The 61973-nt window shown below is 38.5% G+C and overlaps 1 protein-coding gene across 2 annotated transcripts; it reads right to left on the reverse strand.

The window, feature by feature from the left end:
- Positions 1–10768: 10768 nt before the first annotated feature.
- LOC111146895 (A-kinase anchoring protein 11) lies at positions 10769–60345 on the reverse strand. Of its 2 annotated transcripts, XM_022502625.1 has the most exons (12): positions 60224–60345; positions 46412–46521; positions 41619–41735; positions 38362–38409; positions 36803–36937; positions 35164–35425; positions 30079–34588; positions 26316–26471; positions 21463–21546; positions 20639–20685; positions 17317–17477; positions 10769–14705 (listed from the first exon to the last, which is right to left on the reverse strand). In XM_022502625.1, exons 2-12 carry the CDS (start codon positions 46469–46471, stop codon positions 14565–14567), a joined length of 5721 nt encoding a protein of 1906 aa, XP_022358333.1. In that variant the 5' UTR covers positions 46472–46521; positions 60224–60345; the 3' UTR covers positions 10769–14564. The 2 variants fall into 2 exon arrangements, with proteins under 2 accessions (XP_022358333.1, XP_022358332.1); XM_022502624.1 differs by lacking the exons at positions 21463–21546; positions 60224–60345 and adding an exon at positions 51966–52087 and having other exon boundaries at positions 14424–14705.
- Between the last annotated feature and the right edge of the window lie 1628 nt (positions 60346–61973).

The raw sequence follows: 61973 nt of genomic DNA on the forward strand, positions 1-61973 counted from the left end.
ACAGGCCTTCTCTCCTCAAGGTGTTTGTTCTACGGAAGAAGCTCTCCGCCTACCCCAGCCACCCGACTCCTCCCTTTGCCTGGTTGGTTCCCACCGAGCCTAAACCTAGCTGATGGCTTTGGTGGCACATCCTTAGGGAAGCCCAATTAGGCTCCTGTTTTAGGCTCCCACCACCCTTAAAACAGTGCTAAAGAGTTATCTTTATAATTACTCATTTATGACTCTTCTTTTAAATAATAAACCCCATAAAGGCAGGGACTAATATTATAGGGTTTTTCCCCATTCAAACACATTCCACCCTCACAAGGGTGCTGGCAATGGCTTACTTTCCCTGCAGCCTCTTAGCATTCTGATGGAAGCCTTGAGGGTCTCCCATCTCCCACTACCCTGTACTTACACAGACCTAGTATTCGCCTCTTGCCTTACCAGAGCACTTAGCCATTTGGGCCTACTGAGGCCTTGGGGGATCGGACTCATTCAACATACTGTCTGTTATCTCCCTAGTTCTGTGACAACTGCAGACTCTGCCATTTAATCAGGGACCCCTCCTGGAAGCCATGGCTTCTGAGATGACTCAAACACATAGACTTAGAAGTTGGAAAAATGGGGTGCCTGGGTGGCTCAGTAGGTTAAAGCCTCTGCCTTCAGCTCGGGTCATGATCTCAGTGCCCTGGAATTGAGCCCTGCATCGGGCTCTCTGCTCAGCGGGGAGCCTACTTCCCTTTACTCTCTCTCTGCCTGACTCTCAGCCTACTCGTGATCTCTGTCAAATGAATAAATAAAAAAAATCTTTAAAAAAAAAAAAAAAGAAGTTGGAAAAGCAATTATCAGAACATTTCAATCTCCCCAAAATCCATGCCACCTTGTCCCACAACGACCCATATTATTATAAACAGGAAAGGAGATGAGGTTAATTTCAGATGTAATTCTAGCAGCTTCTCTCTCTTTTTTTTTTTTCCTGGCAGCCTTGTTCTGACTCTGCACAAGTCCACCATCCTTATAAGCCCTTATGGGTTCTCTAAGCCTCAGTTCCTGGTTCATAGAATTTATGTAACGGGGAGAGAACTAAGTTTATATCTAGCAAGTCATTAAAATACAGTATTTGGAGGAAAATATTTGAGCTCAAAATATTCAATTTATGAAAGTGTGTAAACATAGAACCTTCCCATCTTTGGAGGAAAATGTCAAGTCATGGTTCAGTCACAAGGACAGAAGGGCCAAAAAAAAAAAAAAAAAACAAACACCAAACAAACAAACAAACCAGATTCAGAAGTTCCTTGTCCTAGTTTGTTTGCAATTGTTAGAATATTATCCTTCAAAATGGTTACCAGGTAATGCTCCCAGTACTCTTCAACAAGCTTCCCTGGTCAGTATACTCCAACACAATCTTCACCCAAGGCAAAATATAAAAATAAACCAGCTACATATCAGATGACCTAGGCCAATCCTGTAGGTAGACACTGACCTATTAACTACAAATCTTTGGGAACCCATTCTCAGAAAGCCAAGAAGCTGCAATTGTTCATTCCTTTCTCCAGAGAAAATTCCTCGTTAAAATACAGATACTAGGTCTCTGGTATTCTAATATACCAGCCCTACTGGCAACAATTCTAACAATTCTATTGAAAAAAGAAATGCAGAAACTGGAGCAAGATGGTGGAGGAGTAGGAGGCTTAAATATCATCAGGCCCTAGGAATTCAGCTAGATAGTTATCAAACCATTCTGAACACCTACAAACTCAACAGGGATTAAAGAGAAAAAGAGCAGCAATTCTAGGAACAGAAAATCAACAACTTTCCAGAAGGTAGGACATGTGGAGAAGTGAATCCAAGGCAACAAATGGGAAGATAGACCATGGGGGGAGGGGCCAGCTCCAGGCAAGCAGTGGAGCAGCGGAGCACAAAATCAGAACTTTCAGAAGTCTGCTCCATGGAGGGACATCACTCCAGAGGCTAAGCGGGGGGTGAAGCCCTCACAGGGACAGTGTGGTCTCAGGACCCTTGGGGTCACAGAAAGATCAGGGGTGTCTGAGTATGGTAGAGATCCCAGGTATTAGAGCGGGGAAGCCGGCTACAGAGACAGAGCTGAGGAGTGTGCTCTCAGCTCAGGGTTACCTTAAACTGTGATCTGCGGCACAGTCAGCCACTGCTCTTTGAGCAGAGACCCCAAAAGCAGCAGATCTGGAAAGACTCACCTTCCTTCTCTGGGAGGAGTGTAGTGGGAGTGGGCTGCAGGAACCTGCTGGGTTTAAAGACTCCAAACGGGGCCGTGCATCAGAGATAGAAACACTCGGTCACAGGCCGGGTGATCACGGAGCGCGACCAGAGACCAGGGACCGGGAGGGATTCACTGCTTTTCTCTGAGGGTGCACTGAGGAGTGGAGCCCCTGAGCTCTTGGGTCCTCCAGCCGGAGATTGGGAGGCCACCATTTTCATTCCCATCCTCCAAAGCTCTACGGAAACCGTTCAGGAAACAAAAGCTCCTGAGAGCCAACCCGAGCGGATTACTTAGCCTGGTCCCTGGCAAGGGTGGTGCAATTCTGCCTTGGGCAAAGACATTAAAGAATCACAGCAATAGGCCCCTCCCTCAGAAGATCAACAAGAGCATCCAGACAAGACCAAGTTCACCAATCAATGAGAACTGCAAAACTTCAGAGCTACGGGAATTCATGGCTTTTTCCCCATGATTCTTTAGTCTTTCAATGTTAAATGTTTGAAATTTTATTTTTTATTCTATTTTTTAAATTTTTCCTCTTTCCTATTTTAACATTTTTTAACTATTATATCTTATCAATACCTTTTTAAAAGATTTTTAATTTTCATTGTTATAGTCATATTCTATCCCTTCATTGTATTTGACCTTATTTGTTGTATACATATAGGTTTTTCTTTCCTTAAAATATTGGGATACAGTTTCTTCTAATAGATCAAAATATACCATAAATCTAGCGAATAGCTTTGTTCTAGCCTCCAGCCTGATCACATTCTTTTCTTTTTTCAACCAACTTCTTATATTATCAATTCCTTTTTTAGAATCTTTTTAAATTTACATCTTTACAGTCATATTCCATCCCTTCATTGTGTTTGCCCTTATTTTTGCACACATATAAGTTTTTCTTTCTTAAAAATTTTGGGAGGCAGTTTCCTCTAACAGACCAAAATACACCCCAAATCAAATGTGTGGCTCTGTCTCTTCACCAGTCTAATATATATATATATATTTTTTTCCTTTCTTTCTTTCTTTTTTTTCCTCCTTTCTTCTCCGCCCCCCCCCCCGCCCCCAGTTTTGGGTCTCTTATGATTTGTTAGTGTTTCCCTTTTTGTATGTTTCTGGGGTCGTTGTTACCCTTTTAGTATTTTGTTCTCTCATTCATCTATTCTTATCTGGATAAAATGACAAGGCAGAAAAACTCACCTCAAAAAAAAAAGAACAAGAAGCAGTACCAATGGCTAGGAACCTAATCAATACGGACATTAGTAATATGTCAGAACTAGAGTGCAGAATGATGATGATCAAGGTGCTAGCTGGGCTCGAAAAAAGCATGCAATAGATAATCCCTTTCTGGAGAAATAAAAGCCCTTTCTGGAGAAATAAAAACTAAAATCTAACCAAGTTGAAATCAAAAAAGCTATTAGTGAGGTGCAATAAAAAATGAAGGTTCTTACTGCTAGGATAAATGAGGCAGAAGACAGAATTAGTGATATAGAAGACCAAACAATGGAGAATAAAGAGGCTGAGAAAAAGAGAGACAAAGAGCTACTGGATCACAAGGGGAGAATTCAAGAGATAAGTGATACCATAAGACGAAACAATATTAGAATAATTGGGATCCCAGAAGAAGAAGAGAGAGGGGGGCAGAAGGCAAATGGCAACAAATTATAGCAGAGAATTTCCCTAATTTGGCAAAGGGAACAAGCATAAAAATCCAGGAGGCACAGAGAACCCCCCTCAAAATCAACAAGAATAGGTCCACACCCCGTCACCTAATAGTAAAATTTACAAGTCTTAGCGACAAAGAGAAAATCCTGAAAGCAGCCCAGGAAAAGAAGTCTGTAACATACAATGGTAAGAATATTAGATTGGCAGCAAACTTATCCACAGAGACCTGGCAGGCCAGAAAGAACTGGCATGATATATTCAGAGCACTAAATGAGGAAACTATGCAGCCAAGAATACTATATCCAGCTAGGCTGTCATTGAAAATAGAAGGAGAGATAAAAAGCTTCCAGGACAAACAAAAACTAAAAGAATTTGCAAACTCCAAACCAGCCCTACAGGAAATATTGAAAGGTGTCCTCTAAGCAAAGAGAGAGCCTAAAAGTAAAAGACCGAAAGGAACAGAGACAATATACAGTAACAGTCACCTCATAAGCAATACAATGGCACTAAATTCATATCTTTCAATAGTTACCAAGAATGTAAATGGGCTAAATGCGCCAATCAAAAGACACGGGGGATCAGATAAAATCAGGTGTGTTCAGGCTGGTATGGCTGTAGATGACACAGGGTTCAGAATGGATTAAAAAACAAGACCCAGTGATATGCTGTCTGCAAAAAACTCATTTTAGACCCAAAGACACCTCCAGATTTAAAGTGAGGGGGTGGACAAAAATTTACCATGCTAATGGACATCAAAAGAAAGCGGGGGTGGTAATCCTTATACCAGATTAGATTTTAAGCCCAAGACTATAATAAGAGATGAGGAAGGACACTATATCATACTTAAAGGGTCTGTCCCACAAAAAGATCTAACAATTTTAAATATTTTTGCCCCTAACATGGGAGTAGCCAATTATATAAAACAATTAACAAAATCCAAGAAACACACTGACAATAATACAGTAATAATAGGGGATTTTAACACCTCCCTCACTGAAATGGACAGATCATCTAAACAAAAGCTCAAAAAGGAAATAAAGGCTTTAAATGACACACTAAACCAGATGGACATCACAGATATATTCAGAACATTCCATCGCAAGGCAATAGAATGCACATTCTTCTCCAGTGCATATGGAACATTCTCCAGAATAGATGACATCCTGGGTCACAAATCATGTTTCAACCAGCACCCAAAGACTGGGATCATTCCCTGCTTATTTTCAGTCCACAATGCTTTGAAACTAGAACTCAACCACAAGAGGAAAGTTGGAAAGAACTCAAATACATGGAGGCTAAAGAGCATCCTACTAAAGAATGAATGGGCCAACCAGAAAATTAAAGAAGAATTTAAAAAATTCATGGAAACAAATGACAATGAAAACACAACTGTTCAAAATCTTTGGGACACAGCAAAGGCAGTCCTAAGAGAAAAGCATATAGCAATACAAGCCTTTCTCAAGAAACAAGAAAATCTCAAGTACACAACCTAACCCTACACCTAAAGGACCTGGAGAAAGAACAGCAAAGAAAGCCTAAACCCAGCAGGAGAAGAGAAATAAAGATCAGAGCAGAAATCAATGAAATAGAAACCAAAAGAACAGTAGAACAGATCAACAAAAGTAGGAGCTGGTTCTTTGAAAGAATTAATATGATTGATAAATCTCGGGCCAGACTTATCAAAAAGAGAGAGAGAGAGAGAGGGAAAGGACCCAAATTAATAAAATCATCAATGAAAGAGGAGATCACAACCAACACCAAAGAAATATAAACAATTATAAGAGCATATTATGAGAAACTATACACCAGCAAATTTAACAATATGGAAGAAATGGATGCATTCTTAGAGACATATAAACTACCAAAACTGAACCAGAAAGAAATAGAAAACGTGAACAGACCCATAACCAGTAAGGAGATTAAAGCAGTCATCAAAAATCTCCCAAAAAACAAGAGCCCAGGGCCAGATGGCTTCTCAGGGAAATTCTACCATTTAAAGAAGAATTAATATCTATTCTCCAAAACTGTTCCAAAAAATAGAAATGGAAGGAAAACTTCCAAACTCATTTTATGTGGCCAGTGTTACCTTGACCCAAAACCAGACAAAGATCCCATCAAAAAGGAGAATTACAGAGCAATATCCTTGATGAACATGGATGCAAAAAAATCTCACAAAAATACTAGCCAGGAGGATCCCACAGTACATTAAAAGGATTATTTGCCACGACCAAGTGGGATTTATTCCTGGGCTGCAAGGTTGGTTCAACATCTGCAAATCAATGTGATATAATACATTAATAAAAGAAAGAACAAGAACCATATGATACTGTCAATAGATGCTGAAAAAGCATTTGACAAAGTACAGCATCCTTTCATGATCAAAACTCTCCACAGTTTAGGGATAGAGGGTACATACCTCAATATCATAAAAGCCATCTATGAAAAACCCATGGTAAATATCATTCTCAATGATATTTTTACCTTAAGGTCAGGAACACAGCAGGGATGTCCACTATCACCACTGCTATTCAACATAGTTCTGCAAGTCCTAGCCTCAGCAACCAGACAACAAAAAGTAATTAAAGGCATCCAAATCAGCAAAGAATAAGTCAGACTCTCATTCTTTGCATATATGATACTTTATGTGGAAAACCCAAAAGACTCCACTCCAAAACTTCTAGAACTCACACAGGAATTCAGTAAAGTGTCAGGATATAAAATCAATGCACAGAAATCAGTTGCATTTCTATATACCAACAGCAAGACAGAAGAAAGAGAAACTAAGGAGTCAATCCCATTTACAATTGCCCCCAAAACCATAAGATATGTAGGAATAAACCTAACCAAAGAGGCAAAAAAATCTGTACTCAGAAAACTATAAAGTACTCATGAAGGAAGACCCAAAGAAATGGAAAAACGTTCCATGCTCATGAATTGGAATAACAAATACTGTGAAAATGTCTATGCTACTTAAAGCAAGCTACACATTTAATGTAAACCCTATCAAAATACCATCAATTTTTTTTCAAAGAAATGAAGTAAATATTATCCTAAAATTTATATGGAACCAGAAAAGACCCCAAATAACCAGAGGAATGTGAAAAAAGAAAACCAAAGTTGGCGGCATCATAATTCCTGACTTCAAGCTCTATTACAAAGCTGTAATCATCAAGACAGTATGGTACTGGCACAAAAACAGACACATTGATCAATGGAACAGAATAGAGAGCCCAGAAATGGACCCTTAACTCTATGGTCAACTAATCTTCAACAAAGCAGGAAAGAATGTCCAGTGGAAAAAAGAGTGTCTCTTCAACAAATGGTGTTGGGAAAATTGGATAGCTACATGCAGAAGAATGAAACTGGACCATTTCTTTACACCACACACAAAAATAAGACTCAAAATGGATGAAAGACCTCAATGTGAGAAAGGAATCCATCAAAATCCACAGGCAAGCAACCTCTTCGACCTCAGCCACAGCAACTTCTTCCTAGAAACATCCCCAAAGGCAAGGGAAGCAAGGGCAAAAATAGAACTACTGGGACTTCATCAAGCTCAAAAGCTTTTGCACAGCAAAAGGAACAATCAACAAAACCAAAAGACAGCCAACAAATGGGAGAAGATATTTGCAAATGACATATCAGATAAAGGGCTAGTATCCAAAATCTATAAAGAACTTATCAAACTCAACACCCAAAGAACAAATAATCCAATCAAGAAATGGGCAGAAGGGCGCCTGGGTGGCTCAGTGGGTTAAAGCCTCTGCCTTCAGCTCGGGTCGTGATCCCAGCGTCCTGGGATCGAGCCCCACATCGGGCCTCTCTGCTCAGCAGGGAGCCTGCTTCCTCCTCTATCTCTGCCTGCCTCTCTGCCTACTTGTGATCTTTGTCAAATAAATAAAAAATAAATAAAAATTTAAAAAATGGGCAAAAGACAGGGGTGCGTGGGTGGCTCAGTGGGTTAAGCCTCTGCCTTCAGCTTGGGTCATGGTCTCAGGGTCCTGGGATCGAGCCCTGCATTGAGCTCTCTGCTCAGCAGGGATCCTGCTTCCCCTTCTCTCTCTGCCTGCCTCTCTGCCTACTTGTGATCTGTCAAATAATAAATAAAATCTTTAAAAAAAAGTGGGCAGAAGACACGAACAGACATTTCTGCAAAGACGACATCCAAATGGCCAACAGACACATGAAAAAGTCCTCAACATCACTCACCATCAGGGAAATACAAATCAAAACCACAGTGAGATACCACCTCACACCAGTCAAAATGGCTAAAATTAATAAGTCAGGAAACAATAGGTGTTGGTAAGGATGCAGAGAAAGGGGAACCCTCCACCCTCCTACACTGTTGGTGGGAATGAAAGCTGGTGCAGCCACTCTGGAAAATAGCATGGAGGTTCCTCAAAAAGTTGAAAATAGAGCTACCCTATGACCAAGCAATCACACAACTGGGTATTTACCCTAAAGATACAAATGTAGTGATCCAAAGGGGCACGTGCACCTGAATATTTATAGCAGCAATGTCCACAATAGCCAAACTATGGAAGGAACCTAGATGTCCATCAACAGATGAATGGATAAAGATGTGGTATATATATACAATGGAATACTATGCCACCATCAAAAAACCCCCAAAATTCTGCCATTTGCAATGACATGAATGGAACTAGAGGGTATTATGCTAAGTGAAATAAGTCAATGAGAGAAAGACAATTATCATACGATCTCTCTGATATGAGGAATTTGAGAGGCAGGGCAGGGGGTCATGGGAGGTAGGGAGGGAAAAAAATGAAACAAGATGGGACCAGGGAGAGAGACAAACCATAAGACACTCTTAACCTCAGGAAACTGAGGGTTGCTGGGGGAATGGGGAGCAGGGATAGGGTGGCTGGGTGATGAATACTGGGGAGGTATGTGCTATGGTGAGTGCTGTGAATTAAGACTGATGATTCACAGACCTGTACCCCGGGGGCTAATAATACACTATGTGTTAATTAATTAATTAAATAAATAAATAGGAAAAAGGGAAAGAAAAAGGAAATGCAGTTTTGAGAATCTGCTCTCGGTCAACCTACGCTGTCTCTCCTTTATTGTTTACATACATAAAAAACTGTGCCTTTAACAACTATGATGTGTCTTGTGCAAGCAATAAACTCAAGTTTATAATTTCTAGAACCTTCCTCCCCTCTTTGAGTAATCCTGGAGGATGGAAGTGTTGCTAAAATACTGTTCAGATTTTTTCTAAGCACATTAATGATCTCATCAGCTTTCAGTCAGAGACCGCATGACAGAGACTGCTAGGGCCCCAGCAGGCAACAGAAATGGATGAAGTGGATGTAACCGGTCACGCCAGAGGCAAAAAAAAAAAAACCCTACTAAGCCCAGACTGAAGGGGCCATCATTATTCAGCTCCTGCCAAAATGTTGCCACACAGGAAGACAGTGTTCTAGAGCTTCTGATTTTTCAAGAGAAGCTGAAATTCAAAATGTATTCAAATGTGAAATCTCCTTCAAGTGTTGATAATGACCTCATGTTGGGCCAAAGCATTTCAATGGGCAGGATTTAGTACCCAGAGATCATCTTCATGGCTCGCTTGAAGCTCAGAAGTCTATGCAGGTGTCCTTTTAAAATAGGGTGCCCTAAAAAGTCAAATGTGGGGCTTCGGGTGGAAGTGAAATATTGGTGAAAATATTTGTTTTTTTAAATCTCTTTCCAATCTACAATAGTATCCTCCTTACCCTGGAGCACAAAACCAGGTGATTCCAAAACCTACAAGGAAGGAGAAAAGAATGCTACTGCCATTCCCGAGCTTCACACATTCATTGTTCTCACTATAAACGCAATGCTACAAAAGCTTAGATTTTTTTTTTTTTTTTTTTTTTTTACTCTTCCCCTTTTTGCACAATAGCACCAACAGCATATTCCTCCTTGGGTATGTGACTTTTCTCCATCTTTCACACTTTGAAAAATCTAAGCTGACTCTTCAAGCCCCATCCCTCATCCTCCTTGCTATCCCAGCTGAGACACAGATGGCAAAAGATCCCAATGTGCAAAATTGTTCAAAGGCCATTTGTCACAACTTCATGTTCCTTTTGAGCCCTTTTTCCTTGTGGAATTCCAGGCTAAGGCATCTTGCTTACCTTTTCTCAGCATTTTTGAATTGTTTTCTTGGTGGACTGGGATCCACCACACCCAAGGCACTTTTCCTTTCATTATTTCCTAGTATTTTAGAACATTTACACAAAGCTAGAATATCATTGCCTCATTTCTGGGGTTTATCTACTTAAGACAAGTCATATTCCATCAGCAACAAACAATCAGCACCTAACTGTTAAGTGCCCGATGCTACGTGGCATGACGGAGGTACAGATGCTCTCTACAGCCTCTAAAGGAAGTGCTGCATCCAGGCCAGAACAATTTCCCAACATGCAACCATAATATTCTACCTGGCACTCAAACGCAAAACAGACTGGCCAGATGGCCCTTCAGGTCACTCCCACCAGCATTCAGCATTCAGAGGCACCTGAATATATAGCTAGAGTCCAGCGTTCGGTTAAAAATACCTAGCTTCCCTGGGGCTCCTGGGTGGCTCAGTGGGTTAAGCCTCTGCCTTCGGCCCAGGTCATGATCTCAGGGTCCTGGGATCAAGCCCCGCATCGGGCTCTCTGCTCAGCGGGGAGCCTGCTTCCCCCTCTCTCTCTGCCTGCCTCTCTGCCTACTTGTGGTCTCTCTCTCTCTGTCCAATAAAAGTAAATTAAAAAAAAAAAAAAAACCTAGCTTCCCTAGTTCTCGGAAACCACTTGAGAAGCACAGAGATCATCAGTTCCATTTCTATGCCTTTGTTTAGTTCAGGACAAAGTAGTTAACAAGATACTACAGAAGGAAACCGAGGCCAGGCATCTCTTATGTTTATTGGAGAATTCTTAGTTTGGGAGAGGAAAGATCACAGACAAACAACTCATAAAAGATAAAAGAACAATTAATTGCAAATGATTACAAAGGTAATTTCCGAAATGTTTATTTTGAGCCACTGCAAAAACAAAAGTATAGTGCATCCTGGAGGTTGTATTTCGGTAAATGAACATATCAAAGGACAGAAAAGCCAAAAAAAGTTACTGTTATACAATATCTTAATGTAGTAATTCTGCACAAATAGCTGCAATTACTCAAAGCTGCTCTGGCTATATATATATTAAACAAGAATGTGAAATTACTTTAAACACTGCACAAGTAACCAAAGTTAGCAAATCCAGCAATATTAAAACCTGATATTAAATAGTATTCAAACATTACAACAAAAACAAAACAATGAACTTCTAGAGCTATAATTCTACCCATGTGAAAGGAATGTACATGGATGGTAAAAAAAAAAATAATAATAATAATAATAAATAAATAAAGTGACAAGAGTGACCAACACTGCACCTGCATCTTCAGAGCAGAGATACAGTAAGTGAGTAAATGCATGTGGGGTCTTTTGCTAAAAATGGGAAAAAAATGCATTCCACTTTAGTATAATCACAGAATTCCCACTGAAGCTCTAACTGTCTTATGCTGGTGACAGGTGGGCAGGGTTTTAAAATGGAAAAGTATTTTCCCTATACCCTGAGTGTGGATGCATATTATATATTTTTTAAACTGTGGAAAGTTTTTTTTTGAGAAATACAGAATTTAAAGCAACATACTGATGGGAAATTGATAGTTAACCATGAAAGAATACTATTAGCTAAATAATTAACTAAGAAGACATCTTGAGTCTGGATTCTGGTGATGAGTCAGGGTTAAGATTTGCATTTAGGAAATGTGCACGTCAAAGCCATGTGGATAAATGATCTTTCACTTTATACACGGTACATTTAATAGGTAATTAAAGTCTCCTACCAGCAACACAAAACCCTTATTTAAGCAAAATGGAAGTATTATGAATTGAATTAACTCACATCAAATATCTGAAAGGCTAAGTGGAACATTTTTCAAAGTATAAAGATGTTATCACACATATTCACTGAGTGAATATTCTTAAAGGTTTTATTACTCCATTAAATTCTATCAAACATCCCAATAGAGGTTTTAATTTTCATCTGTGATTTATAAATGAATCATTCATTTTGTATAAATCAGGAAATACTTTCAAAATCAACATTAATAATCTCCAAAATATAAATGTATTTAAACTTGGCTTGGGAAAAGAAGAATATGAAAGAACAGCTACATTTCAGTCGAAAATAATGTTCTAAAAAAAAAACCCTTATCAGAGGCCTCATTCACTTTCTTTCCCAAGATCCTTCAAGGGTTCTAAAATTGGTAAACAGAGAATTCAACTCAATGCATATCACATCACAACATGGTAATTTCATAAGGGCCAAAATGCACAGAACGGCAAGATTACAATGTTATAATATAAATATGTCAAGGAGATTTGTAATAAAATGAGACGGGGGTTGGGGAGGGTGGTCCTCTCAACAAACCGAGCAACCAAACAGACATAAGATGTCTTTGGAATAATCACAAAGTGCCTCTGAAGAAAGTAAGTTTAGACTGTCCTTGATTAAGATACTTCTCTCCATGAAAGGAGCTTTACTCACGCTTCTTTTCACATGTGCCAATATTTAATATTTTCCTCTACGCCCCTAAACTGATACAAGGGTAGAGTTCCATTAGAATTCTCACACACATGCTAACACCTAAATACTGGTCTGTCATTACATCGTGGCTACATAAAGGAACTCACAGCTCCAGGTAAATGCAGAGAAAACAAGGATAGGAGGAAAATCTTACTTCAAAATGATTATTACCATAAGAGATAGAAACATAAAACATTTTCAAGCGCAGAAAGTTTTACAAAATGAATATATTTTCACTTTAGTTTAAAAGAAATTCAGAACTCAATTTGTTGTTAATCAAATCCATACAATGTATCGAAGTTACTAAACACAACTTGATAGTTATATACTTGTGAAAATTCAATCTAAATAATCATGTTCTCATCAAAAACCCAGTTCCTAGCGTGTACAAACCCAGTCCAGTGCTGCTGCATCTCAAGTTCTGAGAAGCTAAAGACAGAAACCATTCTGGCTAAATAGATCTCCTGCATTTCTCCACCTTAAAAAATACTTGAAGAAACTTTAGGAAAATTTATGTTTAAGGCTTGCTCTATTTCTTTATTTTAAATTGAGAAAAACCAAAGTTTACGCTAAAACCTTAAACTATTTATGTACTTTTGGCATTTTTCTTAAAAGGCAAATTTTACTCTCTCATTATAAAATACACTTCTCTACCATAATGATTAATTCAAATTAACGTAAGTGCCTTATTCCTTGCCCCTAGCTGGGTGCTAGGTCTTCTACACTTTGTGCAGCTTCCAGAACAGTCAGTGCTCAGGAAAAAAGAAAATGCAATGGAGCAAAACCAAAGTCCCCAACAAAAAGTGACTTTACTCTAGATTTATGCTAATGGAAGAACCAAAAATTCACACGGGCATACCCTCACATGTAAAACCAAGACACAGTCTTGGTCCTCTATTCAAGTCAACTTGTGGTTTCTAAAGACAAAGCAGTAGAAAACATGGAGCCCAAAAAACTCATGTCAGGCGACTTTACAAAATAGAGCAGATACCATTTTATTGGGGGGAAAAGGAGGGCTGGGGAATCCCTGTTTTCTAGAAAAAGTTTATCCTTGTTAAGCAGAGAGTTTTGTGTGTGTTTTTTTTTCTTCAAATATCTGACAATGAAAATCATTACTGGGCTTCTTTAAATGCATTTCCGTATTAATATTAATTTTTAAAATTTAAAGTTTTGCACCTTTATTTTCATTTATAGGATAAATTAGGGACCCAAAATAGTCAAAAAAGAAATAAAAATTCTTACTGCACAATCTTTATAGACATTTTATTTTAAAGCACCTTTTAAACGTCAACAGTGGGTTTCTAACCAAGAAAATAGTAAAATAAAAAAGGGCACAAAAACCCACTAGGCAAGGTTAAAGTACTCCCTTACACACACACACACACACACACACACACACACACACACAAATTTCATGTCAGATGGATTGGCAACATTAGCAAATAATGTCATTTGCTGAAAGGCTGGGGAAACTATCACTGATGGCATTTATAGAAACCTAAAATACTAATATGTTCCTAGGAAATTAAATATTTTGGGGGATTCAAAAAGCTACTGATAGCTGAGCTATGAAAATAAAATTGACTTCTAAAAATAAGAGAGAAATTCTATGGCGGGGGGGAACCCATTGACCTCAAAGCTCTTTTTTCAGGTTAGTTTTCAACAGAATAGCATGTTTTGCAAAGGAGCAGAATGAGAAGTCTGTCCCTAGAGCCTCCCCTCAACCACCTCAGTGTGGTCTGTAGCAGCACTATTTGGATGCAAAGAATGCTGTCAGTCAATGTTCCTGAAAACCTCAGGGTCATACCTTCCTTCATTCAAATCAATGTTCTTAGGGTCTTAACACACTACACAGGTGTAGAGAATAGTGATGAAGATAATATCTGACAGAGATTACAAAAGTATGAACTATATACAACGTGGGATGGCTGAATACGTGGAAAAAGCTTGATTTCCTTCCCTCCCAGTTCACTATCAGTGTTCATATTCAAAGTTTACCCTCTGCACCTGTAACTGTTTCTTCCTCTCCCCAGATGGTAGACTGTACCAGCTGCAGGGTTGTACTATGCGTTTTCCAAGAGCCAGTCAAACAGGGACTGGCAGCTCTCCTGGGTGCCAGGCTTCTCCCGCACTTCGTAGTACCGCAACACGGCCTGCAGGACGTCCCCCACCTTCCAGCCCTTCTCTTGTAATCGTCGGGAGAGCTGGGGAGAAGGAAAGGCATGTCCCACGTTAACCAAAAACGATCTCCTGACAACAAAGTTCCATGCTTATTTTTAATATCAGAGAACTGTAATTCTCTCATTGTCTGCAGTAAAATATTCTTTCCCAGTTGTATAACAAGGTCTTCTTCCCTAAATTACCATCCCTCTGCACAAATTAAGTTTTTCCTTCCTGCCCCTAACAAATACAGCTCCTCCAGAGAATGACACTTGGGATTGTTGAAAACGGAACTGCACAAACCTCCCCCACCTGAGAGTCTGTGTGGGAGTACAGCCTCCATTTCTGCACGAAATTCTTGACCTAAATCCATCTGTCACACCCTCAATTAGGAACATCAAATAATAAAGACAATGTCCATCTTGACAGAAGGATGTGGATTTTTCCTGCCACTACATGCAATGTGGCTTTTTTCTGGAATACACACTCTGGCCTCATTTGGAAACACAGCTAAGTTAAGAAATGTTAATGTTTCAACAAAAAGCCACCAAAAGAGTAAATAAATATTGTGGTGATCATTTCACAATATATCCAATTATCAAATCATGTTGTATACCTGAAACTAATATAATGTTATATTTCAGTAACACCTCAATTTAAAAAAAAGTAAATAAACAAAGGTTTAAATAAGCTCCATTGTCACCAGAATCAGAACATGTCTTCATTCATTTTTTTCTATTTAGTTCTATAAAACCTACTTTAATTTTATAATATAAATATGCTTAGCCTTGTTAAATACAGCCTTAAAGAGATACAACTCACAGACCATACAATTCATCCATTTGAAGTGTATTTAGTCAATGGTTTTTAGTAATAGTCACTGAGCTGAATGCAACCATCACTATAATCACTGTTAGAGCATGTTTGCCACACCAAAAGGAAAGCTCTACCTGTTAGTAAACACTCTCCATTTTCCCAAACCCCTCAACTCTAGGCAATTACTAATCTACTACAGTCTCTAGAGGTTTGCCCATTTGGGCCATTTCATATAAATGTCAACATAAAATGTATGGTCTCTGGTGACATTTCTTTCTCCTAATGTGACTTCAAGATTCCTCCACGGTGTAGCATGTATGCACTTCCTTCCTTTTCAGTGACTAATAGTACTCCACTGCAAAGATAAACCACATTCTATTTATCCAATCTAGGATATTTCTACTTCTGGCCTACTATGAGTAATGTTGCTGCGGACATAATGTTTTCATTGCTCCATTACTAGGAGGGGAATTGCTAGCTTACATGATAATGCTAGGTTTAACTGGTTGAGGAATTTCCAAAATGTTTTCCTACTTTACTTCGGGATGTGGATCCCCAGTGGTGGCACCAAGCACCATTACGCTCATGTTCACCTCTGAGCTCTTCCTTAGCCCTCAGTTTATTCAAGACTAAATGACTTGAAAACGTCTGCCTCCCTCCAGTGAGTGCTAACACCTTTCCTACCACCTCCTTCTCTTTGACAGCTCATTTCTTGAGGATCACTTTGTCTTATTTTCTCCTTTTGCCCCCAAACAGAAACATAAACCCAAAAAATCCAAGAAGTCCAAGAAAATACAAATTCCAAAAAAAACACGTTATTTTTACTGAATATCTTTTTCACATACTTCTTTCAACAATATCTTTGTAAACTCTGAACCAGGAATCAAGAAACTGGACTATTCCTTTTCTGTTATAGATCAATTTACACTGGTTATTCATTGAACTATTTTATATCTTATAATCAAATTAATCAAAATTCTGATAAGGAAGATCCTGGGACAAAAACCTTAAGACTATAAAATGCAAATCTTTTTTTTTTAAGACTTTATTTATTTATTTGAGAGAAAGAGAGAGTATGAGAGTGGTGAGGGTCAGAGACAGAAGCACACTCCCCATTGAGCAGTGAGCCCGATGTGGGACTCGATCCCGGAACTCCAGGATCATGACCTAAGCTGAAGGCAGTTGCTTAACCAACTGAGCCACCCAGGCGCCCCTATAAAATACAAACCTTGACCAACATAAGGTGCTTGGCACACAGTTAAGTTCTCAATAAAATCACCCTATTAGTGCATCGAATCTGATTGTTCTATTATTAGAATCCTACAAAATATTCAAACTGGTCCATGGTCCCTTATAAGATGTTCAAAGCCTCACTGGCTTTTGAGTATGCTAGTTTCTCCCAGTGATAAGACTGGATAAACAAAGTAGGAGGCATACTAATTACCAGGCATAATTATGAATCAATTTTAAAAAAGAATAACGTAATCCTTTCATATGCACACATGCTTAGTCATGGCATCTAACTCTGAGTACTTGGGATGTGCCAGGCACTAGATCAAGCTTTTTTTTTTTTTTTACAGTATTATGTTTACTCCTCACAAACCTCTGAACTGTTCTACTCATTTTCACAGTGCAGATGAGGAAACTGACTAGCAAGCCCACCCAAGCTTAGACTACTAGAGTGGCAGAGCTGACGTCCGGACCCACTATGAGACTTTATCACATAAGCACTTACCCACTCTGCTATCAAGGGGCATCTTACTAGATCAACCACGTGACACAGAACATCATATATGGTTAAACGTGTCCTTACAACCACCCCGTAAGGCAGATACTTACTTGTATGAATTCCTTCTTTGCAGAGTCATGAAGGTAAAGTTCTGCCACTTCGGCTTCAGAAGCAACGAGCCACTGAAGAATAACCCTCAGCTGGGGGTCTACTGCACATGGCTCCATGTCGATATTCGTAATGAGCAGGATCTTTCTGTCTTGCCCCAAACCTAATATTAACATTTAAACAATATAGAGTGAAACTCATCAACTGAACTCTCAATACTCTGGTTTCCAAGGATAGAGAAATATTTTCCATTTCTTAAGATTCCAATCAAAGCTGGGGAAAAAAAAATCTGTCTTCTCTTATCCCCACCTTAACATCAACTGAAACATTTATATGAAAGGGCACAATAACTCTACAACACGGGAATAACATCGATCATCTACCAAGAGCACAAATACAAAACTTTATTTTGAGGCACTGAATATCAAGTATTATAAATGCATAATTTGTGTCAAATACAGTCCACAGGTAAAGAAAGAAAAAACAAAACTGTAAGGCTATGATTACAATCCAAGTATAAATCTCTTATAAAAATCTCAAATAAGGGGTGCCTGGGTGGCTCAGTGGGTTAAGCCGCTGCCTTCAGCTCAGGTCATGATCTCAGGGTCCTGGGATCGAGCCCCGCATCGGGCTCTCTGCTCAGCAGGGAGCCTGCTTTCTCCTCTCTCTCTACCTGCCTCTCTGCCTGCTTGTGATCTCTCTCTGTCAAATAAATAAATAAAATCTTAAAAAAAAAAAATCTCAAATAAATAAATACATTAAATGGACTTGAAGAAAGCTTCTTGAACTAAGAGAAGTAACAGACTCCACAAACACCGTAAAGGGCATATTACATCATAAGTATTGTTCTAAGCTCTTCCTATATACAAACTCCTAGAACCCTCACACCCATCCTGTGAAGCCAGAACTACCATCACCTCCATCTCACAGGTGAGGGACGTGAGGCAGAGAGAGATCCAGAGTCTTACAGTGGGGAAATGGCTGAGCCAGGTTATGAACACACGGTCTGCTCCACGCTCTTAATCACTTCATTCTTGAGGCAAGAAAGGGGTAAAAATGTCACATGCAGCTACCCACAACCCAAAAGCGAGACCAGGGAATTTTCTGGTATACCCCTTTATAAATAAGATATTGCTCTCGAGTTTCATTTTCTTTTTTTATGAACATTATGTTCTCAACATAAAGAAGGATGGATCCCTGTTGACTGTAAAACTAATGACGTGGACCGATATCATGTGTTTAACACTCCTGCTTAATAATGGCTGAGCAAAAGGCAGAGCTGAGACAAGGAAGAGCTCTGCCACACAAGAGGTGAGCAGCCGGCCTGCTGGCAGACATCACGCCAATTTGTACCAGTCATGGAAATTTGTTGGCCAATGTCCCTGGTTCTTTTTTACAATTTGCAGGGCATTCTAGACCACTACTTATCATTTTTAGGATCTGTGTTGGTCCCTAACTTTTTCGCTTAAAAAACGGATCCTCGTCATTCTCTTCAGATAAATGTACTGCCTTCTCCCCCCTCGCCCCCCAACTGACTCTCAATCAAAAATGGGTCTGGTGCACTATGAAACCAAACATGGTCTCTGGGCCATTTTGTAAATCCTGCAGCAGTCACAGGGTTGGAAGCCAAGTCACCCGAGACTTCTCTGTATTACTGGGTTTCTCAGTTCGGGGGGCTCCTAGCTGCCTGGACTAGGAGAGGTCACTCAACACCAGGGAAAAGGCAAGTGGCTGACCTCCTGCAACTGAAAATACAATGAAATGAGGTTTGTTGCCTTAGGATTTCCATATCTCTGAATCTTTCCATAAACCTCTTATCAATCTCTCCTACTTTACCAATTCCTAATTTAACAAATTTCAAAGCTGGCCAATTTTCTATATAACAAGAGATGACTATGATCTCGAAAGTGGGGGAAGTGACATGTATCCCCATACAGTTCATCTGATTTCTATCTACTCACAAAAGAAATCCTAAATAGTCTGCTAGTGCCAAAAATAAAATTTTAAAATCAATTTCATATTTATATAAACTTTTATTTTATTTTCTCTTAATTGTCCCTCAGTAAAGTCAGTTAAGTAATGACTAGTTCATTGGAGAAAATACTCACCACATGCATTTACACCATGTACAGTCTTTGGAACAACTTTGCTCACAGGTATTATTTGGAAAAGGGACACAACTTTCCTAGACAAAGTCAACACTCTTTTAGTCAACAAAAAGAAAAGAAATATTACCTAGCTTATCTGTCACTCTAAGAATATTGCCCTACCCCTACTTCATATCTGATGACAAAAATCTACTTCTAAAAGTCCTATATGAAGAATGTTTACTTAAAAAAAAAAAAAAGAATGTCTACTTAGCAGAAATATTGGAACTAAAAAATTATCACCTTAAGTCTGAGGATTTTAACTCAGAAACCAGTACATGACTTCCCTAAATAAGAAAGGCATAATTGGTGATAAAACTCATCGGTCACTCAGGTGTTATAAAGTACATTTTGAGAAATTCATTTGGGCAATTTTCTGTTTGTCCACTTCAAAGAAATGATGGGGAAAAAAAAGCACTAGCTCAAAAACAAATATCTCAAACAGTATGAATATTTTTAGATGCCACTCTATAGAAGACATTATTGGTATTTACATAATAAAAATAAGCTGTCTAAATACAATGAAAATTCAGCTTCAATAGGGAAAATTTCTACATTCATGCAGACCTTCTAGTATTTGAATTAAGGATTACAAAGCATGGTCCAGAACACTCTGACCAAAGGCATCTAGTATTTATATATTTGGAATTATGTTCATCAAAAGAAGAATGAAATATTTTCTTCAAATATGTATATTTATGAGTTTAGGAACAGAAATGAGAGAGGGAAGAACCAATTTTTAAATATCTTTTAATTTTTACTTACTAATTTATATAAGATCAACATTAAACACTAATTTGAGAAGTTATAAGTTTAGAAGAAAAAAACTAGGGCACACGCCATAATTATAATAAATTATATCTTATAATGTAAGGGTTTTATGTTTAGAAAAAGATAATTATAGAGAGATTATCATAAATTTCCCTCTCAAATCACTGAATGATTCAGTCTTTACACCAATGGGCACTTCATTAGTTTAGCAATCAAATGGTACAAATAGTTCAACAAAGGACCTGCCGCTGGATTTACTAGTTCAACAATTTCCTGATTTGTAATGTGAATACCCTGATTTGTAATAACCTGGAGCCTCAGTGATGAAAACGCACAAGGAGAAGACCCTTCTAGGAAACTGAACAAAAAAACATGCAAACACTTTGAAAAACAAACTGTCAATTACCTTTTCCATCATCCTCGTGATCTTCGTCTTTATCATCTGGCCCATCACTTTTCGAATAAAAGAGCAGAAGCAGTTAAAAAAAGAAAAGCTTTAATTAATAATGGTATTAAAACCAATTCTTAAAATGTGGAAAAGAATGAATGTTACAATATGATATATGGCATTCAAAAAGGGAAGAGATGACAATAAAAAAAAGGAAGCTTTGCTTCTCACACCATTTCACGTTAAAATCTGAATTGTAAATGATGCCTAGACAGGTCATCAATAACCAAGAAGTTCTACCTTACCGTGATAGAGAATGCCAAGTAATTTCATGATAAAATTTATTTTCAAATAATTTAAAGCTAAAATATTCTACTAGTTTGGTTTTGGATAACACAGCATGTGAATTATCATAGAATGCCATGAATAATTATTTATTAATTCCTCTACTGATGCCATGCACGTATTTTTAATGCAGTAAAAATACATTTTTCCTACTCTCCTTATATGTGAAATAAAATTACATACAAAAACAACAACAAAAACCAGAAATCCTGTAGGAAGCAAGCTCTTTTTAATGAGATAATAATTGGTAGGATGAAAAATAGCAAGCAGAGCAATACATGCATAGATGGAACATATTTTGCAATTAGAGGTCAGTCTTATCTCAGCATAATTGAAGTTTTTGATTAGATGTAAATTATCGAGCAGAATCATGTCCAAACATAGGAGAAAAGCAGATTGATACATATTGGCACTGTAACCCACGTTCTTTTAAGAATATGACATCATGCATTAGTGTGAAAGACTCATCAGTTTGTAAGTTTCTGGACTGGACCAACCTGTCTGATGTTGGAAAGGATAAATTGTCCTCATACAAATCTCCTTCTAAACCAAGACTGCTCCAGCTACTGCTGTTACCATTACTGCCAGAAGAAGAAAAGAACAGAGCTGAACCAGAAAACGAATAGTAAAGAAGTCCTCGGTTTATCCTTGGAACAGCTTCTGTTGGTGATAAGTGGGAGGCTGGAAAGCTGCCCGGCGGAGTGGGGCATCCGCAGAGGGAGAGAGACCGTCACTGCTACTGGCGGCTTCGGACATTTGGGAGTTTTCTTACTTGTCCTCCATAAATCAGGAAAACTATTCTCAATTTATATTTATTTTACATACGAACACAACAGAATGACTTTTAGGACAGCAAATGAATGCGTGAAGTAAGGTTTCAATGATTAACATCTATGGCAAATCTTGGGATATCATTTGTAAAAAGGCAATATTCTTCAGTTTGGGTAAAATTTTTAAAAAGACCACAGGTTAACATTCTCTCAGCTCTTTAGACAACGCAAACACTGATGGCTTTGGGGGTGGGAATGAAATGACAGGCAGCAAAACATAGTCCCAAATAGACCTTTTCTAACTACTTGGAGAAAAGATGTTTTATGATTTCAAAATACTTTTACTATGTCAATTACTTTCATTTCATACATTATGTATAATTCAGTAGGTGGCAAATAACATACATTTTCTTCAGAATATTGAGTAACCAAGGCTTAACATACCTGTCTGGTGGGCCAGTCACTAATGCCACACAGATACCTTCTTAAAGTACTGAATCAAAAGAAGAAAGCAACTAGATTCTAAAACTGCGGCAAAGCAGGAACAAACAAAAAGCGACTGTGTTCGGAAACAAAACTAAACTTAAATTTTCAGACTAAAACCTAAACATGCAATTTAAAATTCTAGTCATTTAAATAATTAGTAAGCACATTAGTTTGCAGTGTTAAGCAGCTTATATTTCCCCCACATTAGGCAATTATAGAATTATTATAAAATTAGGCAATTATAAAAATTAATATGTACATAAACCAAAATTCTGGTTCTAAAAACTGAATTAACGCAAAATCATCTTCTGTGCATCAGTAAATATTGACAGGGTTACAAAAAAAGGATGATTATTTAAAAGTTCTAAAGAGTTTCCAAGCAATTTCAAAAATTTACATATCCATGTTTCCTCTGGCACTAGCAAGCTGTCACAAACTACACTGTGTTAGAAAAGTTAAAACTGAGCAGTGACTTTTCAACCTACGTTCCAACAAATATAGCTCTATTACAAAACCATGAAAACAGCCAGAGTTTTACCTATGTAGCCTGCTGTCAGACAGATCAAAGATGGGAAAACATGGAAACACAGAATGGACAGACTGCTATGAGCCAAACAGAAAGGAAAAACTGAGGATCTCAAACATTGCATTTATCTCTATTAACAGAACCTCTATTAATAAAATAGATTTTCTAAACAGACAAAAATACTACAAAATTAAAATTCTTACCCATACGCTGACAACAATAATGATTCCTTTTAATTAATTATCAAAATCTATCAAGTTTAGGTGAACATGCAAAGAAATAACACCTAAAAATCATGAAGACAAAAGATTCAAACTTCCTCCATTTAACCTCATTCCCCCCTCTTCCTTTTGTCCCTCAAAATGGGTCAGATTTCAAGTCAGTTATTTATAAAACAGCACCACTAACTAGGGTGCCCATATAATTCCTCATTTAGCCAGGACACTTTCGGAAATGAAAGAAGTCACCATTAATTATACCAGAGCAGCGGAAGTAAATCCAGACTGTTCCAGGCAAACTGGGAAGTACAATCATCCTCCATTAACCAGACATAAAATAACTTAATTTCTTCACTTACCAGTGTTCCTATTTCATTTTTTTTTCCTATTTCATTCTTGAACACTGCCTTGCTTCCATCATTTTCTTTTAAATCTTTTCCTATTTCCTATCTATCTATTCCTATCTGTGTATTTTCCATCTTTTTGTATTTCCTAGGTCTTAGAGCAGGTATACCTCAAGCCAGTAGGGGTCAAGGGCTAGGACTCTTTTTTTTTTTTTTTTTTTTTTAAGATTTTATTTATTTATTTGACAGAGAGAGAGAGAGAGATCACAAGTAGGCAGAGAGGCAGGAAGAGAGAGAGGGGGAAGCAAGCTCCCTGCTGAGCAGAGAGCCTGATGTGGGGCTCTCACAGGACCTGAGCCAAAGGCAGAGGCTTAACCCACTGAGCCACCCAGGGGCCCCAAGGGCTAAGACTCTTTATCATGGTTTTCAGTCACATGAATACTATTGATTTTGACATATCTCGTAAATATTATCTCAAAAATTCTGTAAGCCCAATCTCATCTCTTACCTAATCTACTACATAACTTCTAAAAACTTCACAGACTGCTTGAAATGCTTAAGACACTCATTCACAGAACAAGTCTCTTTCAGATCAAATAACTATAAACTCCTCATAAACACCTGTGAAACTCTGAAATTATTATTTTTTTTTTAACTGTTGCCCTCTACTAAACTTCCCACTTGGGAGTAAAAGCACATGAAGTGTCCAAACCACTGAAGTCTTTTATCTGATCTCTGTACCAGGAAATTGCAGTTCCTACACCAGATGTCATCAAAAGACAAAACATGTGCAGCCATATATCTTACATGTGGTCACTGAACCACCTGCATTAAAATCATCTGAGATTCTTGGGACCTCCAATGACCTACTGAATCTTAATCTCTCTTAATCTCTCGAGAAACTGTATGTTCAACAAGCTACCACCAACCCTGGATAAGCCCTACACTTTTTCTTTGTGCTTGAACATCAATAACCACATAGCATAATCATTCTTATTAATTACTATGTTCAATTAAAACTACAGGTGTTTTTCTGACAAAATGCTGTGAAGACAAGTTATTCCCCAACCTGAATTCAGTTATTTTTCTGAACCAAATCCATTTAGCCATGTTAAACATAATTCTTTTAGTCTCTGCCTGATTTGGTCTTTTTGAAACTTAGTTCTGTTAATGAGATGATCTTTTCATCTTTGTTTTAAGTCATTCACAATAAAGAGCACAGCAGCCCCTTCTTATCTGCAGAGGATGCATTCCAAGGCCCACAGTGGATGCCTGGAAACCATGGACAGTACCGAAACCTACATATACTACGTTTTTCTCTTTACATACATACCTATGATGAAGTTTAATTTATAAATTAGGCACTAGTAAGAGGTTAACAATAAAAACTAATAATAAAAGAGCAATTATAACATTATACTATAATACAAGTTATGTGAATGTGGTCGGTCTCTCTCAAAGTATCTTCTTGTACGTACTTACCATCCTTGTGATGATGTGAGATGATAAAATGCCTACATGATGAGATGAAGTGAGGGGAATGACACAGGCCCAGTGACATAGTGCTGGGCAACAAGTGCCCTTCTGACAACACGTCAGAAGGAGGGTCATCTGCTTCTGGACCTCGACTGACCATGGGTAACTGAAACCACAGAAAGCAAAACCGCAGATGGGGCGGGCAGGGCAGGGTGATTACTTCTTCTCTGTTACTAATAAAATGCTAAAGAGGACAGAACCAAGGACAGAGCCAACCAATCAAACATTTTCCACAGAGCTGTTCAACTGGCTACAGACCCCTTAATGCCACCCACCATGAACCCTAGTTCACCCATTTTAACACCAGGATTTCCTAAACAGCAATGTTAACCCTTACTGAAATTCTAGAAGCCTGTGTTTCTCCAAGACAAGAGGAGAATTTAAGTGTTAACATTCTATTCCAGGTAGATTTATGGAAAGGGCCAAAAGATGTTTGTGATATCACCCCTACTTCCCACTACCAGTTTTAAAGACGGTCTTTGGACCCAGATTTTAAGATGTATTGATGGTTTACATATAGCATTTTAAGAAACTATGACAAAATAGATGTTTTATAAAACATTAATACTATTAGTTAATCTAAACATCAGACAAAATGCTCTGAGATGATGTGCTCTAACAGGTGAAAACCCATTTTCTTCCCTTCATTCCTTCCTCCCACAGTTTTCTCACATACTCCTCTTGGTAAGTCAATTCCAAGGGTTCTGTTCTACTGAAGCCTCACAGGGTCCTTTCCAGAGCCTGAAACTACGAAACCTTTCCTCTCCCTAGACTCAGCCCTGGATGGCATTTAGTATTTCCAGTATCAATTAATGTGGATTAAAATTTATGGTGTTTTATAGTTTAGTCAGGAATGCCTTTAGAGAGTTAAGAATATGAGACAAATGTATCAGAATAAAATATGCGGAGGCTGGTATTATAAACAAAATAAACTAAGACAAGTTATATATGAGGTAAGTGCCTTCTGCTGTACCAAACCATATTTTTATAAGGAATTTATATATTTTCAGTCCTTCAAATATAAATGCTCCAAGTCATTTCGTTCCTGAATAGCAGGGTAAGTGAGGAATCCTTCCCAAAAAAGATATTACTTTCACTAATAACAAAAAAATTACGGAATCATTTAGATACCTTTTATAGATCACAGTCTTTTTTTTCAGCCTCTAAAGAAAAAAGGTACCCTCTTTAAAAAGTGAGAAATACAAAAGTCCAGGAAAATCCTAAGGGTATAAAATCAAATGTATGCAATATTTTTCATATCAACTACTGGCACACCTGGAAGAAGCTTAGCTTGGCTAATTATTGTACCTAATAAATGTGAAAAACCATTAGAACCACATTATGGAGAATAAAATACATTCCACAAATAATGAAAGATTTTCAAATTCATGATTTTTAAACACCCAGTCTAAATTTACTTCTGAGGTCTGAGGACCTGAACTATGCAATCACATGCACAATTTTAGTTACCTTTCACTTAGGTGATGAAAACTGCTACTTTCATCCTGATGCTCATCTTCGAAACTTAAATTGGACCAGCTGCCAGTGCTGTCTTCACCAATACTGAGATTCATCTGCTGGCTGCCAAAAGACTCCGTTGACTGAAACTCTTCTATTTCTTTTGGACTGAAAAAAAGGAAAAAAAAGAAGAGAGGGAGGGAGGGCAAAAAGGAAAAAAAAAAAATCAATCCAAAGTCATCAGATTCTGAATTCTAAGACTATCACTTTGATGATAAAGATTACAAAAACAAGAATTGACATTCACAGCCACACCAGTGGCCCATCCAACCCTTCGTGTCTGCTAATAATGAGACTTTGAAGGAAAGCATACTACTTTCCAAGTCAACTGAGCTGTATCTATTATAGATCCATCCCAAGTGCTCTATTATCTAAATTCTCTTTAAAGCAATTCATAGTTTCAACTGGGACCACTACAGAAGAGCACAAATTCCTGTTTATCACCTACTTTGTAAGACAGTACTTTAATCTGTACTGAGAGGAAGCTCCTTCTGGCTTTAAGAACAAAATCAGTAGTTCAAAGAATTCTAGTACTGTCAATCAGGCCTAGAGTCAAACTAGCCAAAATCTCTTTAAGATTTTGAGCATAGGATCATAACCCTTCTTATTTTTTTCTTAATGAAAAAGAGACATTTATATTTTTATTCCATCTTCACAAGAAAGGCCAGTCACTATTCAATTACTGTAACTGTCCCTCTATATTTAATTCTCAACACTGCAGTTTAAAATGATACTTTCAAAGACGAAGAGTAAAAATGTTAGCCTTGTGATCAAAATCTTCTAGCGGCTCACACCAATCAGAGTGAGGGTCCAAATCCCTATAACATAATTTACTGATATGATACCTTCTCCTCGTCTCCATTGTGTCGCACCTATTACTCTCCCCAGCCTACTCACTGTGGCCACGCCTGCCACTGTGCACCTTCCCCAACACACATGATCCTATCCCTTTGCCTGGAACTCTCCACCCCAATTCCCATGTGACTTATTCTCTCTTCATCTTTGGCTCTTTGCTCAAACGTTATTTTGTCAGTGTTGCTTCCCCCTCTGCCTATTCAAAACTGCAAACCATCCCCACCTGCTCCCCCCTGCCTCCACCATCCCCCCCCACACCTCCCTACTTGCTTCAGTTTTCCTCCAAAGCACTTAGCGCTGTGTGGCGGCACACGCGGCTATTTTACTTATCTTATTCTACCATAACATAAGCTCCAGAGAACACATATTTTTGACTATTTTACTTATTTCTGTATCCCCAGTGCCCAGAATAAGTCCTGAACTGCCCCACCCCTCTCTGGGGCTATCCTCATTTTATATTTAAGATACAGCAACCAGAATTATCCTGGACAGGCACATTATAGTTTTGAGCCGTAACAGAGCTCAACTTTGTTCTTTTAAAAATTTTTATCACTTTCTGGAATGTGCTGAAATCTAATGGTTTTTTGGCTGAAATGACCCACTAGATGAGGTCCAGAGAAGAGTTTTAATGACTGCTGGGTTATTCTGGCTCAGAAAGAATAGCTCAGAATACAGTTCAGATGTTTGCTCTGCTAAAAATAAACTACCATATAATTCCCCATTTGACACTCACATACCACCCACATACCACCCTTCTGTACATTACAGCTTTGTAAAATATTTATGGTTATTTTCATGAATCAAACATTTATAAGAAAGGGGACACCAAATGATACCCTTAAAAATAATCCATCTGAACAAATCCCTCTAAAGCTTGAAAGGCAAACCATTTAAACTTCAGAAATAGAAAATGGGAAACAGGACCCTGAGCGAACCAGAGCCAGCTCTTCATAATCAGCATTTACGGAACCCTACACCATTGTTAAGAAGAGAAAAGGGAAAAGAACTACAAAGTAATATTCTACTGGCCTTGGTAGAAAGTTGGACCAGAACAGCACTAGCTTGTAGGAATACTCCAGAGGCCTACTTACTCACCCAAGGGATTAAGAAGGAAAAGTGAAAATATGGAGCAATCAATAGCACCAGCATGAGCCAGGCCCTGGGAGGGATATCTTAGAGAGTCTAATCCAGGGCAGAGTCTTTTTTCCTTCCAGGGCCTTAGGGGAGGCACAGGGAGAAAAAGTTAAAATAGCCTGAGGCCAGTTCTGCTTGAGGAAGGTTGCTTCAGCTGTGGAAAGGCCTAGTTTACTAGCACTTATTCTTTCATGTATTTACTAACCACTTATTATATGTCTGCCATCGTATTAAGAACTGACAGGTAGTTGTGACAAAGAAAATGCAGGTCTGCAAATGTTTACTGTATAAAGAGTCAAACAGGGGCGCCTGGGTGGCTCAGTTGGTTAAGCAGCTGCCTTTGGCTCAGGTCATGATCCCAGAGTCCTGGGATTGAGTCCCGCACTGGGCTCCTTGCTCAATGGGGAGTCTGCTTCTCCCTCTGTGTCTCTTCCCTCTCATGTTCTCTCTCACTCTCTCTGTCAAATAAATAAATAAAATCTTTAAAAAAAAGGGGGGGGCAAAGAGAAAACACTTAGGCATTGTTGGCCATGTCTCTACTTCAGCTACTCACCTCTGCCATTAAAGCATAAAAGCAGCCATTGACAATACATAAATGAATGAGCACAGCTGTGTTCCAATATAACTTTATTTATGAACATTAATATTTGAATTTCATATAATTTTCACATGTCACAAAATAGTATTCTTTTGATTTATCAACCACTGAGGAAATGTAAAAACCATTCTTAGCTCACAGACAATAAAAAACAAACAAACAGAGCCCAGATTTGGCCTGTGGGTTATAGTCTGCCAACCCCTGCTCTAGGAGAAAGAAGGCTACACAATTACAGCAAAAAGAGACCTCCTTTGGTTCACCAGAAACATCACAGGAGGATGCCATGGAACAACTGGCCTCCAGAGTCCTGGCCAAACTCCATCTCCTTATTTTAAGATGGCTAAGAAGAGAGGTGGTCCTTGCCATGGCTTTGACAAAAACTTCTAAAAAATCTGAGGAATCCTGTGACACTGTTAAATTCCACCTCAACTCTAGGAACTTTCTCTGTCGTGGGACTAACAAAATCCTACAAACTAAAAACACAAATTGGTTCTGATGCTTTCCAGGGAAAAAACAGTTAAACTAAGGTGTTGGTTGGAATCCCTGAGCTTAAGGCACAGCTACTGAAGAACAGGACATTGTGAGACCATCGGAAAGAACTTGGACAGGAACCTATCAAGAGAAGTGACAGCAGTAAAGGAAATCTTTGGAGAAATTTTTTTAAAGCTTTCCTCCTCACAGCAGTTTGGTTAAATTATGCTCTTTATAAGAAAACTTACCTTTGTGAAGGGAAAGAAAACACCGTAACAAAAAAATTTTAATCTCAGAGCAGTTAATGATCACAGTAACAATCTACATTTGCCGTCTAAAACTCTCTGGTGTTTCTTCAATCCAGCTTTACTTACTTCCCAGCTCTGCGAATGGGGGCAATACGACTATCCTCCCTAAGCCTCCTCTTCTAGTTCAGGAAATGGTTAACACCTTCCCTCAAAGGGCTGTTGGGGGCATAATTAGACAACAGAGATGGAGAGTAACGTATGGGATATGAAACCCCACACAAATGTAGTAGGGAAATTGTTTTTGTTAACTTGGGGTTAAAAATAATTGCACCTTTCTTAACAGGACCTAAGACACATATGATCGAGTTTAACTTTTATCGTAAAGACCCAGAAGGAATCTGAAACTCACCTGCTGACCGCACGTCCAACATTCGTCATTGCTGATGTCATTATTTCTGTGGTAAGGCTCTCAGCAAAGCTAACGCCATCTTGTCCAATTCCGCTATCAGCCGCCAAGCTGGTATTGCTCAGCTCTCTCTCTGCTTTTTCAATAGCTTCCGCAACGATCTTCTCAGCAAGCACTGTCTTCTTATCGAGACCAATGTGAATTTGTGGGACATCAAGATGAAAAACTCTAGATTCCTGACAGACGTTGCTAAGTTTTGAATTAGAAACTGGCTTACTACTAGCAAGTGAATCCTGTCTGGAAGCGTGCAGAGATGAATTTCCAGTGCAATCGTGTAGTTCTTTACGGTCGCAGTATCTGCAAGCTTGGTTTATAAGAGGTGACAACTTTTCTGCATACGTGACCCTATCGGCTGCTTTTGTGGACTCAGACCCGTGGGAAACTGTGGATCCTAAACTGAGCCCTAAAGTGTCATCCACTACCTTCTTGGCATACTGCTCTATAGCTTGAACAACACTCTCTCCATAACCAGACCCACTTAAGCTGCCCGTACTGTGGTAAAATCTGTGACTTTGTGAGGAAGGCTGAAGAGACTGAAGAAATTCTGGCTCGATGTGAGACTCAGTGTCTTCATCACGTCCAGACTTTTCATAAAGGCAAGAATCTGTTAAGGATTTTGGCAAGCCACCTGCAGACGCTGTCAGCTCTTTTGTAACATCTCTTGTTATGCTGTGAGCAAGAGAAGCTGAAAAACTATACAGTTCAGAGCACTCATTTTTATGTGTGTCCTGCATCCACTCACCAGTTTGATTTTTACAAAGGTAACCTCCGTTTCTTTTACTTGGCCGTTCTTTATCTGCTTCTCGGTGGTGTTCTTTATTCAAGAATATGAACAATTCGTTCTTGGTCTTCACCTGTGAGCTCTGCACGGGGAACATTCTTGAGCTGCACTTTATTTTGGCTGCCTTAGCGGCTTCTTGCAATCCTGACTTAACAGACCGATAAGCAAGTCTGTTGGCATACTGGTCCATTAACAACTCACTATTGCCGCCTTCCTGTTTCAGCACTTGGATAATGTGACCCGCATACTCGTCTGTCACGCTTTCACAGCTGGGATACTTGTAGGTCAGACCGGACATACAGGAGCCTGGTGGTAACAAAAGAATGAATGGATCCACTTCTCTCGAGTGGGCTACAGCCTCTCTATCCAGCTTCTCTTCTGATCGATCATCTTGGCCCCCGTCAATGTAACAACTATTCTTTCTTTGCCTGAAAAGCACACAACTTCTAACTTTTGCTATCTTCTCAGCTTCTGTAATGACTTCCGCTGCCAGATCACCCGCAAAATTGCGTAATGTTTGTAAATTTTCCTCCGAGCGATTGAAAACGGTAGGTGACACACTTCTTTGACTTTGTGCATTTAAGCAAGGGCTTTTCACCCTGGGTTCCTGAATGACTTTATTATCCAGGTGGGAAGCTGCCATTTCCGTGGCAAGAGAGACAATGTGGGTAGCTAACAATTCTGCAAACTGAACTTTCTTCCCTGAGTGCTCAGGCTTCACATCCACTTCCGGATGCCCTTCATCTTCACTACTTTCAACTTCTTCTGAAAGAGATCGCATGAGTTTCAACATGAACTCTTCTTTTTCTATGGTATTTTGTTCATTTTCAGACAAACTGCCCACAGATGAGTTGTGAGGTGTAGAGGGAGGTGTAGCAGGTGCAAATTCTTTTGCTAATTCCCCCTTGAGTTTTTTGGTTAACTTCTTGATATCCCATTCAGAACCAGCCCGGGATGGTACGAGAGGAGTGGAGGGAGGAGTATCAGGTATTACATTTCCGTCTCTAATTTTCTGTTTGTCTTCCACATGCAAACCATCTACACATGGAAGCACTGTGGATGAGAAAGTATGTGAATGAGGAAAAGGGTGCTCTTGCCCAAAAGACAAGGGCTCAAGTGCTGTATTATTCACATTATGTTTTGTCACAGGTTTGTCTTTAGTAGCTTCCTTCAGATCAGGTTTCTGACTGGCGGTTGTTGGACACGGTGGGAGTGTCTCTAAAGAAGAGCCATGAGCCGAAGAACCTTTACATTCGGGAGCACAATCCTTTCCTGCTGAAAGTGAACAGTGAGTTAAGTGATCTTGAGCATCAAGAAATTTGGGGAACTTTTCCAAGGTCAACTGTGACTCTTCTCTGGAAACAGGCAAGCTTTCTTTGGGTCCGGCATTTTTATCTACACTTGGGGTGGTTGATTTGCTTTTATCTATGGAATGTTTAATAATAGATTTAGATAACTGATTGGCAAACATGTCCTTATTGCTAGCTTCGCTCTGTTGCAGTGTTGCTTGATCAGAGTGGAAGGGAAGGGGTTTTCCCTTTACTGCTATAGTTACACAATCCGTGTGTTCATCAACGGTTTTTGTACCTTTGAAGGATGTCATTGACTCTAATGTTTCATTTACAATCGTGTGCACCACTGAGGTGGAAAAGTTGCTAATAATCACAGGATCGCTTGTTAATTTTGAAGAGCTCTGCATTTCGATATCATTAGTTGGTTTAAAATCTTTCTGGTTACCTGGATTATGGTCTGAGGGTAAACAAATATTTCTGAGACATGCTACTTCCTCTTCTTTGCTCTTTGTGGTAACATGTGTCTGGGTAGAATCGCCATTCAAATTACTATCATCAGACGACCGAAGAGACTTTGCCTGATATATGTTAGATGAAATATGGTATGGGAGAAGGGCACTTCCTGCCAAGGGCACTGGTATAGAAGTAACAACTCCAGATGTACAAAACAAGGCCTGCTGTACTGTGTACTCCTTTTTATAGTCCTGCATGGGTCTTGTCGCTGTTACGGTCTGATTGTTCCAAGCAGGGGAAAACGTGGAAGTCTGTGTCGATGGCATTAAATTTTCTGTGCTCACACACTTTATGTTATCTGTAGAAACACTAACTGCTGCCTTGGTCGTGAAGGTCACATCGACTTGTGAAAGCTCAATAAATGCTTCCTGTATAACAGACTCAGATAAGTCTTTTGCATAGGACTTTACTACTCTGTCCTCAGAGTCTGACGACCACCACTGTGGAGATGCGGGTGTTGGAGGATAGGAAAATTGACACACTTCCATGATGCCTTCAAAAACAAGCTCTTCAGCAAGATCTGCAGCAAACCTAGCAACCGTGTTAGTGAATATCTGCTTTTTTACGTACTGTAAATCCTGTAAAGCACTTGCTAAAGCTTCACTCACCAAAAAATTAGCCAGCCCGCTGATGGCACGTTCTCTCAGTGAAAACGTACACTGCCTTCTCAGTTCATTAAATGCCACCTGAAAAACAGAGGACGTCAATTTGATGGCTAAGTGACACAACGCGTTGGTACATGAAGAGACTCCCTTTTGTAAGTCTTTAAATGCACTGCCCAAACTTTTTTCCACAAGATCAGATGCAAATTTCTGAATGCTATCTTTAATCATCAAGGATTTATTGTTAGATTTACTTTTTTGCTCAAGGCTTTCGCTCTTCAGAACTCTGGTTTTATTTTCTCCTTTTTTAATACTCTTCATGTCTGGGGTTATGTCAGGGTGTTGGGTATGAAGAACAGAGCTCAGCACCTCACATGAAATGCTATGGGCATAATCCTCATAGGTGTAATAAAGAGAATCATGACTCTCATGAAGCTGAGCTCCACCGATATCTGTTTGGCAAAAACACTCAGCAGGAGGACAGCCTCCAAGAGGACTAAAGGCAGAGGATCGAACAGGGCTAAACAAGCCGCTGTCCTCCCCTGACGCCTTCACTGGGCGTGGTGAATCCGGAGCATCACACAGGTTGCTGTAAGGGGATTCTGGCTTACGAGGAGTTGGCTTTCTAACATTAGCTGGGAGGACTGGACGATCAAACTTGAATTTTTGAGGATTCATTGCAGTGGTTACAGAGCAAGATTTTTCATGTTTGTGTCCTTTCTTTTGTGATGTCTTTCCTAGGACAGGATCTTTTGGAAACGGACAGGAAGTCTCTAAAGTTGGCTCGAGTTCATCAAACTGATCAAAACTATCAAAAAATTCACTCACTTCTGAGTCCGAATCCTCTATATCATCTTTCATCACAGGAATTTTAGGTAACTCAAGTTTTGCTTTTAAACTTTTCTGATAACCCTCTTCATCCAAGAAAATAACAGGACTTGGACTGGAGCATTCAGATTCAGAGGAGTAGGCAGGCGAAGAAGAAAAAAACGTTTTCTGTGCATTACCACCTTTATCTGAAGCATTACATGACCTGTAGAAACTCTTTTGGATCCAGGGCTCAGTAATTAATGTAGTCACTGAAGTTTTCACAGAAGGTAGTTCTTTATGTCCCAGAATATTTATTAAGGAAGTTGAAGGTTTAGCCAATGACTTCTGCCTCCCAGAGCTGACGAGAATCCTTAAATCATGGGTTTCTACCTGGTGCCCAGAAGAAGTCTGAGAAGCAGCATCACACTGGCACTTTAGTGCGGTAATATTTATTCCTGTAGAAAAAAGAATAAAATGATCAAATTATTCGTGAACAGAATCTTTTAAAAATTAAGTTATATCAGTGGGAATAAGTAGACTTTAAGCATGAAATATTTATTTGCAACGTGTCTTCTACACTATATGGTTAACCAGATTCACCCCAAATCATAATTGAGAGCTAATATACCTTTTACTAAAATAATTTCATTTTACCTGACATCTGGGAACATCTGGTCTATGAAATGGTTAGCTTCTTGTCCTATGTGTTAGAAACACTAATGTGGTATCTCTACCAGGTAACTCTTCTCAAATTTGAACCCAGGATGGTCCAAATACTTAATGTACTGAGGTGAACAGTGCTTGAACAGGACAACCAAAGTAAGAACAGAAATAGCAAAACCAAGAACCAGATAACAATGAACTTAAAAATCACAAGAGAATGAATTCCTTGCACAATCAAAAAAAAAAAAAAGTTAAAATGTTTAAATTGCATATAATTTGTAATTGAACAGCTCAGCCTGAAAACTTTTAAAACTGAACGCTAAACTTTAATATCCCTTTTCAAGAAAAAGTTTAGAAAAGAACAAACCATCACGGCATGGCTTTGAGGTCTCTTCTTCCTCTAAGTGCTCAAAAGCAGTGACAAAGTCATCCTCTATGGAAGACACGGACTGACTGGTGTCATCATCTTCCTTAGCAGTCTCAAGTCGGCGCTTCTCATGCAAGTACGTGTCCAGCGTATATCTTATACCAGTAGCATATTTACTTAGGAGACTAAAGATGAAATCAATTCTGAGTCTTGGCAACGTAGGTGACACTCTCATGACACAGAGCATTCCAGAATGCTGACTCTTGGGGAAGATGAAAGATGATAAACATAATTCAACTTTCAAAACATACATTTAAAGCGTATTATCTGGAAGTGAAGCCTAGAAATAACACAATCTGAGGGAAAAAAAAAGAAGTGCATGCATCCCAAGAGGCTCCCTGATTTTGTATTGTTAAATTCTTTTCTTCATTGATTCTCTACAACATTTCTCACTTCCTATTCTCTTTCTCCCAATCTTTTTCTTATCGCTACTCAAATTCTACCTGTCCTATCTCCTGAAATGTTATGGAGCTTACTATCCATATCTCTGGCATGTCTTCCAATATTATTATATAGCCTATTATATAGCCTATATATGAGTTTCCTCGTTCATTAACTGAACTCACCAACTACACCGTAAACTGCTAGAGGGTAGGAACCAAGTTCTATTCTATTTTTGTATCCCATTTTCCAGTAGCTTCCAGCAGGACACCACATTCCCTTCTACCATAAAAGAATCTTCCCCTCCTTTTACCTAAATGTCCCTAGTATTACAATTTTATAATAACATTTATAGCTCTGATTAAAAATAGAAATCATCAGTTTTTGCCATACATATTACCTTTAAAAATGCAAATATTGACAAATGACTTAGTGAAAAAAGGTGGAAATCAAATATAATAGCTAATCACGTCTTGTAATCCTAGCAAACAAATCAAAGTAAATATAAATGAAAAGCGTAATGAAGAAAATGAGGCAAGCAGTTCTACTTTTACCGTAGACCTCATAATGAACACAGTAGTCTTTTATACTTGGAATAAGTAACCCAAACTTTAAACCTACTGATTCAATTTTTAGGAGGTAAAACATGCAAAGCACTTTTCTTTGACACATTATCAACAAAATCTTTGACACATTATCAACAAAATAATACTTACTAAAGAACTAAAGGCTGAATGTTTTAAAACTAACTACCTGTCTGAAATGGTGAGAAGTCAACTTTATAATGAATTGTGTTTTAACAGAAAACACGTTAAACTATGTCCTCTAAAACACTGAATGCAATATTCATATAAATTTAGAACTAGCCATGAAGGGAGAAAAGATTCTATAGTTTAACCAAAGGTAGAAGAAATTCAAGAAATCCAGAAATGAATTTTCAGGAAAAAAATTCATTAATATGCACTTGCATATCATTTAGGGAACTTCACACATGAAAAGATCAAATTTAAAGCTATGGTCAAAATTATTCTATACTTCAGTGATTTCAAAGCTTCCTGAGTTCTGTTTTTTACAAATCATATTTCCTTGAGATAGCATTAAAAAAAACTTCAAGCATTTAAGAGTTTAACATTCTCCGTCAAATGTCACTGTAAAATTTGCCCTGAAAAACACATTAGAAATGATATATAAAAGTTACCTGACTTAGAGGACCACTGTTTGTATCTGATGATTTACTTATATCCTTCATACAAATAATTTCATTTTCATTTAGACTGCAGAAGTGCAGTGAATTCAGAAGATCTGGAAGTTCCAAAGAAACTGCAGCTAAGTCCTAATTTAAAAAAGAAATACAATAAATAACACTTTTGTTTAGATTCCTATAATGTGAGCCTTATTCAAAAACCATAAGGTCTACTGGTTAATATACTTTCAGTTCAAAATAGTTAACATATGTAGTTTATCGTGAATAATTTTTTAACTCAAAAATAAAATGTACTAAAATATTTTAATACCTGCTATTTCTATAGCCTTTTAAAATACTGACATCAAACTCTAAAGTATTTTTACATGGTACCTCATACATTCATGACAACTAGCCTTTTAACAGTTTTTAGCTGCAAATGTCAACCTGCAATCTTCAAGTTAATCATGGAATATTTCCCACATATAGGGATTCTTCCCAGTAGAATGTGCTTCTTAGAGCTTAAGTTTTTATATTTGTAAAATACATATCTGTTTTTCTGCCTTTCCCCTCCAAAGTATTATATTAAACTCTGGCTGAATATTTTGTGAAGATATTAAAGAAACATTTTTTTTTTCTCATTTGCCCTTTTTAATGTAAAGACTTTACCCAGTGAAAGAATTAATGTCTTTGACCCCACCTAGAGTACTTTCCTTTATAAACATGACTTTATCAATAACTCTTAAAGAGGAAGTAGACTGAGAGAAATACATTGGAACACTTCTCTTTGCAGCCTTATGTTCTCAGGAGTATATCTTCTCTTGTGCCTTCTGTCTAAATAGTTTCCTTCAGGCAAGGGCACAATCAAGACACACAGCAATTTTCATTATCACCTGACAGGCATTATTCATAATGAAATGAACAGTACTACTTTTTCTTTTGGGAGACACTTAACTGCCATAAAAGGAAAAACATGGCAATCATAAATATTAAGCAGCAGCAGCACAAGGTAGGGGGAAAAAAAAGATGCCTACCACATCTACACGAGCTTCAACCTTCTTTATATAACGTTAAGCTCTCCTTTGCTGATCATAATCTCAACTACCAGTTTCTGTGTAAACACCTGCCTAAATCAGGCTAAAAATTTTGTACTGGTTAATCATTATTTCTTACAAATTTCACCTTTTAAATTGAACTCTATCTCAGTTAAAAATATAATGATCTGATGAAGTCAGATTAGGAAAACCATCCAAATTGAAAAAAAAAAATGAAGTCTCATTTTCTACATTATGCACAAAATGGAGGAAAGTTAGCTTGTGGTTGGCAACCTTCTCAGATAAATTACTTCTGTGGTCTCCTAACCTAAAACTACTTTCCGTAACAAGAATACTCGGAAAATGCTAAAAGTGAAAATGTCCAAAGCACACTCAAGAGTCATCTTTTAGCTTTAAATAGGAATGATTTAACAGAAGAGTTTAGTGTAAATTTTGGGCTAATCAGGCAAATTTCATGATCTCAAAATCTGTTCCAAATAATCTCCCATGGTCTTTCCCAGTTCAATAAATTGACCATACCTGAATATGAGCAGCATCTGTTTCTTCATTAAAACCTAGAAATGTGACCTGAATAAGGAATAAAGCTCCATTAATTTGAGTTTTTTAAGTCTTATCACAATTAGATTATTGACAGAGCAGAGATACAGAAAAAAGCACAGAAAACTTTAAATGCTGACTGTTACATACAAATGTTGAAGCATCATGTAGTGCAGCTGAAACCAATAGGTTACATGTCGATTATACCTCAATTAAAAATAAATACATTTTTTAAATTCTGGCTGTCTTGGACAAAATGATTCGTTTTTTCAAAATCATCACAAAGGTTTTTCACCAAAGATTTGGTTCCATAATGCAGCTCTTCAACCTTCCCCACATCCACTTCATTAACAAGTTTAACCAATTCTACTCCACAAACCTATCTCCTGTAATATCTCCCTCTCTCCACACCCCCTGCCCCCATTTCTCATCTGCATGATGGTCCTGTCCCACCTGGTCTCAGTAATAATCATGGCACTCCCCTGTCAAAACCTTTCCATGCTTCCCACTATGAAGTCCTAACCAAGGTCCCTAGGCTCTGGGTTAGCCGGGGCTTTCAACCTTCCCTCACATTTATTCATACACATGGGCCCCCTTTCTGGGTCTAGAACATGCCCAGTTTGTTACTGTTATGCAGTAACACCCCCACAACCTGTGTCTCTAGACCTTGGATGCTTACACGCCTTGCTCCTCCTCATTCAAGATCCAACTTAATGTCACCCCCTCAGAAAGGCTTTCCGGGGTACGTCTCCAAGACCCCTTATTGACTTCCTATGATATTATCACTTATTTCCTTCAACATCCTTATATAGGGATTTCTCTACAGGAGTTTATATGAATTAAGTTTCTAAAAGAATATCTAATGGCATGAAAAAAAGTCACATTTTAAAATAAAATAGTAAAAAGGACAAGTTACAGACAAAAATGATACAAGGTATGCACACAATTTCAACCTTATTTTTAAAAACATATGCATGAAAAATAGTACTGGATGGCAATACACCAAGCTATAAGCAGCGATTAATTCTAGATGATGGAATTATAAGTGATGTTATTTTTTTCCTACTTTTTTCATGTTTCTTCCCCCTAATTCATGTTTCTTCTTTTCATGTTTCTTGCCCCTAATTCATAAGATTAATGATAGGCATGTTCTTTTTTTTTTTCTTAAGGTTTTGTTTATTTATTTGTCAGAGAGAGGGAGAGAGAGAGAACGCGACAGAACGCGCAGGCACACACAAGCAGGGGGAGCCGGCTCCCTGCTGAGCAAGGAGCCCATCCCAGGACCCCTGAGCTTAACCTACGGAACTACCCAAGCACGCCGATAGGCATTTTCTTTTTGATACTTGCAGTATTTCTTATTTTTCTACAAGCATCATGTACTACTTTTGTAACCCCCCAAAAGTATTATTTTTAAAATTTATATTCCCTTTATGTCTTTGATATCATAGGAAGAAAAATCTTCCATTTGAAGACAGAATGGTAAACTGTCAACTAAGCAAGTACTGTGACTAAAAATACAAAATACTTAAATTATAGCAATATGGAAAATCAATTCTCAAGAATTAAGGGAAAGCAGCATAGTTAAAATATAAAGAAACACTGACTATACTTTTGATCTCTGTCTGATGACTCACAAACAAGACAGAATATTACATTAACCCAGGATCGTTATTCTAATTATGGTTATCACTTCCCAAAAGTGCTACAGTTAATTTCCAGGTCTCTGGGTAAACTGTTAGGCTCTAGGAGCCAGTCTCCTCATCTGTAAACCTTGGAGCAATACAACTCCTCTTCCACATTGTAAGGGTTAATTGGAAAACGTGGAGGAAAGTGCCTTGCACATCATAGACAGTCAATGACAAAGAAGCTCAAAAACAAACTTCTTTCTTTTCTTCACAAAACACTTAGAGATATGCATACCCTCAAGTGAGACAGAAATTCCTTCTATTCTTTCAAGTTTCCTTTTACTGAATACAAAAGAGAAAATAAGCTGACATGCGGTTTTGAAGATGCCAGTAGTTTTATATTTCCCATTGATCGAGGAAGGCCTCACCAAAGAATGTGGGCTCGGAAAGGCACTACGTAAGCAGCTGGAGAGATACAGGCTGGAAAAATGTTCGAGGGCAGAAGGACACAGGAGATCTGTCATACTTGGCAACAACAGAGGAGATTAAGAGAGACTCAGCTTTACTAAAGTAAAGCAGAAGGGATAACAGAGAAGATAATAGTCAAGAGCCACCGAAATTAGCTGACACAAAAGGAAAAGGCTCAGGTCAGAGAACACTGTAGCCTGAAGGGTCTGCTCACCATACCTCTGGAACTACTTCAAATATAGTTTCACAAGGAAGATGAAAGAAAATCCTTCCTCAAAATAAGAATACTCGATATTTTTTTTAATTAGATCCTTGGTTTCAAAAAAAAAATTTTTTTTCAACTAACATACTTAATTAGCACTTTTGAGCTTGAACAGCCTAATACCTTATTTCTCTTATTTGGTGACATGAATGTATTGATGGGACTGTGGCTATATTACAGGAAAAAATGTACTTCTTTTCATATAGTAAGTCCAAACAAAGACTGGAAACACTGATGTCGCACAGAAATAGTTGAGCAAGTACTATATCCTGAGTAGTAAATATGTTAATTTCAAAGTACTTTTATCACTACTTTTTCATTTTGTATCAAAGTACTGAATTTAAATAATCAAGAAAATAAAAACAAAAAAAAAAATAAAAGCATAAAGAAAACAGTATATGACATCTCAGCGGCTCAGTCGTTAAGCATCTGCCTTCGGGTCAGGTCATGATCTCAGGGTCCTGGGATCAAGACCTGCACAGGAAGCCCATTTCTCTCTCTCCCACTCCCCCTGCTTGTATTCCCTCTCTTGCCATCTCTGTCAAATAAATAAATAAAATCTTTAAAAATATATAGATACATTTCATGTTTAAGAGTAAAAATTTTAGTGTTAAAGTATCAATTTACTGAATATAGCAGGAATCATCTAATACAGTGCTGTATGTCCATGACTGTGAACAACAGTGCCTATCCACTAAATTAAACTTGCTCACTATAATACACTAAGACAACTATGTTAGCCAATATTTAAAACAAGTACTTCTCATACATGTATTAATACATACAGATTTTAGGCAATTTAAAAATAGATGGCGCAGCTTTACAAAGAAGCATGAAAATATACTGTTTTAGTAGGAAGAGATATAGAAAGTATTATGTCAAACCTCAGTCAAATTGGCATGTTCATCCTGCTTTAAGCAATCCTCTGCTGATATACTGCATAGTTCCTTCTCACTCTGTAATAAAGACTTGACAGACTGGAACACATCTTCACTGAAGCTCTGAAAACAAAAGATATTCTTAATTTATTTAATTCTAAGACAAGGTAAAAGATCTTGGAGATATTCTATTTTTAAATGGAGAGTCACTAAGTCTCCAATTAATATTCATTTGGCACCTGTGAATATATACAGACCTCAAATGAGCTGAGAGAAAGAACCAGCAAAGGGCTTAATCATGTAGAGTTCCACCTGCTCAAAACACACACATCACAGCCCAGGCATTCAACCTACCAGAAGCTCATGAGGCCCTCACTCTGGGTTCGCTTACTCTTACTCCACACTAAAACCCAACAGACTGCATACCTGATTTCCAAGTCACTAGCAGAACAGAAGCAGCAACTATATAAGGAGGAAGGTGATGTAGACGCTGTGATAAAGCATGATAACAAAAGCGATTACTCTCATAACGAAGGTGGAGATGGAAAAAAGAGATAACAACCTGAGCTAACACTTTTCAGGGATCCTAGGGCAGCTATATGATAAAATGAGGGAAGGTTTTCAGAATTTGGTAGGGGAGAGGTCACAAACACAAAGGAATAGAGGGAGGAAAAAAATTACATGAAGAAAATAATAAGTATTACAGTGAGACATAAAGAGAACATTAATTTCATTCTACCTTCTTCTCTTTCTACTGATTTACTGATCTGCTCTTCTATTAGAAATGTCCTGATTTCCTAATCTTTCCCTGTAGAAATTCTACCGAGCCCAAGACCTGTGAAGATTTTCCCACCCCTCAGTCTAATAAATCAAAGTTTCTACTGTACTATCTATACACTGAGATCATTTAATCCACATCACAACATACTACCATTTCTGTTTTTGTATATATTGGTCTTTCCTACTATTAAACCAAATTATTGAGCCAGAGACTATATTTGATTCAGTTTGTTTCCTTAGATTTCAGTACCTCACATACTGTAGGATATGAACTCAACAAATGTTTGCTAATTTAATAAGAAGTTAGCAAAACGCTTTGGTTTAAAAGACAAGATACATAAGAAACCAAAGCAGTAAAGAAAAAAATATAATATTAAATTTGAATATGAATTATCAATATGAACTCATGATTCCTTAAACACATTAAAAACATTATTTAAACTACTACATTTTTCCACTGAAACATCACAGAAGCAATGACCCTCAGTAGTAATGCACCCAGATTTTGATTTCTAAATACCATTTTGCCAATAAAAAGAATTAGCGCTCCTGGGAAAATGGTTGGTTCCAGGCTGGAGGCAGAGAAAGTATGCCATATGGGCGGGGCATCTTAATTGTGACAAAGCAAGGAATTGCTCAGGAACTAAATGGGTCATTTCAAAAGAACACAGCAGGAACAGGTGAAGCGGATTAAGGGCACATTTACTGCGATGAACACTGAGTAATACAGAAGTGCTGAATCACTGTATTGTATGGCTAAAACTAATATACCACTGTATGTTAACTGTACTAGAATGAAAATTTTTGAAAAAAAGAAAAGAAAATAGAAGCCAACCTGAAGGAATTCCCACTGGAATTTAGGCATCAAAAGAATAAAAATGGTAATGAATTATGATAACTGGATTTTTTTTAAACTGAATCCATTAAAAGAGACAGATAAAAGGATGAGGGAAGAACACTTGTTTAAATAAGAATGCTGAATGACAAATATGGACAGGATGACAAAATTTATAAATGCCATTTGTAAATCCCAATGTAATTACTGATTTAGGGAAAGATTATCAATGTATCCATATCACTGGGTTCAAAGCTACTGGGCAACAGGATGCTCACTCTCTCCCAGCATCACCCTACAGATTACTTATTAATTGTACCAATTATAAAGGATACATGTCTTTATGTTGGCAATATTTGGTGATACTGGGTGGAGATGAAAGAAACACAATACCCAAATAAAGCATGAATCTTGACTAGATCCTAGATGAAGAGCAAGGTAAAAATAACAAAGATATTTGAGACAATTAGGGAAATTTGTATATGAAATGCACGTTAGATGATGTTACTGAATTAATTTTTCCAAGGAGCGGTAATGATGCCGATGTTCTTAAGAGATGTCTGCAGCCAATTCTCACATGGTCTCAAAAGGGAAGTGTGTATGTAGATGCGTGCATGTGTGTATACGTGCACACATGTGTTTGTATACACACACAAATAGCATGGTAATGGCAAAATGTTAACAGACGGTGAACCTAAGTGAGGGGTATGTATAGTGTTCATTGAACTGATTTCTTTTCTCAACTTCTCTGTAGGCTTAAAAATATTCTAAATTTTAAATGATTCTGTTTTCATTAATGAGTGAAGGTTTTTAGGCTGAGATACAAACAACTCAAAAAAAAGTAAAAAAGTATGAAATCTGAACTTAAACTATTAATATAAATTCACAACACTGAAGGAGCAATGGGCACTCCTAGTAGCCAGAGTACCTGGTTTCTAAATACTAGAAGGGGTTCTTTGGAGAAAAGCCAATTCCAAGTCTGAGAAAGGGAAAGTAGAAGGTGAAACTGGGTTAATCTGTTATACTAGAAAGTATGGAAGCAATCAAAGAATTAAGAGCCTAATACAAAAGGATATAGGCACCAGCTTAGAGGGGACAATATCTGAGACCCCTTGAGCAACTTAAGTAAATGAATAAATAACTATAAATAAATAAAAGATTGTAAAACATAGAATTTTAAAAATCCATGAATCCAGAGCAATATAAATGAGCAAATGAATGGAAATAAACTCACTTGTTTATTCCACCAAATTATTAATCTGAAAATTGGTAATTCAAAGGCATTTACCCAGGCTTTATGGGAGATACTGTAGTTCATTAAGATTAATGAGGGAAGGCTTTTAAGAATTCTAGCTAATAAATGTAAAAAGAATGATAGCATTAGGAAAATCTTCATTTCGCAGCTTTTAGGAAATAACAGATTCAGGAAAGGGTCATCAAGGATACCAAAAATATTAGATAAAAAGTTGCTGGAAAAAAACAAGATATTTACACACAGCAAGTATCATCTCATAGATTATTTAATAACTAGAAAATGGAAAACACACATTTAAAATGGACGTTTCTGGCAGCATTACTACTCTCATCAACTGAGCAATTCTTGCATCACTGATCACAGGAAAACCTGAAATTCTATCTTAACATCATCCTGTAGGGTATTCTTGCTAAAAATGTTTAACCTGAATCTAACCAAGCTTTGACACCTAACTTCTAGAGTCTATGAAATGTAGAAGAGAGAGGAGTAAGTTAAATATCACAGATCTAGCACGTGGGACATTGCACAAGAAACTGGCCTGGCCTGTTCAAGAAGTCAGTCTTGAATGGATGAATAAATAAATAAACAAACAAACAAACAAATAAATAAATAGAAGAAACTCTCAGACCAAAAGTAACATAAATAAGTCATAAGCATCAAAGGCAACTCAAGGCTTAGGAGTCTAGTCTGAATCCAAAGTGGGAGTGTGGTTAGAGGTGGGGAAGACTGCAAAAGACTTTTTATGGGTAATAAAGGAAGCCTGAGTACATCTGGGTATTGGGCATTAGGGAATTATAATTTTCTTGAAAGTGATAACAGTATTATTGTTACGTGATAAGTGAATTATTGTTATGTGGGAGGATATGGTAATCCTTGGGAGAAGTACGCTCAAGTATTCAGGAGTAAAGAGACATTAAGACTGTAACTTTCAAGTAGTTCTGCCAGAAAGTAAACATGTGCGCGTGCACACATAGAGCAAATAAAACAAAGTACAGTCGGCCTTTGAACAATACGGGTTTTAATTGCATGGGTGCACTTACGCATAGTTTTTTTCAGTGAACGGTTTACTGCTATGTATTTTCTCTTCCTTATGATTTTCTAATAACATTTCCTTTTCTTTAGAATTTACTGTTAAGCATACAGAATATTATACATATGACATACAAAATATGTGTCAATTGGCTGTTTAAGTTATTGGTAAGGCTTCGGTCAACTATACGCTATTAGTGGCAAAGTTTTTGGGGAGCCAAAACTTATACATGGATCTTCAGCTGCACAGGGGGCTGGCACCCCTAACCCCCCATTACTCAAGGGTCGCTGTATGCAAGTTTATGTTTAGGAGTGCTATGATTTTAACTCTTCTGTATGCTTGAAATTTTTCATAATAAAATGTTAGAAAAAAGAGGTCAAGAAATGGAAGGGTAACCAAATTCTCTTAAGAGAAGGAGAGGGTTCTTCCACAGACTAGAAAGAGGATCAGAATCATATTTAATTTGCTAATTATCCAGTACCTAGCACAGAACCAGTACCTAGCACAGGGCCTAGCATAAAATAAACACTCAAATTTTTATTTGCTGATTGAATAAATGAATAAATGGCAATATCTGGGGGTAAAGGTAAAGGTACATAAGAAAATTCATACCTACTACTTCTATTGTTAAAAGATGGGGGAGATTTTGAGATGACAGAAAACTATCTGCTGAGCAGAAATAGGGAGGCACTGTGATCTTTGGGAAATAAAGTTGATTTACTTCATATCACTGTTTTCACATATGCCAATCTTACTAATATTATTACAATATTACTAATTACAATATTAAGATTCATTTAAAAACAAGAATATCATACAACTGCTTAACAAGATTTAAAAAAATTATCCACATTTTTATTAAAACTATCACTGAAAGGAATCTAATACAGTGAACTTACTCTTCTGACAGATGTTCTAGTCTTCATGTGACTATTTCTCAAAGTCTGGAAGGTCGCCATAACGATATTGCTGTTGTATGTAATCAATGAAGAATTAATCCATAAAATACCTAAGGAAAACATATTAAAAGAAAACAACTAATTTACTGATTTTAGTGATTCAGGCAGACATTCTGTCCTAAAATAACTTCTTTAAATTCAGTCATTTAAAAAGAAAAACCTTAAAATTCTGAGACATAATTATTTTAAGCAGTTTGCCTTTATTCAATCTCACTGCCTTTGTGTTTTGTTTTGTCTCGCTTTTTACAAATAAGAAAGTATATGAAAGTCTTAATAAGAAATGTTTGGAAATCCTTTTAAAATCTAAAATAACGAATATCACAAAAGAATCCCAGCCTTCTTGCCTCCCAAAAGGCACTCAAACCCTAGGGCCACTGTGAATGTGTGAATACTCCACTCCTTATTTCCTGGGCAGAAAGATTTGATAATATGCTAATGACACTACGAAATCTGTATTTATCAAATAAAATCCCATAAACAATAACAAACTCCTTATTTAGGAATCTTAAGAGCACCAATGACTAGAGTTCAAAAAACATCTAAGTTAAATGATTAAGAGTACTTAAAAAACGCATGCACACATACACACGCATGCACACACACAGATACACAGACAAACATATACACAGAGACCTTGGAAGAAACTCTAAAATTAAGAACTTAAACTTTTTATCAATGTCTTTAAAAAGTACCTTTGAAAGTTTAAATCAACTTGGGCATTAAGTACTCAGTATTCACATCTAATCACAGTACCTTGCCCATTCAAAATCTACTTGTGCTCATGCTATGGATACAAGGAGAACAAAGCAACACAACCCTCTTGGGCTCAGAGACTTGGAAGGAAAGTATTTCATTATAGTAAAGAATGAGAATAGGAACTAAATTCGAAATCACTAAATAACTCAAAAATCTGAATGAATAAAATTTAAGAACGGGTTTCAATCAAATTGGCCTTACCAAGAATAACCCAGTTGAGGCTTTTAAAACACCTGATTAATATAAATTTACACTATGGAGAGATACATACGCAAAACCAAACGTGAACCTACTTTCCATCAGGAAGGCAAACCAATTAAATGTTGGTGGAGTTCTAATTTTATATTCTTTCACCGTAGAGAGAAAACTGAAGTGTATATACATGCACCCACACATACGCACCTCCCTCTAGAGATTTCTAGATTGTAATTTTTAACAAAGAATTATGATATCCTATTCTGAACCAGAATTAATTCTAGTTGTCTCCTTAACAATAAAATGTGATTGACTAGGATTGAAGCAGGCTTGTGAGAAAGGCAAGGGAGGCTCCAACAGCACAAGATAAAGAACAATATACCAGTTCTCAGAAGAGTACCATTTGTGTCCCTATTCTACCTCTTATTAGCTTTGTTTCCTCTAGGTAAATTGCAGTATCTCCGGATCTGTTTCCTCAAAGTAGATATCAACTTACTTTCTGGAGATGTTTACCATAAGAATCAAATGGAAAATAATTTACAGGAGGTACTTCAGAAACTATACATCGTAAGTAAAAGAAAAGCTAAAATATTTACTTATGGACCAAAGTGATCAAGGGGTCAAATGCTCAAAACAAGGTATAAATATAAAAGTTTATGTGGCCAAAGCAAGACAATAATCTTTTTATTTTTCCCAGGCCAACTCTCTCCTTTTTCCCCACAGAGTTCTCTTCAACTGTCAGAAACCCTGAGAGGCAAAGGGACTTGCCTTAAACGTTACACAAAGCTTATAAAATACAAAGGCCAACACAAGGGTTCCAGAAAAGCAGAATTCTCAAATGCAGCAGCTGAGTCAAATGGCACCTTCCATGTGGGCAACCATGTAATACAGATCCAAACCTCGAAAATCTTCCTCTGCTATAAAACAGTAATCATCCTTCTGGGAATTCATCAAAGAAAGCAATGATCCTGAAGCATCTAGGGTCCAAATGAGAGCTTATAAAGCGCCCAGTGCTTTGCTAAGGGATTTATGTGAACATCTCATGTAATCCTCAGGACGGGTAGAATGGTATTCCAGCTTTACAATGAGACAAACTGAGGCTGGGGGAAGTTAGGCGATTCGCCCAGGCCCACACAGTGAGCAGCAGAGCTGAGATTCAAATCCAAACCAAACTCTAACACCCAGGCTTCTAATGACTCCTCTGGAGTGTGTAAAGGTCTGAAAAGCGGCTCATCACACTTTATATTAGAAATGAGCAGCCTACTAGGTGCCAGAAACAGGAGAGTGACTGAATAACCTGGATGTGGTCCCCCATGATGCGATCGCATTCAAAACACTGAAGGACAGAGAAGCAGCACACACAAAGCATCTTTACTTTCTGACTACTGAAAGGGTGAAATCGGGGAAAGAGATGGGAAACAGCAATCACCTTTGCAGCTGCTAACTAAAGTCCACAGGAGGAAAGATTACACACTGACTCAGAAGAGAAGCGGGCCAATTATCTAGATGAGCCGGTCACAGGAAGCTGCTGTGACAAGCCATGCCCCTGAAGCACAAGAGACCGTGACAAGGAGGCTGGGGACCGCCAGGGTGCTCGGAGACAACATCCTGTCTGGATTTGACACCTCTAGTTACCCCAGTATTCTACCGACAATACTCCTAGAGAGAACACTCTCTTCACAGCTGAGTACTAACGCAAATGGAACCCAACATTCAATAGACCTATGAATAAACACTAAAAACACACACACACACACAAAATACATATACACTAAAGAAAGAAAAAAAAATCCAGATAAATATTATCATGCCACCCAAAACTCCTATTATCTATTTTCAGAATGGTACATCAGAATTTATATTAATAAGAAAGAAACTATATTTAGTTCCATATCTTCACTCATTTTGAGTTCTATTCCATCCCTTTGTCTTTAACACATAAGTAAAATACTGTCTCACAAAGGGAAAAATCTATCAGAGAATCATCTTTGCGACAGTCCATTCAAGTGAATCCAACCTGAGATGGTATGACTCATACTCAGGTAAAGCGGATCTTTGGAAATGAAGCAAAGACAAACGGGGGAGAAAGAACAACAGAGTAGGGTTACTTCACCATCTTACATAATGAGAGAGAATGTAGTTTTAAACAGACTTCACAAGAGGGGCAAAACTATAGTATTTTCCCCTAAACACCTTTGTGTTATGATAATAAACTTCCCGCTAAATGCTTTTTTGATTTGTGCCCTGTTATAGGTAAACAAACAAGATTCCCTTGTTATGGGAATAACTGTGTTTCTTTACAGTCAAGAAAATTAAAATGAAACTAGATCATTCTTTTGAAAGATCAGAGACAGAAGTACAGATAGACAAGGCAAACAACTGAAAAGAAAGCTTGTAGAGAAGCGCAATAAAAATAGAGCATATAAAAACAACACCATGAAATAGGGGCCCTTAGGTGGCTCAGTCAGTTAAGCATCTGACTTCGGCTCAGGTCATGATCTCAGGGTCCTGGAATCGAATCCCTTGTTGAACTCCTGCTCAGTGGGAAGTGTGCTTGTCCCTCTCCCACTGCCCCTTCCCCTGCTTGTGTGTGCATGCACTCTCTCTCCCCCTCCCTCAAATAAACAAATAAAATCTTTAAAACTAAACAAATACATCATAAATTAAAAAATAAAAATACCATGAAATAAATGAAATCCCCTTAGAAGCAACCAAAAAGCAGAATGGATATTGCTTAAAATACTGAAACGCCAACAAAGTCTTAAGAAATATCACAGGATAAAAACAGATGAAAGCATTAGAGAAACAATTATAGAGAGTATAGAAAACAGACATATGGGACACTTTGAATAAATTACACTTATCTTGGATCCTGTGATTTCCTTTCCTAAAATTTATCCTACATATATACTTGCACAAAATTCATGAAGATATATGTGAAAGAATGTTCACTAAAACAAAAAAAAAAGCTAAAAATAATCTAGAAGTCCATCAATTCAAATAAATTATACTACATTTGTATGACTGATTATTACCAGCTGTTGGAATTAGATCAATACACACTGATGTGACAGCATGTCCATAAAATATTAAGGTAAGAAGCAAGTTGCAGAACAGTGTACACAGTATGTGTTCCCTGCATGGCTTTAAAAAAATAATTACATACACATGCAACCCTGTGTATATATTTGTACATGTCTAGGAGATACTATAATGGATATAGACTAAACTTATGACAGGGGTCATGCATGACAGCTGGGACTTTTTTAATATTGTGAAATGTCATGTAACTATAGTATGGGAAGATGATACATTGTTAAGTAAAAGAAGACAAGTTTCCACATGTTCACAGTATCCCATTTTTGTATAAAATCTATATGACTACAAGTGTGTATTTATATAAGCAATGTAAAAACGAACATCTACGACCTGGGTAAATACAATTATAAGAGTTTTATTTTTCTGGATGTGCATAAGTTCTTTCATAATCAGAAAACAAATACTTACAAGTCTTTGCTCCCCTCTTCTGGCCTAAGATATTTTCAAGTTGACATCATCTATTTCCTGACCTTTTTATAGCCTGAATTAACCAAAGCCAAGGAGTCTCTGAAACACCTTCCTTGTCTTCTACCAGCACTCTTATCCTATCTTGACTCTCTTCCTATGGCACTGGTTCTCAAACTTCAGTACACATGTGGATCAGCTTATTTCTAACACCCCTCTCACCCCCAGTGATCCAGATTCAGAGACCTAAAACCTGGATCAGAAACCTGAATCAGACCTGAAACCTGAAACCAGAGATCCAAAGACCTGGAACCCTGAAATCCCTATCTTTAACGAGTACCCTCTCTAGTTTCTGATTGAGAAACACCGTATCTCTCTAGCCACTACATTAGTCTCTTTCCCTAAATTTTTTCACAAGTTGGTTACTCAAATGCTAACATTTCTAACCTCCATCCTTGTCCTTTGTGGTACTCATTCTACCTAGTTTTCCAAGGATAGTTAATCTCTACCTTTGGTTTTAACTGTGCAAATAACTCCCTCATACCTATCTCTAGTTCAGTTCCTGCACCTGAGTTTCAGTTCCTTAGTCCAATTCTCTTTTTTCTTTTTTAAAAATATTTTATTTATTTGAGAGAGAGAGAAAAAATAAGAGAGAACAAGCATGAGAGGAGGAAGGTCAGAGGGAGAAGCAGACCCCTTGCTGAGCAAGGAGCCGGATGTGGGACTCAATCCTGGGACTCCATAATCATGACCTGAGACATCCAGGCGCCCCCCTTGGTCCAATTTTCTACCAAATATTTCTGACAAAATATCCCAGTTACTCCAAAATCGGAATGTCCAAAAATTGAATAAAACTTTCTCTCTAAACAATCTTCTACATTCTGTTAGTAAGAGCCAGTAAACCAACTGAGCCAGCAGGCCAATCTGGAAACTGGCTTTTCCCTCAATCCCTACAGATTACCGCATCTAGTCAATCCTCAATCCCTCCTAAACTTCCCGCCAATCTCCCCTCTCTTCCACCAGCTGAACTGCTACTTACTCTTCATAGATCAGTTTAAGGACTTCCCTCCTTGAGGAAGACCTGGCACATCTCATCTATCCCTCTTTGCCCAAAGAGTAGCCACATCCTTTATGTTCACAAAGTGGTCTGTCCTTTATTCCTTTGGTGCCATTGTTTGGATGCTTCCTTCCTTTTGTGAATTCCTTGAGGACAAAAATGTTTTATTGTATTTGTATTCTAACACAGAAGGCATTCAAACATCTACTGAATTAATAAAATAAAAAGTCTTTTAAAAAGAAAGTATATCTTTAAATGTATACACAGGTATTTCTACATTTAATGAATTATTTGTGAAAATATAAAAGTTTTCAAGAATTTCTAATTCTATAATATTTGATAACATATTTATAATAAATGCTCCAAAAACATGTTGGCCAAATTCCAAATGGCCAAGTGTTAAAAATCAATATTCTGTTATATATAAACACAACAAAGTAGGGCAAGATATATGAAACATGAGTTTTCAGATATCAGACAACAGGTAACCCAGGCCTATGACAGCTAAAAGAAGGGTAACACTAGCTGCTGGCTATTTCCAGGTCACAGCACAGAGAGAAGAAAGCCAAGCAGTCCGGCAGTCTCACCAAGTTGCAGAGACAGAGAGATCAGAGTCTGGGAAGGCCAAGAAGGCTAGAATTTGCAGGGCAGTGCACTGGAGAGAGAGCTCACAAAGACTGAAAGCATCAGAGAGTTGCAGATGGGTTCTTCTAGGGTCCTTGGTCAGATACTGATCTGTGCCAAGTATCAGAGGTTGGGGAAATAATTAACTACCAAAGAGCAGCAGGCCAAACAATACCTGGAGCCAGACAGGGCTTGGACAAATTTGCACTTCCACCAACCAGAGTGGGAAAAACCTTGTAGTATGTCAGGCAAAGGATGGCCTCCATAGCAGGAAATCATGTTAGTTGTGGGACTAAGTCAGCACTACACCAGAGGCTGTTCTGTCATCACCCCAACAAAGCTTAAAGGCAAGCCTCAACACAATCCAACAGGTTCCAAATAACCTATGAACCCCAACTATATCCAGCACTCTTAAAAAAAATACAACAAAATCAAGCAAGCAACAGCATAAAACTCAATGGCTAGCACAAAGCCAAAAATTACCAGTGGAGGAGAAAATTATGACCCATAACCAGGAAGAAAAACATCATTAAGTGCAGATCCAGAAATGACAAAGATGATGGAATGAAGAGAAAAGATGTTAAAACTGTATTATTACAAATATGTTCCATATACTCAAGCAAGAAGAAAACATGATCATAAGGAGAGAAACAGAAAATACAAGAGAGCCAAACCAAACTTCTAGAGATAAAAATAAATCTAAAATAAAATACATACTGGGTAGAATCAACAGATTAGACAGCAGCAAGAGAATGTGAACTTAAAGACGTAGCAATAGAAGCTATCCAGAATGAAGCACAGAGAGAAGAAACACACAAACAAAGCAGCCTCAGTGACTGACTGTGAAAGGTAATTGGAATCCCCAAGAATGTGGGGGAGAGAAGCACTACATGAAGACAAAATGGCTCAGAATTTCCAGAAATTGATGAAAACCGTAAACTGACAGATGCAAGGGATATCAACAAACCCCAAGAAAAGTAAACAAAAAGAAAACCACACCAAGGTACATCATAACACAGTTTCTGCAAACTAGTGATAGAAAAACCTTAAAAGAAACGAGAGAAAAGTATACATTACATACAAAGGAACAAAGAAAGACAGCAGACTTTTTGGCAGAAACTATGCTGGGCCATAAATAATTGAGCAACATCTCAAAAAAGTGTCAACTAATGGGGTGTCTGGGTGGCTCAGTCAGCTGAGTGTCCGGCTCTTGATTTCGGCTCAGGTCATGGGTTAGATTTCATCTAGGGTCCCGGGATAGAGCCCCGCATGGGGCTCTGTGCTCAGCAGGGAGTCTGCTTGAGGCTCTCTCTCTCCCTCTCCTTCTATCCCTCCCCACACTCGTGCACATGTTTTTTTTCTCTCTCTCTCTCTCAAATAAGTAAATATTTTTTAAAGTGTCAACTGAGATATCCATACCCAATGAAAATTTCTTTCAAAAATCGAAGAAAAATAAGATTATTTGAACTAAAAAAGCTATGAGAATTCACCAGCAGCCAACCACCACTAGAATAATAGGCAAGAGAAAAACACCAGATGGATGTCTGAACCTAAACAAGGAATTTAGAATGCTTGAAAGGGTAAATATGAGGGTAATACAAAAGATATTTTATAAAGATGTTTTCTCCTTGTTTATTTATCCCTTTAAAGAATAACTATTTAAACTAAAAATAATAACAGCATATAATGGGGTTTACAATATACACAAGTAAAAGGCATGACAAAATAAAGCACACAGTGTGGTGGGCTAGAGTTTAAAAAAAAAATGCTGTTCCTACAGTATACCAAAAAATGATATTGATAAGTTAAAGTTATCTCATAAACCCTAGAGCAACCATTGGGAAAAAAAAAAAAAAAAGACTAATACCTCATAGGAAAACAGTGGCATAAAGGTGATGCTATCTCCCGTTTCTGCAAAATCAGGAAGCTAAGGCTCATCTTCACAGATTGCTATAAGAATGCAATTACATAATATATGTACAAACAGGACCTGATAAAGCAGGAATTGATACAGCAGGAATTCAAATGTTTGCTTCTTCCTTAAGAACAGACTTGCCATTTGACATAAAACCTAAAATACCCAGCTATCAGTTATTACTTTGTTTTCTCTTTCAAAACAATAATCAATTATAAAAAAAGACCTAACTTGTTTATGATCTAAATGATTACCTATTAAGATCCTTGCTTCTCTAGTTTCCTGTATACCAACAATAAACAAAGCTTTAAAAAAAAAAAAAAAAAGAAAGAAAGAAAGAAAGAAACCCTAAAATCTTCAGGCTGTGCTTTTCAAAGTGAATAAATGGCTTAGAAGTTTAAGTAATATTGTTAATCTTCTATAAAACCCCCAATTACAAGATTATTTTAACAAAAAATATGTTCAGAATTTTAACCCAGGAAACATCTCTTTATCAGTGGCATCTATGGCATTATGAATCAAAGAATATACTGTTGAAAAGACATTTAAGTAGCTCCTGCAAATAGTAATAAGGCTCTACCCTAATCTGCCAGTAGCAGGTATGAGTGAATGGGTCTGCTTTGCCAATGGTCCAGTACTTGGTACCTATGAGGCATTCCCAAAAGCCTGTGCAAAACCTATTAACTGACGGGATATATAAAGCATAAAAAAGAAAGAAGAGTGTGAAAGATAATTTTGAGGTTTCAAGCTTGGGGAGCTGGAAGAAAAGTGGAGCCTTTGCCAATTACAGGGTAACTGGAAGATAGTGTTTTATGTTAACATAGTATCGAAAAATACCTAAAATACATACATTTAGTTGGGGGTGGTCAGAGCTACAGTTGTTATTCCAGGAACCATCTATACATACAGAACTTGAAAGCTGATCCTACAGACTAGGAAAGAACAGAAGATCAAGAAAGAATGTAAGGGGACAACCCTGATAAAGAGTTGCTGGGCAGGTAAGCAAATACCACAAATATGGGGCAGTTGGAAAAGCAGGAGAAGTAGAGATTTAGAAGATTTAATATCACTGGAAACAAGAAATAGTTTTAAGTCTGGAATGGTCAGTATTAAAACTTCCAAACTCCTGAGGGTAGAGATGATATTCTTCCATCTCTGAATGTTGCAGGAAACTGAACCACAGCACACAGTCAATAGAAGTAACACCACATCCTTACATTGTGCCAAGCAGGCACTGCTTAACTGCTGTTAAACAGAATTAACATTTCTTTTTTTTTTTAAGATTTTTTTTTATTTATTTGACAGAGAGAGACACATCACAAGTAGGCAGAGAAGCAGGCAGAGAGGTAGGGGGAAGCAGGCCCCCGCTGAGCAGAGAGCCTGATGCGGGGCTTGATCCCAGGACCCTGAGATCATGACCTGAGTTGAAGACAGAGGCTTAACCCACTGAGCCACCCAGGCACCCCCAGAATTCACATTTCTCACAACAGAAATTGGTGTTGTTACACCCACCTTACATATAAAGAGACTGAGGCACAAAATGCTTACATAATTCACCTTAACTTACAAACCTAGAAGATTGTCTTGAAGATCATTACTGAGAGCACGTTCAGTGTAGTACTGGGGGGAAAACTCAAACGGCAGGATGTTAAAGTACACCAAAGTACATTAGAGTACAAAGTACATTTCCTCCCTGTCTGTCCCCTCTGTTAAAAACTTGCAGTAAGTTCCCAGTCTAAAAAAGTACAAACTGGGGGCACCTGGGTGGCTCAGTCAGTTAAGTGGTTAAGTGTCTACCTTCTGCTCAGGTCAAGATGCTGGGCTCCAGGCTAAGCAGGGAGTTGGCTTCTCCCTCTGTCCTTCCACTCCACTGACGTTCTCTCACTCACTCTGCTTTCTCTCTCAAATAAATAACTTCTTTTTAATCTTAAAAGAAAAGTACAAACTGAGGCACACCTACACTTCTTTCTCATCCATTTTCCCATTCCCATCTTCCTCCATCCTCTGCCACAAGGACTACACAAGTTGATACCTGGGCCACAGGGCTATCTTTTCAGAAATTCAGAATGAAGATAAGGAGACACCTGTTGAGAAGCGTGCTGCAAACACAAAGTGAGCTGCCACCACAGCAAAGCAAAGTTTCATGCAAACCGAAGTCAGAGGGAAGCAGGAACCAAGAACTTTAAAGAGAGCCAATTTAAAAGAAACTGGAACAGATAGAGTCCAGAGTAGCAGAGACAAGACCATGTGTTCCCAGAGAAAAACTGGAACAGTAACTAACTGCCTAGAGATTTTTCTAGTTCCCAGGATCCTGAGCTGGACTTCATGCAAGGGACTTCAGAGGCAGTCCTCCGACAGTTATGACAAATGCTTTTTTTAACTAAGTTCATTCAAATGGATTTCTGACTCTTGTAGCCAAATAATCTTAAAGCCATTAAAAGAGGTCAAAGGAAAAAGACTGAATAAGCAGCCACTATGTGCTTCAAAATAACTTTGAGGTATTTTGACTCTTCACCATCACGGGTGAGAGGAAATGGAGGCTCATCTATATTAAGTAGTAGTCTGCCTTACTCCAAAGCCCAAACTCTGTATTTTGCCTCATTTTCATTCAAGTTACATCCCATCTATCCAGACGACCATACCACTTATTTTTTTTTTCTCATGAAACATTCTCAGAATAATCCAAAAATGTTAACTTTTCACCTTTTAACCTGTTCAGCCTCTATACACTTCAACCACCTTTACTCTATCTAGTAAGTATTTAACAATAAAATGACGTTGTATATGCAAATATGAGCAGCAGAATAAAGACATTCGGATCTTTTTGGTCTGTTTCGAAACTGATAGAGTATTTTTCTTTCCTTTCCCTACCTTACCAGTTGATACTTGACCCTTAAGTCAAGCCCAAACTAAGTGTAGCTCTTTTCCTGACCTGTCCCACCTTCCCTCCCTCCAAGTGGTTGACATTATTACTAAAATGCAGGCCACCTAACAGAAAAAGAATACATTCGGCTTACCTAAATAATTAACCTACCTAAAACTACTTCATTACTTTTCTTCTTGTTTAAAGATTTTATTTTTAAGGAATTTCTACACCCAATGTGGGGCTCAAACTTACAATCCAGAAATCAAGAGTCACATGCTCCACCAACTGAGCCAGCGAGGCACGCCCCCCCTCAATTATTTTTCAAAAGCAAGACAAAACCGACAAATATCTACATGCTAAAAGCTTGAAATCCATACCAAAAGGCTATAAAGACTAGCAAAAAATTCTATTTTTCTCTCCCTGAAAATCAGTTTGCCAAGATGGAATGGTAGGGAACTTTTAAAATCTAGACCAGTCTCTTTTGCCCATTCTCAAAAAGATGTTCCCTAAGTTTTCCACATTTTCTTTGAGAATGTAACAGAACTTCACTGCCCATTTAAATAAGTGGAAATTTCCCTAAAAATGACCTAGAGTGTAACATCTGGCTTGATTTCTTTTACAAGACAGTAAATTTCCGGAATTAAAAAAAAATTTTTTTAAATGTACTATCCTTCAACCAGCCTCTAAAGGTAAAGAAGGATTTTTTTTTTTTTTAAAGATTCTAGATTTATCCCAGAATTTAGAAACTAAAGAAGCTCTTACTGTGGGTTCAGGGCCTTCGGCAAGGCCCCTATCCTCAACAACTCAGAAATATCACTTGCCTAGGAGTATACATCTAGGCCCTTAGCAATACTGCAGTTATCTGGATACATCCACTAATCACTAGTTACCAATTCAGCCTGGGAATCCATTTGTTCTGACTGCCTTAAATTCTTTGATCTCTCATAAATTGCTCTGCTACTCACAGCCACAACTAACAGTGAAATTCACTGTCAACCGTGGGTATTTCTGCCAGAAGGAACATAAGAAAGTAGGAAAAACCATGGTACTACTCAAAAAAGGTAACTAGATGTTTAAAAAGGTTCATTAAAATGCACTATTTTAACTGACACTATTCATGCCAGGAACTGTGTTGCCAATTACTCTGAAATCATAAACAAGACATTAAAACAATCTTTGCATTACTGAGTACCTTATATTTTGAGTACTCTGTATTTTCTGAGTATTTCCAGACATGCCAAAATCAGTGTCAGTCAATTTAACTATAACATCCTTCACATGGTGGGAAGAACCCAAGGAAACCTTACATGTTTTGCGAGGGACTGAATAATTACAAAGCTGAAAAGAGAACTAGAATTTTTAACTCTGATTTGCACTAAAGCCATTAGGTACGTGTCAACTGTGTTTCTCAGCCTGAAATTTCCTTAACACCTTAAGCCTAAACCACCTCCAGTTTAATAAGATTTTGGAAGAGACGGAAAGCAGAATTGCTACCAAGCAATACCACTGCCATGGTTTAGACTCCACTGCCATTGCCATTTTATGAACGTGTTTAATACTTCGGTCACATCCACATATTTTCGTGCAAAGCAGAGTAGGTGCCTGGTATAATAAAAGTATACCCAATCCATTCAGGATATGGATGGCCAGCATTTAACCATTAACAACAAACAGCCCCAGAGAAAATGTGACAGCAAATCCAAACACCAACATTCCGAGAAGCTGCTTGACGCCTTCCGTTTCTGTCACAAGATTTGGGTTGCGCCTGGTTCCAAGGCTCTGGGGTTCTGACAGCGAAGGATGCTGCTCGGGGACAAAGTGCAACGTCCTCCTCCGGCATAAGCTCCGGTGCGCGCACCACCAACACAAACTAAGCACAGCTCCGCGACGCACCGAAGATACCCGGCTCTGAAGGCCGTCCTGGGGATGGGAACTGAGCTTGTCATTCAAAGGGGCCGCAACTCCGCCACTACACTCTGGACCCCAGGGGACCCGTCTTGAGCCCGAGGACACCCCCTCCCCCCAGGCCCGGTGCTGCGGGCTTCCTTCCACCGTCCAGCTCCTGCCGCCCTCCTCCCACCCCCGAGCCAAGGTGCAGCTCTGGGAAGCCCCGAAATCAGAGCAGGGACTGCGGGCCGGCGGAGAGGCTGGGGCACCAGGAGCCGGACCGCTCCACCGACCGCGGCCCCGCACCACGCCGCCACCCCGGCCAACGCGCGGCTTACGCGGCAGGCGGATCCGCAGCCGCCTCACCTGGGGCCGCAGCCTCCGCAGCTCACAGGCATGTCACCGGCCCGCAACGACCAGTCGCGCGAGCAGCTGAGCAGGCGGGCGCCCCCTCCCGCACCGGCCCCCGGCCCTCCCCCCCCTCCCCTCCCCGCGGCCCGCCCCCGGACTGCCCACCCCCGGCTTCCGCCGCCGCAGTTCCAGTAGGCAACACCACCTAGTCCCCACGCCTCCCACTCACTCTCGCGAGAGGGTGCGGCACCTCTCGCGAGAAGAACTCTGTGACCAAGCCCGCGCAAAAGTGGGTGGGCTTTTAAAAACTGAAAGGAGCAGAAAAAACCTTCCCACGTGCTCTGGGGCAGCTAGCGGATCGGCCCCGCGCGTCACGTGATGGGAAGCCGGCCTCTCTATTGGCCAGAATCCGCTCAGCCATGGGAGCTTTAAACGCTTGGCTGACCTACGAACCTGCGGCGAACGTCTTGCGCGCTTCCTGATCCGTTACCTTGGAAACGGTTTAACCCTTTCCTCTGCCAAAATACCCAATCGTTGGCTGGTCCTGCAAGTTTGTTTTCAGGCCCTTCCTCCTTTCTTTGGACCCCTTGGTCTTACCGCCTGGGGTCTGCTGGGCTTCTTCGCCACAGGCTAGCTTTGCTGTCTTCCGACTGCCAGGGCTCTTCCCAAAGCGGCAGCCCCGGCAGATCTGACGGCCCAAGGAAGGCTCATCCTTTGGGGTAGCTCCGCCCCTTCTCCCCAGCATCTCTAGGGAGGACCACTCACAGCGCGCCAGGCCGACCGCCCCATCCAAACCTCAACAATTAGCATCAAGGGATCTCCGGGCCCTAGTGCTCACCTTTACCAATTCACGCGGTATTGGAATCAGGAAGTAAAGTATTGATCACGGAGAAACCAAGCCCCAGACGATAAGCTAATGTGTGATTATTTACATTTAGAATCGTAAGGCCTAGCCCAGTCAAGGTGCACAGTCTCCCCATGAACATCTATTCAAGGGTGGAAATACCCGATAGATGAGAAAGACGTTTTGAAGTTTATCCTCATTAATGAGTTTTGTACTGTTTGGGGGCTGGGGGGCAGGGAACAACGGGTGCATTCTTACGCTCACGTCTTCATTCAACAAATTTTTGTTGAGCTACTACAAATGTTAGACACTGCTCCAGGCCGTCGATTGAGCAGTGATGATGACAAGTGAGTCTAGGTTCTAGAGTGCTTATGAGGAGGAGGGGAGAAAGAAGAAATGTTTGTTGGCGTTAAGCTCAATGAAGGAAAATACAGTAAATGATGTGATGGTGATTGTGATTGGGTGGCTGCTTGAGGGGCGGAACTTTGGGAGAGACACTTAAGGAGTGATTTGCATAACAGGCTTGCAAACCTCAGAGGGAAGGGCATCCCAGGCAAAGGAAACAGCTAAGTCAGAGGCCTTAAATTGGCTTCGAGGGGGAAAATATGAGAAAGTTAAGAAGAAATAAACTTGGAGAAGTAAACAAACATGGGCCACAGCCTGCAAGACTTTGTAAGCTAAGAAGGTAATAGTTGGGAATTTAAATGCAGGGGAAATCTTCGGAAAATTCTGAAGAGGGAAGAGACACCTACGCTTTACCCTTTTGTGTTTAAAGCGCTTCCCTGCAGAAAACTGATTTTAAGAAGGTCACAGAGGAAGCAAGGAGATTGAGACTTGTAGTCCAAGAGACCCCAAATCCTGAAAGGCTTAATTTCCAATGACCTTGACATTGCTTTTCTAGACTCCATTAGGTCAGAGCCCTGGTGCTGTTTGCTCCCTTTTGTTAAAAACATCTGGATACATCTTCAGTTACTGCTGTTTAATTACAGTAAGAGAGATAAATGGAAATTTTTTTGTTACTTGGGAGAATGAACTTCCCAAAAGGAAAGTCACGTTTGATTTTTTCCCTCCACATACACCACTCAGATAACCATCTCTTCTGTCTATTCCTAAAGTTGGTTCTAGAGAAAAAAGCAACATAAAGTGGTGTTCAGTGCAGATATTTATTTCTAAGTATAAGATTTTAAAAGACAGAGGTTGAAGGCTAGAAAACTGAAAATGTTTCCCTACAAGAAACAGAAATCAGGGGACAAATTCCAACTGGAAGACCTCTCATTAACTGGTAAAGCAACCAAATCAAGGTTCCTTATCATTTCTAAGTGTCAGCTTCCTCATAAATAAAACAAGACAATTTAACTAGCCTACACACAGAGTGGTTAAGCTTGAATTACACTTTGGCATGCAGGCACCAGTAAGACGGAAGCTGGAAAGGGAAATGAAATTTTTGTAAAATCTAAGAGTCAGCAGCACAAGCCAAATGAAATTGGATGCGCCTGCACTTGA

The sequence above is a fragment of the Enhydra lutris genome, unplaced genomic scaffold (genome assembly GCF_002288905.1).
Source record: "Enhydra lutris kenyoni isolate GAN:26980312 unplaced genomic scaffold, ASM228890v2 scaffoldscaffold15, whole genome shotgun sequence".
Taxonomy (NCBI): domain Eukaryota; kingdom Metazoa; phylum Chordata; class Mammalia; order Carnivora; family Mustelidae; genus Enhydra; species Enhydra lutris.

Coding starts and splice junctions, on each gene's coding strand:
- LOC111146895 (XM_022502625.1), bottom strand. CDS start 46,471: ATGGCGACCTTCCAGACTTTGAGAAATAGTCACATGAAGACTAGAACA. Junction 34,589..35,163: donor CTCAAAGCCATGCCGTGATG/GTTTGTTCTTTT, acceptor TTTTTTCTACAG/GAATAAATATTACCGCACTA. Junction 17,478..20,638: donor TCACGAGGATGATGGAAAAG/GTAATTGACAGT, acceptor TGTTAATATTAG/GTTTGGGGCAAGACAGAAAG.